General features: G+C 38.0%; 4 protein-coding genes and 2 pseudogenes across 4 annotated transcripts; all 6 read left to right on the top strand.

The window, feature by feature from the left end:
• Positions 1-2,714: 2,714 nt before the first annotated feature.
• LOC102926255 (olfactory receptor 5P59) lies at positions 2,715-3,659 on the top strand. Its single transcript, XM_006991781.2, has one exon. It carries the CDS (start codon positions 2,715-2,717, stop codon positions 3,657-3,659), a length of 945 nt encoding a protein of 314 aa, XP_006991843.1.
• A 10,813-nt stretch (positions 3,660-14,472) lies between these two features.
• LOC102907477 (olfactory receptor 5P76-like) lies at positions 14,473-15,417 on the top strand. The gene has a single exon (XM_016009961.1). The coding sequence runs from the start codon at positions 14,473-14,475 to the stop codon at positions 15,415-15,417; it is 945 nt and encodes a 314-aa protein (XP_015865447.1).
• A 17,878-nt stretch (positions 15,418-33,295) lies between these two features.
• LOC102926565 (olfactory receptor 5P76-like) lies at positions 33,296-34,240 on the top strand. The gene has a single exon (XM_006991782.2). The coding sequence runs from the start codon at positions 33,296-33,298 to the stop codon at positions 34,238-34,240; it is 945 nt and encodes a 314-aa protein (XP_006991844.1).
• A 5,602-nt stretch (positions 34,241-39,842) lies between these two features.
• LOC102926871 (olfactory receptor 5P79-like) lies at positions 39,843-40,788 on the top strand (annotated as a pseudogene).
• An 8,541-nt stretch (positions 40,789-49,329) lies between these two features.
• On the top strand, positions 49,330-56,419 carry LOC102907771 (olfactory receptor 5P80-like; annotated as a pseudogene).
• Positions 56,420-64,696: 8,277 nt separating this feature from the next.
• On the top strand, positions 64,697-65,736 carry LOC102927172 (olfactory receptor 5P76-like). The gene has a single exon (XM_006991783.2). The coding sequence runs from the start codon at positions 64,697-64,699 to the stop codon at positions 65,666-65,668; it is 972 nt and encodes a 323-aa protein (XP_006991845.1). The 3' UTR covers positions 65,669-65,736.
• Positions 65,737-72,089: the final 6,353 nt, after the last annotated feature.

A 72,089-nucleotide genomic window follows, 5' to 3' on the forward strand; every position in this document is an offset into this window, starting at 1 on the left:
TATTTTTAAATCTTTAAATGTTTTATTGTAGTATTTGATCACTTCCACTAACTCTCATAGAACAGTCTCCCAATCCTGATCACCACAGTCAAGAACATTCAATAACATTCTCATGTTCTTTCTTTCATTTATTTTCCATTCTATATCCATGCACAGAAAGTCAAATTAAAAGTACATAATTATCACCACTTTAAAGACATGGGTTGATAAAATTTAAAACCAGAATATTTAATCTGCAGAGTCCTCTTTGACTTCTTGGTGCAGAGAGAGTCTGGCTTTCATCATTAGATTCTAGAAAGTTAATGTAAATCCTATGGGAGCTTCTAGAGCTGGTTAGGAAGAGGCCCTGATGTTCTAGGTGTAATTTACAACTATTTACTAAGTGAAATCACATTATTTTGGCATTTTAATGCCTACAATATCTGCACTGGTGTGAAGAAGCTGAAATATACCCTTATTAATCACCAACTCCTAATCATTATTCATGTACAGCAACAAGGACAAAAAAGTTTCTGGAACTAAACAAAAATATCCTTTGAATTTTCAAGCTTTTGAAAATTTTATTTTATTTCTCTCAAGTTTTTATGCATTTCCCACTGTCCTTGAGTTGTGAGTTGGCTGCTAGATCACCCATATAACCCTGTTCTTAAACTTTCTCAGGACCCCACAGCTAGGACTCATAGCTATCTTATCTTGTGTTTAATAAGAAGATGTATGTATCTCTATATCTAGGTCTTGATATCTTTTTACCAAAGATATATGTATACTTTTGCCTCTGAATTTACATAGATAGAATGTTTGATTTACTCATTTTGGATTCTCTAATAGAAATACAGATAAGTAATTTTGTCAATTGAAAAATAAAAACAAAGTAATCATGCATGTGGAGGAGAGAAACAAGAAATAAGATGAGAGATATTTGCCAATACTGAGCCCATTTGATACCTTATTCACAATGGCATCAGGGTACATTTAATTTTCTTTGCTTCTGGGTATAACCAAAAAGTAAAAGGCCAGATAACATGAAAAAAATTGACATAGTTGGAGTAATGAAACTATGTCACAAAATTGAAAGAATACAACTAAGATGGCATACTTACCACAATTCACTGAAAGGCAAAGTTGGGGTGGTTTCACTCAAATTATTACACAGTAGGAGTTATCTTCTTGGTTTTATCATTCCCATCAGCTAGAAACTGTCATCTTTGTCACTGAAAACTTCAAGTGTTCGTTATTATAAAAGTGTAGGGCTCTGTATGTTTTAGGAAAGGATTTTTAAAGGTCATAACTTGACTACAAATTTTACATTTGTAAAATTTATTTTTCTTGTACATATGATAACTTTTGTTACTTTCATAAGCCTCACTCATGCTAACATATTTAGTTTTAAATCCATAGGTATGTGTTATTATATACATTAAATGTAAAATAAAAGTACATTATTTAAAGGAAATTTCTAACATTTCACTTTGAAATTTGTGAAAGATTCAATATGTATGAGTACATAAGGACTAGAAGTCCAGTTATATGTTTTGAATGATATATATTTTAACTTTTTATTGATTCTTTGTGCATTTCACATCATGCATCCCAATCTCAATCATTTTCCTGTCCCCTAGCTTATGCTCTCTGCTCTTGCAACCTCCTTCACAAAACAAACTTTTAAAGTACAACCTAAAAGTAAAAAAAAAAAAAACCCAAAACAAAACAGACAAACAAAGATCAAGTTTAAAAAAAAAATCTCAGCATGGAAGCTGTACTGTGGCAGTGAGTCACACAATATACCCTTTCGTCCAAACATCTTTACTTGTAAGTATTCAGTGCAAGGAGTCATTGGTCTGGTTTGAGGCCTCTGGTTTCTACTACACCCTCAATGCTGGGCCCTCACTAGGACTCCTCTTGGATATAATATTGTTGCCTTGTGTCATGGAGATCCTGTAGCTTTGGATCTGCAGGTCAAGCCCCTTCATGTGCTCCATCCCTTCAAAGATGAAGTGGGTGTTGTGGTGGGCTATCTTCTAGTACTGGTTCTGGGCCTGAATGGTAGCTGGGTTGGTTAGCCTACTAGCTTTCCTTCATTGTCACCACCTGGGCAACCTCTCCAGCACTTCTCTGCCCAGCTTACCCAATGTAGCAGACAGTGAAGAATTGGGCAGGTTCTTCTGCTCTCACAGCCTCCAGTCCAGCTCATCTGCATTCATATAATCAGGCCAGCTCTACTGCTTTGCCCAGGTGAGGTACAGGGAATATTCTCCAGATTGTTGCACTTGGTGAGGTACAGGATTGGTGCACTTGGTGAGGTTCAGGGCCAGCTCTTCCATTCTTATGCCCCTGAGATCAGCTCTCCTGCCTTTCACAAGTGGCAAGGGATAGGGAAGGATTTATTTCCCTTTACCCTTGCCATCTCATGGAATATGAGCGAGGGGAAGCTGCACTTATCCTACAGAGTCTGCCAGGCCTAGAAACACCCAGTTTTTTTGTGGGTGAAATTCTTCCTGCTGAGGGCTAGAGACTTGGGGCAGAGTTGTGCTTGTCCTCTGGAATCCACCACACTTAGAAATTCCCAGTGATTTATGAGTGAAATTCTTCCCACCGGTATACATTTTTGTAACAATTTCTATCTATGTGTTAATGGAAATGCAGCCACATATTTATAAATCCCTTCTTGTAATGTCTCCAATACAGCCTTGATCTGGCAGCAGCTACACTGTACCATGGCTTTCCTGGAGGATGGGAACCACACTGCAGTGACAGAATTCATTTTATTGGGCTTAACTGATGACCCAGTCCTTAGAGTCGTCCTCTTCACCATCATCCTGTGTATCTACCTGGTGACCGTGTCTGGGAACCTCAGCACCATCCTCCTCATCAGAGTCTCTTCTCAACTCCACCATCCCATGTACTTTTTTCTCAGTCATTTGGCTTCTGTTGACATAGGGATCTCATCTTCTGTCACACCCAACATGCTTATCAATTTCTTGGTAAGTCAAAGTACCATCTCCTACCTTGGATGTGGCATCCAGCTCAGCTCAGCTGATTTCTTTGGGTCAGTTGAATGTTTCCTTCTGGCTGCCATGGCTTATGATCGCTTCATGGCAATCAGCAACCCACTGCTATATTCAACCAAATTGTCCACACAAGTCTGTATCCAGTTGGTTGTGGGATCTTATATAGGGGGTTTTCTTAATGCTTCCTTTGCTATAGTTTACTTTTTCTCTTTTCAATTCTGTGGGCCAAATAGAATCAATCACTTTTTCTGTGATATTGCTCCTTTGATAGAACTCACCTGTTCGGATGTTAGTGTCTTTGCAGTTGTTACCTCATTTTCAGCTGGATCAGTTATTGTGATCACAGTGTTTGTCATAGCCATCTCTTATTCCTGTATCCTCATCACCATCCTGAAGATGAATTCAACTGAGGGCCGTGAGAAGGCCTTCACCACCTGCACCTCCCACCTCACTGCAGTCATACTCTACTATGGGACAATCACATTCATTTATGTGATGCCCAAGTCCAGCTACTCCACTGACCAGAACAAGGTGGTCTCTTTGTTCTACATGGTGGTGATCCCCATGTTGAACCCACTCATCTACAGCCTCAGGAACAATGAGATTAAGGGTGCTCTGAAAAGACAGCTTGGTAAGAAAACACTTTCTTAGAGTAATTGGTTGTTTTGTAAAACTTAATGTAATAATGGCTGTCATGCAAGACCAATGTGACCATTGTCTCAGGTTTGGTTATTAGCCTTCTCATTCCTCCTGTTCCCCTCAATCTCCTTTTCCTCGAAATATATACAGGCATTTTATTTTATTGCATTTCCCTTTGTGTGTCTGTGTGCTTTTAAATGTGTCTTTGAGAATTTTATACATTGCAATTAGATCATTGTCTCCATTTCTCTCCAATGTTTTCCAGTTCTTTACCTCCTTCTTTTACACACCCAACTCCATTTTTTTTTGTCAAATATTTGGTCTGCTTCTGTATACACCCTGGTGTATAGGCATCCACTGAAACATGGTTATTCTACCAAAAACCAAACTCTTAATGGACATTGACTCTCCTTCCCCTGCCACATATTAATTGCCAATAACTTCTCAGGTATGGATGGACTTCACCTCATCTCCCATCTCCATGCTGGGATTTTGTCTGATTTGATCTTACACATGCTGATACAGCTTCCATGAGTTCATATCTACAACCATTGTGTTGTATCTGAAAACAAGGTTTCTTTGTGACCATCCACCAGCTCTGGCTCTTACAATTTTTCTACCCACTCTTTTACAATTCCTGAGCTTGGAGAGAAGGAGGTACAATACAGATGTCTCATATAGTGCTGAGAATTCCACAGTCCCTAATTCTCTGCATATTGACAACTTGTGTGTTAATTATCAACTACTGCAAAAAGAAGCTTTCCTGATGAGGACTGGGAAATGCACTAAACTATGAGTATAATGATAAGTCATTGCAAATTAGCTTAATATTATGTCCATTTAGAAGTATAATGGTGGTAAGTTCTAGTTTGCTAGAGCCTTTGACCTATCTACCACAGGTTTTGGGCCAGATGATGGTATTAGGTGTGGGTTTCATCTTTAAGAGCTAGCTTTATATCCAGTCAGAAAGTGCTTGGTTGCTCTCATGATGTTTGTTTCACTATAGCACCTGTAGGTATGTCATGCCAGGCTAGTGGTTATTGCAGTACGTAGTGTTCACAAGACAAGTTGTCTGTACAACACACATTATATTTAAAAGCATGGTCATATCAGGTTATACATATTGAAATATTTTAATTCCTTCTATTCAATTCAGAATAGAATTCAGATAAAATTCTATGTTCCATGAGTCTCTCCTTGGATTACTCAACTTGCCATTTATTTTTGAGGTTATCAGGAAAAGTGCACTTGCTATTTTCCATTTGGCTGCTTTTTGACTGCTCTCCATGCCTAAAAACACCTCTCAGTTTCCTGCTCAAATATTACTTGCCCATGGGGATTTCAACACTAGCCTACCCACCTATCCTTGCCACAGTACCACTCATATCAGTTTCATTTATTTTTTTCTACCACATTCTAAATTTTAAAAGGTTGATACTTCTTTAGTATGTTCTCCACTGAAGAATCAATTTCATGAGAATTATTTCATTCAGTAATATATCTTTGGTATCTTCTTGGTTCTAGGATACAATAAATGCTTAATAAATACATCTAGATGGAATGAATGGTTCAATGGTTATCCTGTATCTACCTGTAAAACAAATCCCATCTGACACAACGTTCCAGAAAGAATTTTAAATTGTAAAGGCAGGTACCACTGGTTTTTTTATGCCTTTTCTCTGCCTTCCTAAATTATCACCAAACATGTCAAAAAAAAAAGCCTGAAATCATCATTTTATGTAAGTTAATGTTTCTTATTGGTTATAAACTGATTATTTCCTCAATTATTCAAGCTCCATTAATATGTAATATAAAATACATGAAACAGTTGAACATTCTGACTTTAGAGATGTGGATTCACTGTTTATGGCAAGGGTAATATATATAGGACAAGAAAACTCCACTTACAATGGTGCCCAATGTAGTTGATATAGCAGTTTAAGATTCACCTCATGCGATTAAAAAAAATACAAATGCTCAGTAAAACAGATCCAGACAGAAAAACAAACAAACAAACAAACAAACCTCTAAACGGTTTACAGTGTGTTCAAATATATACATAGGCTTGGGAGAGAAAAAAGAAAAAGCACATATGATCATAGATTTAAAAATACAGTTTTAAAATCATAAAATAAGGCCTTTAAAAATGGAGTAGAGTAATATAATAGAAAAAGTCACATAAAGATAGAAATACACAGAGAGTCTAGATAGTGTATGTTATTGTGTTGTCTTTTACTTTTTTGACTGTTGAGGTAGGAGTGATAGCTGCTAAACGCATTGGATTATGAAAGCTGTTGAGCTAAATCAATCTATATATTTTAAAAATGTCTTAACTTCAAAATGTAAGTCAAAAGATCTGTTGCTTATGACTCCAAATGTTGTTTGCTTCTGTCTGTAATTTCACTTGTGCAAAAACAGTTGTGGAATCTCCCCACTACCCATGCTGTAATATGTCCATATTATGATTATATCTCAATCTTATGAGCATTTATTCTGTAGACAGTCTAAAAGATGACTCCTCATTAAGCTGTACTGTCCATTTGATATCTATATTGTTAGCTTACACAGAGTTTGATGAATAAATACGCATACAAAGAAATACCACACAAGTCTGGAATTATAAATCCCTGAGAACAGTCTTATATCATTGCTCAGGCTGACACAGGAAAACAGTTGAGTACAGATTGGCTCAAATTCCTTTAATCTTTATGCTGAGAATTACAGCTACAGGTTTCTTGTACATCATTAGGTGACACAAGGCTTCTAAAGAGCTTTAGATTAGACCAGGTGCCTTGCTATCACAAAGTCACACAGCTGAGCTGCCTGGCTAGGTTGTAAATACAAAGACAGCCCAATTATCACTAGCTAGCAAATGATTTACTCCTTGCACCCATTCCTGACCTCAATTTGTAAGAATATATTCTGACTAGTCAAGGCTACAGAAAATAACTTGACTCTGGCCCTTAACGAGGGCTACAGGTGTTCTTAGATAATCAGAACTTACACACAGAATAGGAAAATATATTTCAAGATTTTAAAATGCTTTTATGGTAACTGTGCTCTTGGAGAATGTCCTAGCGAGCTCATATTAAGAAAATTAAGACAAACCTGAGTTCCTACCAAAGCATTTACGACACAGCTCTCTTTCTGTAAACACTTTTAGAAAGCCTGACATGTCTGCTAATCACAAAATGTTAAATAACATAATAACTGATTCTTTATTTGCAGCTGCATTTGCAGCCAATTAGGAAGCTGAGATTTATTTCTTCTATGTATTGAGATGACTCTGTTTCTTATCGTTTAATAAAATGTGACCTTAAAATGTAACTCCATATTCTACATGAAAGAGGCTATTGAGTATATATTGCTGTAAGAAAAAAGAAAAGTGGGAGACAACATGAGAAAATAGCCAGGGAAGTCAACAACGTGAGAAAAGATAGCAACATGAGAGAATAGGACAATTACCACCAGAATGTGTGTGTTTCTTCCTAAAGCCCTCAGACAGATAAAGTTTAGTTTCATGACTCTGGGCATTCTCTTTGAGCTCCAGTGCAGCCCAGGGCTGGTTCCCCAGACTGCAATAATGGTGTACACCCATGCATGAAAAGTACTCATACACATAAAAAGTAAAAATAAATAATTCTTTTTAAAAAGAAAAAAGATTTTGGAGACAGCTGGCCTACGGGAACTCAAGAAATTTCTCTTCTTTACTCAGGTTTTTATCTGTCTCATAACATTTTTCAATATATAGTTTCCTTATTTTCTAACTTCTTTACATGACTGATTTACATAGTCTCTGTCTCCTGAAGACCTAGAGTTTGCTTCTTAGTCAGTCTCATGGAATGATAGGTGATAAAATCATCTAAACACATCTAACTACTTTATTATCTTGTGTGCAGCCTTTCAGTAGTACTGGGATAAATAAATATTTCTTTTCATGGAATTTGTGGCTTCTTAAAACCTATTTCTAATGTACACCATCTGTTAACACATCCCAATCCAATCCTCAACCCAATTCTCTTTTCATATCTTTTTCACTACCGAATGGATATCACAAAATGGCTCATGTTTTTGACAATCTCATGCATGCACATAAAATGCTGAGAAAATATCCATCACTTTTATACCATTTCTTTCCCAGGTGAGACTGGCTTCTATTTGACTACAGCTCTCTCTTCTGTCAGCAAGAAGTGGAATTTCATGTCAGTACTCAAAAGGGTACTATGCTTTTTGATATGCCTGTTGGGGCAGATGTGAGATTTGAGCACCAGCATATGTCAGTTATTTCCCTATATTTTACAATTTTCTTTATATTTACTTGTTTCACTTTCACTGTGTGTGTGTGTGTGTGTGTGTGTGTGTGTGTGTGTGTGTGTGTGTATGTATGTATCCAAGTCATAAAATTTGGTGGCAAGCATTTTTACTCAGTGAACCATCTTTCTGGCCTACTTTTATTTTCAATATTTATCTAATTTAAATAAGGCTTTAAACTATGAGAAATTAAAAACATATCAAGCCTATGCAATACCTCATACTCTTCTGCCTTTAATTTACCTTGTTTCCTTTCAGCCTTGCTTAGTAACTTTCATTGAAAAGTATTGCGTTTTTTTCACTTGATTGTGAAGCATGAATACTTTCCATTTAAGGTGGGTACTTCAAAGCATCTCCAACCCTAATGTCTTTTTCTCCATCACACTAAGGAAGGACATTTGGAATTTGAGTATGGCTTTCTGGTGCCATAACCCAATGTTACACAGCATTTGGTTTGAGGTCCCATATTATATCAAATTTTGCCTTGCTCTTTCCTGACTCGTAACAATGATGACACAGATGAAAGACGACCATTTCACAAAAAAAAAAATCTGTAGTGCAATCTGTGACAAAATGTCAATCTTTTTTTCCTTTGTTAAAAATTGGAAAGATTCTTCTTTCATATAATATATCCCAATCACAGTTTCCTCTCCTGTGACTCCTCCTAGCTCTGCCCCACACTTCCCCTCTCCCCAAGATCCACTCCCCCTCCTCCATTTCCTCTTCAGAAAAGAGCAGGCCTCCAAGAGACAGCAACCAGGTGTGGCTGGAGTTAATTCTCTCGGGTCCTGCCAATCCCTGGCTGTCCCTTAGCCCACTTATAAAATAAACATACAGACGCTTATATTATTTAACTGTTTGGCCATTACCTCAGGCCTATCATTGTCTAGCTCTTACTCTTATATTTAACCCATTTCTATTAATCTATACTTTGCCACATGGCTCATGGCTTACTGGTACCTTACATCTTCCTTGTCCTGGGGGGGCTGCAGGCAGTCTCTCCCTCTGCCTTCCTGTTCCCTCAATTCTCCTCTCTGTTAGTCCCACCTATACTTCCTGTCTGGCTACTGGCCAATCAGTGTTTTATTTATACAGAGCGATATCCACAGCAACCAGGTATGGCAAAAACAGACACTAAGACAAAGTGAAAGCCCTCGTATTGAAGCTAGACAAGGCAACTCAGTAGGAAGGAAAGATTCTCAAGAGCAGGCAAAAGAGTCAGAGATACACCGGCTCCCACTGATGATGGGTCCAGCAGAGATGGAGAAGATGATTGTAATAATGGAGACATCTGAGCAGAAACTTTCAACAAAGGGGAGAAGTCACAGAAGTGATCTATATGATTTGCTACACAGAGGGACAGACTTAACTGTTAAATGTCCAAGCATTCACATAGCAACTGACATAAGAAGCCCAACTAAGAAAAAGCACATTTGGGAGATATATGTATGGAGTAGAGTAGGGTTAAGAAAATAAACACATAGAGGTCACAGGTCATGGCAGTCATTAAGAACAACTCAGCTGGCTGGTGGTAGTACATTTCTGTTTGTATATGATTATGCCCCAGACTCACTCAGGTCTTCTATATCCCAAAGTGTACTTACAATGTTTCTTCAGTGTTGGGGGTTTTATCTCTTTGCATAAAATAAGGATGTTTGAGCTTCACTCTCTGACACTTCATGTGGTATCTGTTGATAGTGCTTGTCCAGTCTTCTGTTATAGGCAGAAGTGTTTCCAAAGGTCCAGATACAGTTCCAGTAATGTATTCGAATTCTCATCATGCTCAATGACACATTGAAACGCCAGACACACCTCACATCTAATCTTCTCCTACATCTTCTTCAACTAATCCTCCTCTCATTTTATTTAGAGAATGACACCACAACTACCCAGTTACCTCCGTTTGCAATTTAGAAGGCTTTCTGGCCTCCATCAAAGATTAGAAATTTGCTACATTTCTCTCCAAGGTCATTGCAATCATGTACACAGAAGCAATACTAAGTGAACTTGGGAAGTGATATTTATATATTTATGTTCCTAAATTATCTAACAACAAAAATTAAAGAAACAGGCCATCAGTGTGAGAGGGAGTGCAAAGGGCACGTAAGGAACTGGAGAGAGGAAGAAGAGAGAAGTGATATAATTGTATTTTAATTAAAGTAAAAATATACTGAGAAAATGTGACATAAAACACAAAATTAATAATATGTGGTGATATATTGTGTACCCTAATAAAATTTGCCTGAAGATCAGAGAACAGAACAAGCTGCTAGATTAAACAGATGCTAGGCAGTGGTGGAACATACCTTTAATCCTAGCACTCTGGAGGCAGAGACTTGTCTCCATCTCTGTGAGTTCAAAGACACCCTGGATTATCGGAAATTGATTCAGTCTAGGAGAGAAACAGAGCCAGGCAGTGGTGGCACACACCTTTAATCCCAGCACATGGGAATCTCATGCCTTTGTACCAGTATTAGGGAAACACACATGCCTTTCATCCCAGCAATAGGAAGGAAGTCATTAGGCTGGATGGAGAAAGTTATGCAAGACAGGAACTAAAATCCTCTCAGCTGAGGACTCAGAGGCATTAAGTAAAAGGATTCGTGGAGCTGGCAAGGTGAGATGTGGCAGTGGCTTATTCCTTTGTCTCTTTGATCTTTCCGCATTTACCTGGATATCTGGCTCTGGGTTTTTATTATAAAACCATTTTAGAATTTGTGTTACAATAATAAATGAGAGCAGTGAGTGCAACTTCCTCATCCATCTCAACAGCACCTATCAGGAAAGGATAGAGCAAAAGATTTGCTTCTTTAGTTCACATGACCTCATATCAAAGGGACTGTGCTTAATGATAATCAGCATGTCTGAACATGATCATCAATAGCATGATGCAATCAGTCTTGGTTTAGGGATGATATTGTATCTGAGGCTCCTGAGTGACGTGCCAACGTACTCTGGGGGAAATTTCTTCCACCCTACTTGCCATGTTCAGTATTTAATGTGTCCAATTTTTCTCTAATGGCTTATCCAGTGAAATTGAAATTTTCTAAGAAGTCTACTTAATGTATCTTCATTGTTTACCCAGTTTCTAGAATACCACAAATATTCAACATATACCTTTAAAAGCAATGAATGAATGATTTTCCCACATCTTGTTGTGAAGCCTCATTTGTGACAGTTGTTCAAAATATATGCTCTAACATCTAATCTGAGATGAGTCAAAGTCCTATGTTAATTCTGATAAGACCCATGAATATATTTATAAAAGTAGTTTAAACTCAACCTCTGCTCACTCTCATCTGTAAAGTAGAACATTGTGTATGTGTGTGTATGTGAGTGTGTTTATATGTGTGTGTGTACAAAACATTAAACTAAACTAAGATAATGGCCTGTGAATGTAGCCTAATTGGTGGAATTCTTGCTTGGTATGCATAAAGTTCTGTACTAGATCCCAAATACCATATAAACCAAGTATTGGATGCTTGTAAATTAAGTGCTGAGGAGATGGAGACAGGAGTATCAGGAGTTCAAGGTCTTCCTTAGCTACCTAACACATTCAAAGTCAATCTGGATTACATGAGGCCATGTTAAAATGAGAGAGATAATTGATATCATACATTAAGTATACAGTTGAGAAAAGGGAACTTTGATTGTAATTTATACATGTTATGTGTGTGATACGTGTATGCATGGCATGTGGGTGTGTGGGTGTGAGTCCTGGTGCATGCATGCCATGGTATGCCTATGAAGGTCAGAAGACAATGTTGCTATCAGTTCTGTTCTTCCACCATTTTTGATACAGGGTCTTTTTTGTCATTCACTGCTCCTTTCTCCATCTAGTGGACCCCAGAACCCCCAGTGATGATTGTCTCTCTGCCTCTCATCTGCCAGTAGGGACAGGAAACACTTGGGTAAAAAAAAGTTAATTGATTCTCAGTGGTAATCACTTTATCTGGGTGATATCATGGATACAGTAAATGACTTAATGAAAGTAAGATTAGAGAGAGACTTTTATCAAGGTGATATCAGGGGTGCAGTGTAGGACTTAATGAAATTAAGATTCATGAGAGAGTTGAGCAGACTCTTGTGCCTTCTATCCTCCATTATAATTTATAACATATAGGCTGAGGCCAGCAGTCATGTGTTTCACGTATGAATTATGGAATGTTAATTCTTACTGGTAATCATACATGCCCCATCCTGGGCACTATTTTTAAGTAACAATGACATTTTATACACTTGCCTATAAAAATTGTGTATGCCTCAAATAATTATTCAACTTTGCATCTCATCCCTCCCTATAATCACCAAAGTGCCTAATAGAGTATATTACATCAACCACTAAAATACTAAAAGAGAATTGGTGGACATGAATGAAAGAAACAAAAATAGTCCATTAAATGATTGGTTTAATATGTTCTAACATGAACTAGCCTGAATCAAATATAAACTTCCCTGCTGGGGGAACCTTGATAAATCTCTTAATTTCTTAGTTTGAATATTTATAGATCACTGTCCTCTGTTGAAAATCATAACCAAGATAATTGGTTATCATGTACATCCCATAATTTTTAAGTGAAAGTGAACCAATACTCACATAAATAGGAAAATGAGTGATTGCTTGAAATAGGGATAGACTCCTTCAAAATTAATTGTGTTTGTGTGAAATGAACTTCTCAACACTCACTGGGAATGAGGTAATTATGATCTTTGGTGATTTAAATTCACATTGGAATCTAGAGCCTCACCAGGGACTTAACCTTGGTGACAGACAGTGACAGTGGAAACAGCTTTGCAGCTATAAAATCATAGTGACTTTGAACTTCCTACTTTGAAATGAATTCTTATTTCAAGAGGTAAGATTGTGACTTTGTTGCTAAATGGAGATACTTTATAGTGACTCTGAACTTCCTACTTTGAAATGAATTCTTATTTCAAGAGGTAAGATTGTGACTTTGTTGCTAAATGGAGATACTTTATTCTTTGAAAATGTACTGTGTTTACAAATGATGGTACAAACAAGTCAGATGGAATCAAGCAATCATATAGCAGAAGGAAAATAAACACACATTTATGGAATCACCTTATATTTTCATAGGCAAACTATTCAGAATGATCGGGAATAAAGCTGCATTTTCAAAGATTCCTGATTCATCCACCCATTGGTAAGACCAGAAACCATGACCTTCAAATGAGGACACACATAGCATTCAACCAAAAGGCTAGCAAGTTCACTAGCTTTGAAATGCCTTGTGATTAACTGTCAGTGAATATCATGTGCAAAGACGGTTTGTTCCAGCATCACAGGCATTACTGTGAACAAGTGAAGATGTAAATATAGAATGTCAGAGAGATGAGTTAATCAGCCCCCGCTGGAGGAAACTTGATAAATCTCTTAATTTCTTAGTTTGAATATTTATAGATCACTGTCCTCTGTTGATGATGAAATTAATCTTTCAAGTACTTTAAAGAGTGATGATCTATGTAGAAGTATTTAATGAGCTTAGAAAAGGATATTCCATTTGTAATATTTATTTTTTTGAGGATGAATCTTGCCTGCATATACATATGTACATCATGTGCATGCCTGATGCCTGTGAAGACCAGAAGAGGGATAAGATCCCCAGAACTAGAACCAAGACTGCTGTGTGAAGCCATATAGGTGCCAGGGATTAATCTTAGGTCCTTTACAAGTGAAACAAGTGATCTTAATCACTGAACATCTCTGAAACCCCATAATTCGGTTACTGTGTGTGTGTGTGTGTGTGTGTGTGTGTGTGTGTTACATAGTTTAAAATGTTTTTCTGCTGTAAAATGGAAACAATAAAATAACTTAATGCTGTTTAGTAGAAATAAAAATAGAAAGACATTCAAATTTTTAGAATCATGTCTTGTAATGTAGTATTTAATAAAAGTTAGCAATTATTTAATTCTTTGTTACATAATTCTATGCTCTTACATTTTGATCTTTTATTATAATAAATAAATTAATATTTTCTTATGTTTAACATTTTACTTATTTATTTATTTGTCTATTTATTTGTATGAAGAAGTGGTGCAGGTAACATAGCATATGTGTGGATAACAAAGGGCAACACTCAGGAGTTGGTTCTTTCTCCCATCTTGTGGAATCCAGGAATCAAATTCTGAATGTCAGGTGTCAGGCTTGGTGGCAAGAGTCTTAACAAACTAAGCCATCTCACCAGGCTAAGTCTCATAATTTTCAACTTTAGCCTTGATGAAAATTAGGAATGTTTTATTATGAGTAAAAATAAATAAAAATTATTTATTATTTGTAAAAAATTTCTAAAATTATTGCTTGATAACTTTGAAGGAATGTATAACTAACGACAACCCAAGTAAACCATACACTGTTGGTACAATATTTTTGAAAAATATATTAGTTTGTAATGCTCTTCATATATGTATAAAATGAAATGAAATGACTTATTTATAAATCCCTTCCTGTAATGTCTCCATCACAGCCTTGATCTGGCAGCAGCTACACTGTCCCATGGCTTTGCTGGAGGATGGGAACCACACTGCAGTGACAGAGTTCATTTTATTGGGCTTAACAGATGACCCGGTCCTTAGAGTCATCCTCTTCATCATCATCCTGTGCATCTACCTGGTGACTGTGTGTGGGAACCTCAGCACCATCCTTCTCATCAGAGTCTCTTCTCAGCTCCATCATCCCATGTACTTTTTTCTCAGTCACTTGGCTTCTGTTGACATAGGCTATTCATCTTCTGTTACACCCAATATGCTTGTCAACTTCCTGGTTAATCAAACTACCATCTCATATCTTGGATGTTCTGTACAGCTTGGCTTAGGTGCTTTTTTGGGGGCACTTGAATGTTTCCTTCTGGCTGCCATGGCTTATGATCGCTTTGTAGCAATTTGTAGCCCACTGCTTTATTCAACCAAAATGTCTGCACAAGTCTGTATCCAGCTAGTTGTAGGATCTTATATAGGAAGTTTTATTAATTCTTCCTCCTTCACACTTTCCCTTTTTTCTTTTCTCTTCTGTGGACCAAACAGAGTCAATCACTTTTTCTGTGATTTTGCTCCTTTGATGGAACTCTCCTGTTCTGATGTCAGTGTCTCCATAGTTGTTACCTCTTTTTTTGCTGCATCAGTAGTCATGATCACAGTGTTTGTCATAGCTGTCTCCTATGCCTACATCCTTGTCACCATTCTGAAGATGCGCTCCACTGAGGGCCGCCAAAAGGCCTTCTCCACCTGCACATCCCACCTCACTACAGTCACTCTGTTCTATGGGACCATCACATTCATCTATGTGATGCCCAAGTCCAGCTACTCCACCGACCAGAACAAGGTGGTGTCTGTGTTCTACATGGTGGTGATCCCCATGTTAAATCCCCTCATCTACAGTGTCAGGAATAATGAGATTAAAGGTGCACTAAAGAGACAGCTTGGTAAGAAAATATTTTCTTAGGGCAATCTATTGTTTTATAAAACTTAATATAATAATGGCAATTACCCAAAATCAATGGGACATTCATCTCACGTTTGGTTATTGGGCTTCTTGTTATCCCTGTTGTGTTCATCTCCTTTTTCTCCCAGTATATGTAGCTATTGTATTTATTGTATTTCTCTTTTCGTATTTTCAAATGTGTCTTTGAAATATTACACAATATATTCTGATCTTATACAACCCCTCTCACAACTCCCATCAATGTAACTCCCTCTCCTACAAACAAAGCTTTCTTTGTAATCAAATCCAACTTGTGCTACCTGTACATACTTAGAAGTTTGGGCTTCTAGTGAAGCACAGTTCACCTACCAGATGCCATTTTTTTTTAAAGGAAACTGATTCTCCTTCTGCTACAAGATATCAATTCCCAATAACTCCTCAGCTATGGGTGGTCTTCATACTTATGTCCTCTCTCCGTGCTGGGATTTTGTTTGGCATGACCTTGTGCTTGCTGGCATAGCTAACATGAGTTCAGATCTGCAATCATTCTGTGGCATTAAGAAAACATTGTTTATTTGTAGCCATCCACCAGCTCAGACTCTTACAATATTTCCTCCCACATTTCATAATAATCCCTGAGCTTAGAGGGAAGTTGGTATAATGCAAATATAGTGCTGAGCCTTCCACAATCTATAATTCTCTCCATGTTCACAAGTTCTGTGTTAATTACCATCTACTGCAAAAAGAAGCTGTGCTAATGAGAGTTGGGAGATGAACTAATCTGTAGGTATAATGATAGGTAATTGCAATTTGGTTTCATACTATGTCCATTTAGGAGAATAATGATGGTGGGTTCTTCCCTGGGACCTATGACCTGTTCAACTTAGGATTTGGCCCTGATAGTGGTGTTAGGTGTGAATTTCATCTTGTGGAGTTAGATTTACATCCAGTCAAAAAGTGTTTGTTAACTCCCATGTTAATTGTGCCACTATAGCACCAGAAGGCATATCTTGCCAGGCCTCCTTTTTCTTGAAATGTTGACAACAGTAATTGTCTATACATCACATATTTTCAAACATGGTTATATTAGGCTACTCCTTTTTTTAAAGTTTTAATTAATTCTATTCACTTTAGAATAGAATAGAATCCGAATGCTCTTTAGGACTGAATCTAAATATTATTTATCTTCCATGAGTCCCTCCTTTGATTACTCTGACTTCCCTTTAATTCTTGAGATTCTCAGGCTGAGGGCACTTGCTATTTTTTGTCTGGTGGCTTTTTGTGCCCTCTCCATAACTTAAGCCCTTCTTAATTTCCTGTTTAAATATCACTTGCCTCATGGAGATTTCATTGCTAGGCTATACAACCTAACACCACTGAGTTCTGCTATAGCTACCTTTACCTTTCAGATGAGCTTCATTTATCCTTCTAAGTTTAAAAGGTTAATTCTCTAATCTACTCTCCATTGAAGTATAAATTTCATGAGAATTTTTTAGTCAGTAACATATATTTAATATCTACTTGATTCTACAATACAATAAATACTCAACAAAAATATCTAGGTGCAATTGATGTCTCAATAGTTATCCTGTAACTACCTGAAAAATAATTCCAAAGTTCTGATACAATGTTGGAGAAATAATTTTAGGTCATTAAGAAAGATACTACTGGTATTTGATGCCTTCTCTCTGGTTTCTTCCTAAATTATCCTCAAATGTGTAAAGAATAAGCTTGAAATCATCATTGATATGTAAATTAATGTTTCTAGCTGTTCATTAATTTATTATTTCTCAAATATCTGTGGTTAGTTAATACCTAATGCAAAACAGAGAAAACAGTTGAACATTTTGACCTCAGAAAAGCAGATTCAGTGTTTATGGGCAGGCTAATCTTTATGTTCAGGAATTTGGAGTTTTACATGACTAAAATTCAAAGAAATCATGTAGTCAGATGCACCTTAAACTTTTACCAGATATTTTGAATGTTTGTCAAGTGATAAAGACTAGCAACAGAATGTCAGGATATGTAGTTATAAAGATTCTGACATGAGAGTTGTTAAGATGAAAAAGAAGAGGCTCAGTGGGAAAAGTCATTGCCCCCAAGTATTGGTGAAATTATTAAGGTCACTCCATGTAGTTAAAAGGGAGGTTTATTTTGTGGTGTAACTTACAAGTGAATGCATAGTTTACAGAGTCTGGGAAAAGCATAGCGCAGTCCAGTAGTGTTCTTTGGAGAACTCTGCACGGTCTACCTCCTGTGTCCAGGGTCCAGGAACCAAGAGAGCCTGCACATCTGGATCTCAGTTCTTCAGGGTCCTCTCTCAGCCCCACCTTGTAGGCGTGACAGTTACTGAAGCCTCAATGGGGGTTGGAACTTCCAGATCAAAGCTGGAACAGCTACTCATTACATCTCCTCCATTTGTTTAAATAAGATGGTTCTAACCTAATACAAGACTATATACAATAGGAATGATTATCAAATATTGTCCAGGAGTAATAAGGGATAATGACCTAAATAAGATGGAACTACAATCAACTCAAACAATATCAAACAAGAGACACATACTAAAATCTAGAGAAGTCTGGAGCATAGGTAAATGACATGTTACAAAGGTCATTCCAAAAGGTGTCCTATCCTAAAGAACCTAAATCTAATACTTAATAAGTTCTATCTAATATATATATCAAAGACCTGAGAAGGAATATAATGATGCCGGAGAAATGGATGCAAGCAACTTTTGGGAGTCTTGCAAGAGTAGACAGAGACAGCTGGCAGCCTGGACAGAAACCTAATGTTTCTTAGCATTGTTGGTGCTTTCAAATTGGCTACAGGCCTAGAGTATCTGACAGACCATTTTCAGAAGCAGGAATTTTGGAAGACCATCTTACCCTGTCTTCGCAGAGTTCAGAAGTCACTTTTCCTTGTGTCCCACTTGTCCAGAAATGACAACATTCATATCGTTGGCAGTTGAGGCAGGGGCAGTTCTTTGCCCAATAGGCCATTTTGTGCCAAGAAGACAAATTTCCAAATGGAAATGTCTTAGAAGCCCAGCATTCTCTCAGGATCAAATTGGTGCTGTCAGGAGCAATTGTGTCTCACGTCAACAGAATTCTAAGTTATTTAAATCCCATATTTTCTAGGTCCATGAAGTGTTTGAAGATTACCTGTTCATCTGACCTATGTATCTGTAAATCTGGATAACCTAACTAGCAAAACTATAGAGATGACAAGCATAGGTGACTATAAATCTATAAGTCTTATCTACCCAAATAACCTAAGGACTAAGGCTTCATGTAAACAAGGTAAACAGTCTTTAAGCAAATGTATGATAAAAGGACGATGACTTCAAAATTGTGACAATACACAAAATATCTTTAACAGAGGTAGGAATGTATAGTGCAATATGCAATATGACAATAGTCCTAAATATATATCAATATACAAAATATCCTAAACAGAGGTAGAACATACACACAGTATGACAGATATAAATTTACATTTGTATCAATATACAAATGTTTCAAATTAGAGTAGAAATATATGTACATTATAAAAAATACAGTTCTGTATTTGTATCAATATACAAATTATCTTAAACAGGAATATAAAAATAGTTTACATTTATATCAACATATAAGAATCCATAATAGTGTAAATTACAGTGCAAATTATCTAAGGCTGCTATTTTACTAAATTTGTTTACTAGTGTATACAATAATCTACCATAATATCTTATACCTATCCATTCCATTTCTTCTTTTCTCTTTTTTTTGAGACAGTTTTTCTTTTCTTAAGGAGAATACTGAGTTTAATATTTTCTTCCAGCCCAACTCTATAACCATCATCCATAACCCTGAGAAACATGAAACCTTAGGGAGAAGGGGCATATTTTTCTTAGAATTGCTTCCTGCCGTTTAGGGGGTGATGGTATCTCTGTTGGGTACTGTGAGAAAGCTTAGATAGTTTAAATCTCAGTTAGACTAACTGTAGGTTCTGCAGCAAGTCTTAGAGTAATGGGTAAGATTGTCTGAAATTCTGGCAAGAAGTGTAGTATGATGATGATTACCATGGCATCATTCTGGATTGGGTAGAATTGTTGTTGTTGGGGCCCCATCTTCCTTCTGGAGACTTCAGAGATTGCTATTGGAAAAACTTATTTTTTATCAAAATGCAAAGTTTGGATTTAAAGAGGACATAACATGTAAGAAAGGATTCCGAGAAATCAAGAGTAAGCATAAAGAGAATTAGAATCTTGAAGACAATGGTTTCTTTTTTTTTTGGTTTCCTTCTGTCCCACACCAGAGGGCTCTTCTGATATGGGACTGAAGAATCTCTCAACCTTTTCTTTTAGCAATATGCTTGGGTTTAGAGAAGGAGTGAGCCAATTCCATCTCCAAAGCCAGTTTGGTTTATAATTGAATTAGAACCACAACTTTTTTAGATTGATAGAAATATAGAGTTAGACAGTGAGATTTTACCCTGTGTAGATTGGTACCAACAGATTCTTTCTTTTTGCTGTAAACATCCAGATATCCAAGGCCTTATGATTTCTGGAAGATGGGTATTTCCATTATCCTGGAAAGACAAAAACAGAACCCTACCCCAACCTTTGATTGTTAAATTTTTCCTACAACTTGAAGAGATGTCACAGTGGTGGATGATCTTTTACTTCTCATCAAGGGGTTTCTCCTGTTCAAATCGAATTTTTATTAATTTTGTTGGTATCCATAGCTTTTTTTGTCCTGCAGAAACAAAGGCAAAACCCCTTCCCCAAGGCAGAACATATCCAGGTTTCCATTCTGAGGTCAGTACATCTGTGAAATAAACTGGTTGGTTTAGTTCAGGAGTTTTGCCTGTCGCACAATGTCTCTCCACAGCTGTTGTTCCTTTCTCATCAGCATTGAGAAAATTCAAGGTTAATAAAGTACTATGCAATCTATTTCTAGGAGTCATTTTTACCTGTTGCTGTTTATTTAGCATATCCCTTAAAGTTCGATTGGATCTTTCTATGACTGCTTGGCCTGTGGGATTGTGTGGTATACCTGTAACATGCTTTACACTGTAATAAGCAAAGAACTGTCTCATTTTATTGGAGACATATGCTGGGGCATTGTTTGTCTTAATTTGTACAGGTATTCCCATGATGGCCATAACTTCTAATAGGTGTGTAATCACAGAATCAGCCTTTTCAGAACTCATAGGAGTTGCCCACTAAAATCCTGAATAGGTGTCAATGGTATGGTGTACGTACTTTAATCTTCCAAATTCTGCAAAATGAAACACATCCAGCTCAGTTGGTAGGGCATGAGACTCTTAATCTCAGGGTCATGGGTTTGTGCACCACGTTGGGCGGCAGATATTGGTGAAATTATTAAGGCCACTCCACATAGTTAAAAGGGAGGTTTATTTTATGGTGTAACTTAGAAGTGAATGGATAGTTTATAGAGTCTGGGAAAGGCATAACACAGTCCAGTGGTGTTCTTTGGAGAACTTTGCTTGGTCTACCTCCTGTGTCCAGGGTCCAGAAACCAAGAGAGCCAGCACATCCAGATCTCAGGTCTTCAGGGTCCTTTCTCGGCCCTGTCTTGTAGGTGTGACAGTTACCAAAGCCTCAATGGGGGTTGGAACTTCCACATCAAAGCTGGAACAGCTACCCACTACACCCAAGCATGATAATCTGGCTTTGATCAGAGACCTACCTGGTGGAAGGAAAGAACCAACACATATAATTTGTGCTCTTCAAAACACACACACACACACACACACACACACACACACACACACACACACTAAATGAAACAGGAAAAGCAAAGAAGCAGTCTAGACAGACTAGAAATGCAAGACAAGGGAATATAGGGTAGAATTAATAGGAAACTGAATGGAGTGGAGAGGTTGCTTAGTGTTGAAGAGTACACACTTCTCATGAATAGGACGTGAGTCTAGTTCCCAGAAACCACATTATGGTTGACAAACACCTACAATTACAAGTCGAGTGAGTGTTTTCAGCACACTTTTCTGCCTTCAGTAGGGAATAAGCATGCCCATGGTATACATCTATGCTGTTAAAGCACTTATACACATAAAAAATAAAAAGAAATTAATTGATTTTTAAAAGAAAAATATGAGTTACTAGAGAGGGCTTGTCTATGTGAACTTAAGGAATCTCTCTCTTTTACCTGAGTATTGAATCTCACAGTGCCTGTTCCTTTGGTAACAATGCCCATAGTGTTAATAACAAATTTTACTGATATAACTGATATATACTTTAGCTTCTACTTTCCTACTTTATCTGGGAACCTCAACAGGAAAATAGTATACATCATAGTACCCATTCAACACATCTGGGCCATAGGGGTCATGGCATCTCTCCTCTTTGATTGATCCCCACCTAAAAGTCTGAAAGTTCTGTCTCCTAGTATCTTCCAGTCTGTAATGTCCCTCTTTTCTAACTTCTATGCATAACTGATTTACATTGTCTCTGTCTCATGGAGAAGTAGAGTTCATTTTCTAGTCTGTCTCCTGGAATGATAGGTGTTAAAATTATCTAAGCACAACTAACCACTGTTACCTTGAATGAAGCCTTTCAGTAGTTCTGGGATGTGTAAATTTGCCTTTGTGTGGACTTTGTGGCTTCTTAAAGCCTACTTCCAGTGGGCACTGTCTGTCACCAATTCCCTTTCTCAGCCTAATTCTCCTTTTATATCTTTTTCATTAGTGAGCAGATATCACATAACGCCCCTAATTTTGACAATCTCGTGCATACACATAACACATTGAAAAAATATCCACACCTTATACTCACTATAAATCCATTATCAATAAATCATAAATGTCAGTCCCCACATACTCCACTCTTTCCAAACTGATATTTCTAATGTTGCTTTTATCTAGTCATACTGTAAGATTTTGTTCGTGCACTCTATTTTCTGAAAAGTAGTATTACACGATCCCAGTTGAGAGAATGTAGTTTCTATGGACCTACTGCTCTTTGTTCTACATACTACATTTAAACTTAGATACTAAAATACCTATTGAAAAGGAAACACATTGGTTTATATGATGTTGTAATAGTTTGGAGTCAGGTGATGATTTGATTATTTTGGTATCTACAAATTACTGCTGCTTAATAAATGTTCAGTAAGCAGTCAAGGTAAATTAAATTGCCTCAAAGAACACCATGAGTATCTTGTGTCTTGGTGATGTGAAAACTGCTGGCCTGGAGCACGGAAACCTTTCTTTCCCATGTGAGAGAGACTCTACATGATTATAACTCTACTGCTCATGGCCAAAAAGGGGAAATCGGGACATCAGGGTTCTGCCTATGGGGCAGATGTGACATTTGAGTGCAAATATGAGTTAATTTTCTCCCTATATTTTATAATTTTCTTTATACTGAGTTTTTTCACTTTAACTTTGTGTTCATCTTTGGTGTGTGTGTGTGTGTGTGTGTGTGTGTGTGTGAGAGAGAGAGAGAGAGAGAGAGAGAGAGAGAGAGAGAGAGAGAGAGAGAGAGAAAGAGAGAGAGAGAGAGAGACAGACAGACAGACAGACAGACAGACAGACAGACAGACAGAGAGAATTCAGGTAATGAAACTTGCTGGCAAGCACTTTTACTCTGTGAGCCATCTTGCTGTCCTAAGTTTTATTTGCAATGTTCATCTACTTTAAATAAGGTATTAAACTATGAAAATTAAAAAAAACATAGCATGCCTAAACAGCACTGCATACTTTTTTGCATTTAATTTGCCTTGCTTGTTTTCAGTCTTGCTTAGTGTTTTTCATTGAAAAGTAAGGTATGGTTTTATACATAGTAGTGAAATATGAATTTTTCATTTCAGTAGATACTTTAAAGCATTTCCAAACCCTAATGCTTTCACCCCATCTCAGTGAGGAGGGATAGTCCGAGTCAGGGTCTAAGTTTATGGTGCCAATATGCATTGTTTTAGCATTTGGTTTGAGGTCCTATATAGTAGCAAATTTTACCATGCTGTTTCTCATACTGGTGATGACTCATGTGAAAGATGGTCCTATCTAAAAAAGAAAAAAAAGAATGCGAAGTATGATCTCCGACAATATGTCGATCTTTTGTCTATAAGTTCCTCTTCATAGACCCAAGCCTAAGAATCTATAGTTGTGGAAAGGTATTTACTGCACAGCTTATCCATTGTAAAATTTTACATATAAGGAAGTTACATTGTGGTACATTGATATGTTTGTTTTTAATGTGTATTTTAGCATGGCTGAAATTCCAGCCAAATGGTTGATCATTATTTCAAGATCTAATGACCTAAAAAATAAGATTTTCAAAATTTAAAATTGAAATCATTCCATTTTCCCATCTTTATCCTTTCCCCATGTTTCTATAACACATATATATTTGTACACATTTTGTACAAAAAACCAATGCAATGTACCATCAAGCAAGTCTCCTACATCATTATCAGTGCCCAAACCACTATACTGATTGTGGTGGAGAGAGTAAGATAAGTGCATGGAGCACAGAATCAACAGACTTGAATCTACAATGATCTGGACGAACTATTTTATCTCTGCAAGGCCAGTCTCTTACTGATATAGTCTCATCTCTGAATTGGAGTGTTATGAGATATTTGTACACTGTGCAAAGATGTATTGCTGTGATTGGTGTAATAAAAAGCTTACTGGCCAATAGCTAGGTAGTAGATATAGGCAGGACTTTTAGACAGAGAGAGAACTCCAGGAAGAAGAGATGTGAGGAGATGCCAGGAGACATGGAACAAGTTGGACATACAGAAGTGGAGAAGGGGTTTTAAAAAAGGCACATGGCAGAATATAAATTAATAAAAGCAGATTAATTTAAGTTTTAAGAGCTAGTTGAAATAATCCTAAGCTAAAGACCAAGCTTTTTTAATTAATGATAAGTTCCCATGTCATTATTTATGGCGGGCAGTGGAAACCAGGTCTGACTACATATGGCAACCAACATGGGGCTCAAGTATCCAAACACAGGTCCTAAGAAAGCTAAAACAAGTTCTGGACAAGGAGCCAGACATGGCTTCTTAGTTCCACAGTCTCTTAGGCAGGCCAGTGCTCAAAGTGAACAGAGGTGCAGCTCCCAGCCAATGTCTGTGGACTTGAGCCAGCTGCCAGTGCCATGTGCTAAGTGAAACCATGCAGCAAACAGACTGGCCCTTTAAGGCAGGGATAGCATTGTCAGACAACACTATAGATGCACAAGAAGTCATGTCCAGACACAGAAATATCTTCTAAAAAGGTACAATAGGCTTTAAAAGGTGCTTAGGTGCTAAAGTAAAAAATTTATATAGATAGTTCTTAGAAATAAATAGTATAAATATAACAAAGCACAATCCTTAAACAGAAAGTAAAGTAATATAAAAAATAAGCCACATAAGGAAGAAAATTTTATAGCACAGAGAGTTTGGACCATATGGAACTGTGTTAATTTAAATTTTTTGAATGCTAATGAATAGAGAATGGCAGCTGCTGAGAGATGTTATGAAAGAGACAGCTAATTTAAACCAGCCAATATACTTTAAAGATATCTTGGCTTCTGAATGGAAGTCAGGAAATGTGTTGCATTGGGGGAGAGGTTGTGTTTTGTTTCCACAGGAAACAAAAAGCTATGGATTCCTTCAAAATTAATGAAGATCAGATTTAGGAGACATCCTCAAAATCTCAACTACAAACATTAAAAAAACCTACAAGATAGGTGGCATATATGCTCTGAGACTGCATGAGGCATGATAGATCTTATTGGCTACAGAGTCATCATGACCTGTTAGTACATGCCATCATTTCATATGACATGGATAGGGATTTATATTAGTTTGATTTTGCAGTCAAAACATACTTAAAAAGTTGATAGATGCATTTTACCTGCTCAAACTTAGAACAAAAGAATCATCTTTAGTTGACTTGTGCACACAGCACATTCCATACTTATGTTAATACAGATATATATGTTATCTCTAAAAGATTGTGTATTTTAAGAAAAAAAAAACAGACATAAGTAAAGACAAGTAGTCCAAGTGTTCAGCCTCTCAGAATTCCTCTGTTGCAATTTCCTCAAAATTTGGCATCCAGAACACCTTCAAAGAAGCTAGCTGAGACGGTCCAGCCCCACAGACTACTCCAGCCAAGACTTCAGGTAAGTTCTACATTTTCCCATCACACAGAGACTAAAAAATTAATAATACAAATAGTTCTCCCAGGACTTGATCATTTTTCAAATTTTTTCAAAATCCCATAAAGATGACATCACCCACAAGAAACAGGAAGCAACTAAAGAACATGACACTCACATTCCCAAGAGGTAGGGTTGGTGTGGGAGTGCACAATGACTCCAGCTTGGCTTGTTTCCATCTTGACTCAAGGTCAGAGAGTCCAAGTGTTTTTTACTCTACAAGGTGGTATAACAGGATGTTTGGCCAAAGATGTGGTTTCTAAATGTCTTACTCCCCAAGGCTGTGTAGCAAGATGTTTTGCCATAAGACATGGTTACTAGATGTTTTGAGAAATAAGGGGATGCTTATGCTGGACCTCAAGGATGATTTCTTCAGCCTACAACTGGCCCTAGCCAATCAGCCTATGTTTGCTTTCCAGTAGATGGATCCTGTAGAAGAATTCAATGGACAGATGACTGTGACATAATTACCCCGAGTGTTCAAGAACTTTCCTACCATCTTTGATGGGGCACTCCATTAGTACTTGAGTGAGACTGACAAGCCCACACTAATGTCAGTTTATTACAGTATGTGGATGATCTCCTAGTAGCCACTGAATCCTTGAAAGCCTGCAAAGCCACTACTGAGGGGCACTCAAAACTTTTGGAGAACTGGGGTATTGTGTCAGCAAAGAAGGCTCAACTCTGCCAGACTGAGGTAATTTAGCTAGTGTACATACTCAAGGGGAGCAAGAAATGGCTATCAAAAAAAAAAGAAAGAAAGGAGACCATCCTGAGGATCCCCAGACCAAGCAACAGCTGAAAGGTGAGAGAGTTCTTGGAGTCTGCCAAGTTCTATAAGTTCTGGATCTCTGGGTTTGCTGAATTAGCCTGGACTTTTTATAAAGCCACAAGGGGAGTAAAGGCTCCTCTTGACTAGACCCCAGAAATGGAAAAAGGCCTTCAATGAATGCACCTACTTTGACACTACTAGACATCACCAAACCCCTCCATCTATATGGGGATGAGAAAAAAGGGACTTGCCAAAGGGGTACTGACAGAAACCCTGAGTCCATGGTAAAGGCCAGTGGCCTACTTGTCTAAAAGACTACTCCCAGTGGCTACTGGATGACCTCCTTGCCTCTGCATAATTACAGCAACAGTTTTACTAGTTAGACACAGACAAAATAACTTAAAGTATTTTGGGACAAACTCTTAAAGTGACCAAACCACCATGCTATCAAGGGGGTTCCTAAACACACTCCCAATAGATGGCTTAATAACACTCGGCTGACTCATTATCAGACTTTGCTCTTAAACCCACCCAGAATCCAATACATCTGCAGCAGTGCTTTGAACCCCGCTATCCTGCTTCCATGCCCAGACCTGGACTAACCCCTCCATAATTGTCTGGACATCCTGATCCATCTTCCTGGGATCAGACCAGACCTCAAGGATGTCCTTTTGTCAAGGGCCTAAGTAACATATTATACAGATGGCAGTAGTTTCATCAAAAATGGTTTCACATATGGGAGAAGCAGTTACAAATAAAAAAGAAATTATATGAACAGAGGCCCTACCTCCTGGAACATCAGCCCAGAGGGTTGAGCTGATAGCTCTAAATCTGGTAAAGGGAATGAGACTCAATATCTATACTGATAGCCAGTATGCGTTCACCATAATACATGTCCATGATACCATCTAAAGAGAGAGGAGATTGCTGACTAAAGAAGGAAAGACTGTTAAAACAAATAGGAGATTTTAGACCTCTTATAGGCCATATGGCTGCCTCAAGGGATAGCTGTCATGCACTGCCCCAGGTACCAGAAAGGAGAGGACCCAATTTTGAATGGGAAACAATTGAGCAGATGTGGCAACAAATGAAGCCACCTTCCAGATGGCAGCCATCCTGCTGGTCGCACCACCAAAGATGGTAACAAACAGGTTGCCAGAATTTCCATCTTACACTGACCAAGAGCTCTGGAGAATCCATTCATGCACAAATGCCTAAAAGAGAATGGATGGTTCAAGACCCCCTATGAATGTCTCACCCTCCCATCAGTCTTTGCCACTCAACTAGTCTGACAAATACATCATAGTACCAACATGAGAGAAAGAAAAATATAAGTCCTTTTGATAAGAGAACATCTCAAGGTTTTTGACCTTAAGTCTAAAATGACAGAAGCTGTAGACTGATGTCTCACATGCTGTTTCGTCAATACAAAAAGTGAAGTCATAAGAACCAGACAAAGGGAAGAAGGAATCTGGCCCAGTGCCAACTGGGAGATTCACTTCAAAGGTAAAATCATGACTATATGGCTATAAATATTTGTTAGTTTTAATAGATACCTTCTCAGAATATACTGAGTCTTTCCCAACTTACACAAGATGGCTACGATGTAGTCAAGAAGCAGCTAGAAGAAATCATCCCAAGGTTCCCTTTAGAGACCTGGTTTCCTGATCTATACTTTGACTTGGGAACACTTTATGGTTGGACTAAGGTACCTGATGGTGCTATTTTTCAAGAAGTCATCCATTTTTATGCTTGCTCTGGACATGATAAAGATAAGGCCTAGACAGAGACCTGTGAGGGAGTCAGTGACTATTTCTATACTTCATGAAGCTGTGTCTCCATGAGTCACACATGGTGGAAGGCCTCAAAGGATGGAGACTTTTGTAGATGTAACCAACTGTCTTATTAAATAAGAAACACAGAACCAATGTAAAAGAGAAAACCGAGAGGTCAGAGCTCAGAGCTAAAATCTTACCCTTCCTCCTGCGTGCTCCTAGCTTCCCGAAAGAGAGCTACTTCCTGTGTGTATGTCTTTTCATAGTCTTTTTGTTCTGCCTTCTCATTGGTTGTAAACCCAAACATGTGACTGCCTCATCACTGCCTGTATGTACAGCGACCCGGGTTTAAAGGCATATGTCTCCAATGCTGGCTGTATCCCTGAACACAGAGATCTACCTAGCTCTTCTACCAAGTGCTGGGATTAAAGGCGTGTGCCACCACCGTCACACTCTTGCTATGGCTCTAATAGCTCTGACCCCCGGGCAACTTTATTTATTAACATACAATCAAAATCACATTTCAGTACAATTAGAATACCACCACAGACTTTATCAAGATAATGAGGGCAAATCAACCAAAATTTCTGGGTTATTTGTGGTCTAAATTTTCTGGGGAAGGAGTATATAACCCAATATTAACCCAATTCACTGATGCTGATAAAAACACATCTGGTTGGATGTCAGGAAAAACTTGGAGTTTAAGGCCATATGGCCAGATCAGAGGACCAATAGGAAAAGCCCTAGGGGCATTATTCACCCTCCCGTTAGACATCCAGCCCCTACAGCCACAAAAGCCCCTGGGTCACAATAAGATAATGGGCACACCAAAGCCTAAGAAAATTAAAACATTTTCTTTCACATCTGAGGCTGACTCCATATACCTACCCTCCAATCCAGGCCTCTTTAACCTACTGAGAGCCACTTATTTGATTTCAAATGTCTCAAAGCCAAGCCTCACCAAGATTCATTGGCTCTATCTGGACACAAAACCCTCCTATTACCAGGGGTTTGCAATAATGGGAAGTTATACCACTTTCTATGACATGCAGTCATGCAGATGGCAACACTCAGGCAGACGAAATCTTATCTTACAATCTATGATGGGAAATAGCCTCTGCAGGGGCCAACCCCCCACCTATTTATGTCAACCTCTGCAATAAAACTCAGAGTCCAATGGGGATGAGATATTTAATTTCCCATGATGATGTCTGGTGGACTTGTATCACAGGCTTAACCCCCTGTGTACATGCCCAAATTTTAAGTGACACTCAGGGCTTCTGTGCCTGAGTACAGCTGGTCCCTTGGGTAGTCTATTTCCCTGAGGAAGATATTCTCCAATGGTTACAACCACAAGGATGGGCCAAACAGAAGGTTTTCCAAGCAATCTTAATATCCTCCCTCAAAGGCTTAGGCGTAGCCAGAACATAGGCATTGTAACCTCAGCCCTCATCCTCCAAGACCAACATTGCAGGATTCTGAGCATAGCCATAGATGAACACATAGCCACCCTAGAAAATCCATCACCTATCTAGAAGAATCAATCTCCTCTTTAACTGAGGTAGTCCTCCATAATAGAAGAGGATTAGACTTACTATTCCTTTAATAGGGGGTCTTATGTTTGGCTCTGGGAGATCAATGCTGTTTTATGCTAACCATTCAAGGAACCTAAACGTAAAAAAGCTACATGGTAGAAAACTTGAAAAACAATAGAATGAAGGATGGTATGAATTTCTATTCAACTGCTCACCCTAGTTAAATACTCTCCTATCAGCCTTGGCTGGGCTCTTGGTCCTCTTACTATTGGACTTAACTTGTGGACATTGCATCATTAATGTCATTGTCAGGTTTGTAAAGGGGCAGAGCTCCATGGCCCATCTGATGGTTCTAAAGCAACAATAGAAGCCTATACTTCTGGAGGATACATCTTCAGGATTTGAGATGGCACACTACTCAAGGGGAATGAGAGGGTCAGGGATACAGACAAGAACCATGACAGACTCCTAGTAGTCCTGCCAGAGACCTGGCTTCAGTTTTCTGTTTACTGGAACTGAGCAAGTAGTTCTCAGGAAAACAACAACTCAGTGGCAACCAAGCAGCAGGCACCCCACAGCCTTCTGCTAGCTAAAGAGCTCTCCTACACCCAGACACTGGAAAGTCGCTACCCACTAGGGCCACCTACCAATCCTCTAACAACCTATAAACATTTTTATTTAAACCCCCCACTCAGTCCCAGACTAACCTGCTCTCCCTGAAATTCCCCTAATCTTGCTTAAAACAAGCCTGTAAACTTCTCTCAGGTTCACAATTTAGCCACATTGTCAGATAGTTTGACCCCAGGGTGATGAAATTTCTATTCTTGAGAAATCAAATGATCTTGTTGATTAAATATGCATCTAGTGGTCTTTTATATGACTTCTTGTGGACCCTAACACTAATAAGTCTACTCTATAAGGTTAACTCCATAAGGTTAGTTTCTTATAGATTTATAAGTTTGTCTGGAAAAAAGTGAAGACATGACTTAAGGGGTTTTTACAAAGACACTATGCATGAGTGCAACAGGGCACTCCCAGAAGCCAAAAGGTTATTTGGTGAAAATATCAGTAAAGGACTGGACTACCTCTTTAAAACTCATGGCCCGTGAAGATTCCCCCAAGGCACTACAAACTAGAAAAGCTATGGCTACTGCATTGAGTTGCCTATGAGAGCTAGATGGTAAGTCTCTATCACTGAGGATACCACTTACTTAGCAGCATGACATAGAGAAATTTAGGCTGGTAGTGAACTGGGTGATTTCTCCTTTCTGATTGGATTTCATGCTGCTGGAAGATGCCATAAAGGGAACTGGGAGAAAGTGTCGCTAATTGTCCTGGTTGGGTGTGGTCTTTGCATGCTACTCTAGTAACACTATGCTAGGCAATATGTGCACACTGGTTCAATAAAGCATGAAAGCCATGTATGAAAACAACTGCTTTCTGACATCTGATATTTACTGTAAGCCAAGTCAAAAGATCACAGCAGTGTGTCCATAGACTCCAGTGGAAAGGCAACTGCTATTGTTCTGTTAAGCACATATGTTATGACTGTCAAATTGCCTTCTAAACATATGTTATCATGTCCATGATTATAAATGCTCTCACTCACAGTTGAGCATAAAAAGAAAATTCTCCTTTCAAATGGGAAGTGTACTACAGATGTTGACAACCAGACAGATCATGAGAATAGGTGACTGTTTCTATAGCATAATAGAATAATACTTAGATACACATGAAAATAAAACCAAACATCTATTTTATATCCCAGAAGGTTCAAAAAAATTGCAGAAGACTGTGTTATTTCATCCATAACAAAGTAGTTATAAAAATTGAACAAAAATTGAATGAAAGAAGCAAAAGTAATACATTTGTATTTTTGGTTTAGCCTACTATAACTTGAACTATAAAATAAACTTAAAACCAATATTCACTTGAGATAAATTTACCATATTCTTTGAATAACTATCAAATGGAAGCAGTTTAATTCTTACAAAAGAAGAAAATACCACTTGAGATTGACGAACTCCTTGAAGAGTATTTTGTGTGTGTGTGTGTGTGTGTGTGTGTGTGTGTGTGTGTGTGTGTGTGTGTGTGTGAAATGAGATAATAATCCCCAGTGATTTGAATTCACATTTGAATCCAGAGCTCAGCAGGGACACATCCTTGATGACAAACAATGGCAGTAAGAGACAGCTGGGCAGCAATAAATGCAAAGTGACCTTTACCTTGTTACTTTGCAATGAATTCTTGTTGGAAGAGGTAAGTTTGGAGATTTTGGGGCAAATTTGGTTTACTGGTTTGAAATTTATCTTTGGAAAATACTTTATTCTTTAGAAATACATGATTTAGTGGATATACAAATCAGGTGAAATAAGGCAAGAAACTAGAACAAAAAAATAGCTGAATCAATTTCTATTTCCATATGCAAACTCCTTTGAAAATTCAGGTAACCTTCATTGTTAAAGATTTCTTATTTATCTGACCACTGAGAAAAGCAGAAGCTAGCATGATCTATAAGCATACAGGAAGTTACTACTCAGGCAAATGAAGTCATTATCTTTAAATACTTTGATGGCAAACTGTTGGTAACCTCTTGTAGAAATGCTTGCTTTCCTTGACAGAATATTCCAGTATCATAAGCACTCAATATGTTAGCTCAACAGAAGATATAATGTCAAAAATCATGAGATAAGAGTGCATGTAGCCTTTTGCTGGATATACCTGAGTAAAATTCTTAATTTCTTAGGTGGAATATTTACTTGCCATTGTACTGTGTAGAAAACCATGTGATTTCATTCCATCACACTCCAATTAGAAAATACTGATTACTTTCTAGTTTTCCAAGTTCAAGTAAGAAAATTTAACTTGATGTAGTCTTGCTTCACTAATAGACTATATAAACATTGTACTAAGAAAGCTCACCTTTCTCGTAATAAGCACATAGCTGCAAAACTACTCTGTTGTACATCCAAAATGTGTATGTGCTCTAAACTTCATTGTGACTCTTTCATAAATAATAATTCTTAAAGGTTTAAATGAAGTTCAGCCTGCTGGTGGTTCATATGCTGATTCTAGACTTCGTGTAGTCATAAACTACTTTCCATTTTCAAATTAAATAGTCTTGATAAGATAGAAATAATAATATTTCTTAATACTAACTGTTGGAAACTAAAGAACCATATATAAAATTCTATGTCATGTTGTGGTACTTAGTAAGCTTGCATTAAGATTAGACATTATTTAAGGCTTCATCACACAATTCCGTGCTTGCACATTTTCTGTCTTGTGGTATTTATAATTTTTGTCTTTTTATACAAGTCTCACATTTTAAAACTTTAGTTATAAAACCACATAGGTATATTTTACTATATATAACTAAAAAGACAAGATACATTATTTGAAGGAAGGTTGCTAACATTTGTTTTAAAATTTTAAGCCACATTAAATGAACAAAAATATACGTATACCCCGAGTCCTGACTAAAATTTTGTCAGATAAAACTGCCATTTATTTTGAATGATATATTTATTTGTGATACCCCAAGACTGAGTTGCTGAAAATAAAGTCATTTTTAAAAATCCCTTCCTGTAATATCTCCATCACAGCCTTGCTCTGGCAGCAGCTACACTGTCCCATGGCTTTCTTGGAGGATGGGAACCACACTGCAGTGACAGAGTTCATTTTATTGGGCTTAACAGATGACCCAGTCCTTAGAGTCGTCCTATTCATCATCATCCTGTGCATCTACCTGGTGACTGTGTGTGGGAACCTCAGCACCATTCTTCTCATCAGAGTCTCTTCCCAGCTCCATCATCCCATGTACTTTTTTCTCAGCCACTTGGCTTCTGCTGACATAGGGTACTCATCTTCTGTCACACCCAATATGCTTGCCAACTTCCTGGTGAAGAGAAGTACCATTACCTACCTTGGATGTGCCATTCAGCTTGGATCAGGTGCTTTCTTTGGAACAGTTGAGTGCTTTGTTCTGGCTGCTATGGCTTATGATCGCTTCATGGCAATCTGTAGCCCATTGCTTTATTCCATGAAGATGTCCACACAAGTCTGTGTCCAGTTGCTTATAGTAGCATACATAAGTGGTTTCCTTAATGCCTCCTCCTTCACCCTTTCCTTCTTTTCTTTTCTCTTCTGTGGACCAAATAGAATCAATCACTTTTTCTGTGATTTTACTCCTTTAGTTGAACTCTCCTGTTCTGATGACAGTGTCTCTATTGTTCTTGCAACTATTTCTGTTGGCACTGTCATTGTGTTCACAGTGCTTGTCATAGCTGTCTCCTATACCTACATCCTCATCACCATCCTGAAGATGCGCTCCACTGAGGGTCGCCAGAAAGCCTTCTCCACCTGCACCTCCCACCTCACTGCAGTCACTCTCTTCTATGGGACTGTCACATTCATTTATGTGATGCCCAAGTCCAGCTACTCCACTGACCAGAACAAGGTGTTGTCTGTGTTCTACATGGTGGTGATCCCCATGTTGAACCCCCTTATCTACAGCCTCAGGAATAACGAGATTAAGGGTGCTCTGAAGAGACAATTTGGCAGGAAAATATTGTCTTAGAAACATTTGTTACATTGTAGGACTTGATATTGCAATGATGCCTTATGGATATAGCAATAAAAGTTGAGTGTCTGTGGTTGAAAAATGTGTGTTGGTATACTATTAGTAAATAAGGGACATTGCAATAAATATCATAATTCAATTTTCAGATTACAGAAGAAATAAAAGGGTCATAGTAAATTACTTTTAATAACTTTTAAAAAATCAAATAAAGTTTTTATTTAACAGAAAAAGTGATTCATATAAAACATAAAATTCTGCAATATTTTGAAGTTAATTTGGTGGTATTGTGTTCTCCAAAATATTGTGCATCCTATAAACTTATCTGGGGTCAGAGACAGAACAGTCACTTGATACAAAGGCTAGAAAATGGTGGCACTCATACCTTTAATCCTAACATTCCAGAGACAGAAATCCCTCTGGATCTCTGTGAGTTCAAGGCCACATTGGAAACAGCCAGGCATGGTGACTCACTCCTTTAATCCCAGAAAGCAAGCCTTTAATCCCAGGGAGTGATGGTAGAAAGCAGAAAGGTATGTAAGGCATGAGGACCAGAAACTAGAAGCATTTGGCTGGTTAAGCACTTGGCTGGTTAAGCATTCAGGCTTTTGAGCAGCAATTCAGCTGAGACCCATTCTGGATGAGGACTCAGAGGCCTCCAGTCTGAGGAAGCAAGACCAGCTGAGGATCCGGCGAGGTAAGGTAGCTGTGGCTTGTTGTCTCTCTGATCTACCAGCATTGACCTCAATAATGGGTTTGATTTTATTAATAAGAACTTTTAAGATTCATGCTACAGTTACTATCATATTTTTAAGTATTTGATAGTCAACTTTGTTACAGACTACATCTTACCTGTCCCCAAGGTCTTATGTGTTGATGAAATATATCTTCTCTGGTGCTGTTGAGAAGGGCTAGAATCAAAGAGGTTGAGCTTTGTGGGCAATCCTTAGGTTACTAGAGGCATGACATAAAGGAGATTTGACACTCACAATTTTTTTTTGTCTGCTATTGACTATAAAATGGAAAGTTTTGTTCTACTATGTGTTCCTTTGGTGATGTATATCTACAGATACATGTCAATGGAGTCAATTCATAAGGGACCAAGAACTCAAAAACTTCATGTTAACAATAAGCCTTTCTCTTCAATGCCAATTGATTAGCTCCACTACTTGTTATGACAATAGAAAGCTTACTAATGCCTATCACAAGACTTCATAATGTGGCTGGTTCAACACCAGATTATCATGAGATAAACCTAATAACTATGGTTATCTCTGCACCTTTCAAAAGAAACGATAGGGGGCAACTAAATTGGTGGAAATGTTTTCATAAAAATGTTGCCCCTGAGATATATCCATATATATATATCCATAAAATTCTGATGTGTGGTTTCTGCCTGTGGTACTGTGAGGTCCACAGAAAAGAACAGGAAATCCTTCTCTGGTTAACCTGAATAACTGTCAATTTCAAATGTTAAATTCCTACTTCGGGTTGACTCATATTCTTAAGCTTGCAAGGAATAAGGAAATCAAAAAGAGAAAAACAAAACAGGAACAACAACAGAAATAGTTTCCTACAAAAGAACTGAGTTTACAAGTCCAACAGTGAGACAAAAGACATCATGGTCAAGACCCTCATCCTCATGTTCAAATGGGAGCAGATATGGCCACATCTTCTTTGAAACACTTTGACTACCTTTAGGAGAAATGCAATCAATTTTCTCATATGGTCCACATTTACTCTTCTTTCCCCCTCCACTTTAGTGTTTCAGAAACAGATTTAATTTTCTTGCTTATAAAACAAAAGGCATTGATGTTTTTGTTCATTCATTTGCATTTTCAAACAATCTAGAAGGGTGTCTAGTGATACATTTCCAATGTTAGTCTAGCCCATTGCATGGGGTTACAAATGAATACTGGCAAGGGTGAAGTATATCCTCTAATATAGGACCTTGACAATAAAACTAAAAGGTAAGTGATTTGGACTATTAGAATATGTTGAGAACTGTTGATAAATCAAAATTCAACAATAAAGCCAAAGTCATGTGTGAGGGGTTGATGTGGCACAGGCAAGGGTTTGATGGTGCAGGTGTCACTGAGAACCTAAAAGCTGAGAAAGGACTGCAGAATGTGAGGAATGAGTCAAATACTGTAGTACCTATGTAAGCAAGTTGTGTGAATGCAATATTGCATTCATGTACATAGAGGCTTCTGTTCAAATAATGGCAGAGCTGTTTGTCTACTTTAATTAGTCCTGTGGTACATACAAGAGGAACAAATGACAAAATGTTAAGTATGTTAAGTATATCTTCACCATTAAATTATAGCTTACAAACTAAGTATTCTGTTATCATCCCCAGAAAGTGACAAATCAGGGAAATAGACCTAAAATTACATATGTGTGTGTGTGTGTGTGTGTGTGTGTGTGTGTGTGTGTGTGTGTGATGGGTTTGCAGGTTAAAGCCCCACCACCAAACCCTGATGACTTGAATTCATTTCCTGGAACCCACATAAGAGTATAAGGAGAGAGAAAATTCCCTGAGTCGATTTCCCTACAGTAAGTAATACACTTTTGTTTTCAATGAGAGAATTAGACATTCAGAAGAAAATGTTATAAACTTAAATTAAATTTAACATGAGATGGGTGTGAGAGCGGCAAGAATCATAAACTTAGGCATGTCCTTGGGAGAGATATAATCAATAGACATCACATATATCCTCAAAAGTAGATAAACCACAGGCAAACAACCGTTGCTCAGATTGCAGCCACAGTGGTATAGGGAACTCAGTCTTTGAACTTGGATCTAATATAGTCAAGAAAAAGTAGTATATCAGGACTAATTGAGTAAATGACTAGTCAAGCCTCAATTATCCCTGTCAAACACAAAGAAAAATATTTATCCACTGAATGGAAACACAGGATAGTAAACAGGGAATCAAATGGCAGTGTATAAGAGAAACAAAACTCTAGGATTTAAGATATAAAACTTAACATACACAACATTCACTTAGCAGGTAATGGTCAGCTGAAATGTATGCAATAACAGAAAATGAAAGATGAATTAATATAGAGTTTCATAACTGGAATGTTCACCATGCCAACACTTACAGTAGACATTTTTCTTTCAATAGCAATTTCCCCTTTGGTTTTCAGACTGTATTTCCATGGCCATAAAACAGAGGAGCAGTCTGGCTAATAGCCCCCATGGCTCTCTGGAAGAAGAATATGTTAACAGTGTCAGATATTTTTTTCATGGTCCTTGCAAGGATGTTCAGAGTTTGAAGAATCACTGTACTCAGGAGATTGGACAGTGAAAAAGAGAGCTTGGGTGGTGTAGTTTTGAAAGTTGATTAGTGCTCAGTGGTCAGCCACTTCAGGAAGGGGGAATAAAAGATATAGTGTAAGACTCCATAAAATTAAGATTAGCAGGAGTTCTAATGGGTCTTCAAATTGAAGAACACTGTTTCTAACATCTTCCATTACAAAATAAAAGATAAAATTCCTGTTTGACGTGTGAATTATGAGATACCAATTCTTATTTGAGGATGGGCCATGTGTTTTCATTCTTCAGTTTTCTATATAATAATAATTTGTATCTTTGGCTATGAAAATTATGTCTTTCTTAAATAATTGATTTTTTTAAAAAATTACATCTCTGCCCTTCACATATTCCTCAAGCTACTTTATGAAGTGTATTACATAACTCAGTACAAAACACTTACAGATATGAAAAAGTATTAAATGAAAGAAGACAATGTTGCCTATTTTTAATCTCAGAATCCACTAACATGAAGTGTAAAATGAACCTAGAACCAGCATTTATTTGAGGTAATTTGGTATCATATACTTCAGATAATTATCAAATGAAGGTGCATTAATTTTCACACACACACAAAGAAAAATCAGATTGACACTTTGAAAATCGTGTTCATGTTGAACGAACTATTTTCACCTGAGAAAACGGTCCGTGGGGATTTGGATTCATGGTTGAATCCCCAGACTCTTCAGAAACTTACTCTCAATGGTAAATAATGATTGTGGGAGACAGCTAGAACACTATAAAATCACGGTATAATTATCTTGACTTTCTACTTTAGAATGAATCCTTATTTCAAAAGCTAAGAATACTTTGTTCTTTGAAAATATGTACATTTTGATAAGATGTAGTCAAGAAACAAGTTTAGATATAATCAAGAAAAAAATCAACTAAATCAACTTATATTTTCAGTCAAATTCCTGTGAATAATTAGGCATAGAATTTAGTTTTCATAGCTTTCTTATTTATCTATACACTTAGAAGACTGGAAACAGACATGGTCTCTAATAGCATGTAAGCTTAAAACTCAAGAAAAAACGCTAATAAATTCACTAGCTTTAACATAGGTTTGTGATTTCCTGACCAATACTTCATGGAAAGACAGACTTTGTTTACCAACTGACTGCTCTAGGGTCACAGGCTCCAGGCATTGAGGACAAACACAAGAATATAAGGCTGAAAAAAATCTCAAAACAAGAGAGTCAGCCTACTCCTAGCTAGGAAACCTGGGTAAACTGAATATTCCAGGTTTAATATTTACCTGTGTACTTTGTAAGCAACCTCATTATTTCATTCCATTGTTGTCCAGTTAGAAAACATCATTATGTTAGGAGAGAATTTTGTGCGTGTGTGAATAAGACTTGCTAATATTATTAGAAAGGGTATTCACATAAAACTGAATGATTAGACTGATAGTGAAAATGACAATAATGCAGTGGTTTCATTGGAAAGTAATTGAAGACTATAGTAAATTTACAGTAGGTCCTCCTATTATAATTTTAGTTCTTCCCAGTTCTTGTAAAAAATTTTATCTCTCTCTATAAAAACTGTCCTTAAGGTAATTATGTAGCTGATAGACTTGACAACCCACGTCCCAAACCATGGACCTTCTGTTTGAAAAACTGACTTGCTGTCTGTTTCCAAATTATCACGTGCTCCTCACTTTATTGTCACTCTTCACACATAGTATAATGAGAGCAGACAGAGTTCACTCTGCCTGGAGCTCATGTCCTCATTCTAGTGCTTCTTATGGAATGTTAACTTACTTAACATTTACAAATCACACATCTTATCAACCATAACATTCAATTACTGTTCTACGGAAATGACAGTAGAGTACTATATAATGTATTAAATCCAGTACAGGTGATTTGGAAAGGATACTTAAAGGTCAGAAATTACTGAAGGCTTCATTACATAATATTGTGTTTGTAAAGCTTAATTCTTTCTTGTAAATATGATCCTGATTTGTTATTTTCAAAAGTCTCATGGTTTACACGTTTAGTTTTAAATACACTTAGGTATGTTTTATTATATACATAAATGTAAGGTAAAGGCACATTGTTTGAAGGAATTTTCTAGCATTTAATTTTGAAATTTATTAAATAATCAATGTACATGAATATACAAACACTGAGAGTCCAAGAAAATACTTCAAATCTATGTTTTGAAGGACATATTTGTTTGTAGTATCTATGTGTTACTGAAAATACAACCACATATTTATAAATATCTTCTTGTAATGTCTCCATCACAGTCTTGATCTGGCAGCAGCTACACTGTCCCATGGCTTTTCTGGAGGATGGGAACCACACTGCAGTAACAGAGTTCATTTAACTGGGCTTAACAGATGACCGGATCCTTAGAATCATCTTCTTCACCATCATCCTGTGTGTCTACCTGGTGACTGTGTATGGGAACCTCAGCACCATCCTCCTCATCAGAGTCTCTTCTCACCTACATCATCCCATGTCCTTTTTTCTCAGCCACTTGGCTTCTGTTGACATAGGCATCTCATCTTCTGTCACATCCAATATGCTTGTCAACTTCCTGGTGAAGAGAAGTACCATTACCTACCTTGAATGTGTCATTCAGCTTGGCTCAGCTGCTTTCTTTGGATCAACTGAGTCCTTCATTCTGGCCACCATGGCTTATGATCGTTTTATAGCATTCTACAACCCACTGTTTTATTCAACCAAAATGTCCACACAAGTCTGTGTCCAGTTGCTTGTAGGATCCTATGTTGGTGGTTTTCTTAAGGCATCCTCCTTCACCATTTCCTTCTTTTCTTTTCTCTTCTGTGGACCAAACAGAATCAATCACCTTTTCTGTGATTTTGTTCCTTTAGTTGAACTCTCCTGTTCTGATGACAGTGTCCTCATAGTTCTTGATTTCATTTTCTGCTGGCTTCATCATTTTGATCACAGTGTTTGTCATAACCATTTCCTACACCTACATCCTCATCACCATCCTGAAGATGCGCTCCACTAAGGGTCGCCAGAAAGCCTTTTCCACCTGCACATCCCACCTCACTGTAGTCACTCTCTTCTATGGGGACATCACATTCATCTATGTGATACCCAAGTCCAGCTGCTCCACTGACCAGAAGAAGGTGTTATCTGTGTTCTACATGGTGGTGATCCCCATGTTGAACCCCCTCATCTACTACCTCAGGAATAATGAGATTAATGGTGCTCTGAAGAGACAGCTTGGTAAGAAAACATTTTCCTAGAGATTTCTCTAATTTGTTATTTTGTCACATGCTATGTTGTAATGATATACCATAGATATAGTATTAAAAGGAAACTGGTTGAATCTTTGGTATACTATCATGTCATCTGCAAATAGGGAAAGCTTGACTTCTTCCTTTCCAACTAGTATCCCCTTAATCTCCTTATGTTGTCTTATTGCTCTGGCTAGAACTTCAAGTACTATATTGAATAAGTATGGGGACAGTGGACAGCCTTGCCTCATTCCTGATTTTAGTGGAATTGCTTTGAGTTTCTCTCCATTTAATTTGATGTTGGCTGTTGGTTTGCTGTAAATTGCCTTTATTATGTTTAGGTATGTTCCCTGTATTCCTGATCACTCCAAGACCTTTATCATGAAGGGGTGCTGACCTACTCTAGTGATGGGATGGCCAAATACCCTAATTGTCATGCTAGAAACCCCATCCAATGACTGAGGGATCTGGATGCAGAGATCCACGGCTAGGCCCTGGGTGGAGCTCCGGGAGTCCAATTAGCGAGAAAGAGGAGGGTTTATATGAGTGAGAATTGTTGAGACCAAGGTTGGATAAAGCACAGGGACAAATAGCCAAATGAATGGAAACACATGAACTATGAACCAATGGCTGAGGGGCCCCCAACTGGATCAGGCCCTCTGAATGGGTGAGACAGTTGATTGGCTTGATCTGTTTGGGAGGCATCCAGGCAGTGGGACCGGGTCCTGTGCTCATTGCATGAGTTGGCTGTTTGAAACCTGGGGCTTATGCAGGGTCGCTTGGCTCTGCCTGGGAGGAGGGGACTGGACCTGCCTGGACTGAGTCTACCAGGTTGATCTCAGTCCTCGGGGGAGGCTTTGCCCTGGAGGAAATGGGAATGGGGGGTGAGCTGGGGAAAAGGGGAGGAAGGAGGGAGGGGAGAGAACAAGAGAATCCATGGCTGATATGTAGAACTGAATTTCATTGTAAAATAAAATTTAAAAAAAAGATACATCAGTCAAGTCATCAAAAAGAAAAAAAAAGAAAACTGGGTATTGATAGTTGAAATATGTGTTATGGAATATAACCAGACTTGAAGTTTGGTAGTAAATGTACAGGTTAAGTATTCATACATCAGAAGGTAAATCACATGTTCATAATAAGTTACACATTTCATGTATAATCAAAAATATTTCCAAAAAAGATGCTGAAATTATTTTTCAATTGTATTCATATTTTAAAGTAATTCCATGCTACAAAGAAATTGCTGAGTCCGTAATTTTTTAAGTCTGTTTCTATTTTCAATAACAGTTACCCTTAATTGTATATAGTAAATATAGTTAGAATAAACACATTTAGAGAGAAAATGATGAGGTCAGCAAACAGTAAAATTGTTAGAGGTGTTTTATTGCAATAGAATCATGTATTTTGATGTGACTTTCACACTCATAGGTATTGGGTATGTGTTCCAGTCCTCTGATGCCAAAATTAAGAGGAGTGTCCCATAGCAGGGTGAGATATTGCTGGCTAATAAACTGGCCTAAGAAATATTTTTTTTAATTTTGAGAGTAGAATTCAGAGACTTGCGGAATCAATGTGATCTAACTGTAAACCATAGCACCAGCTATCCTGAGAATCTTTCTTCATCTCTATAAGATAATAACGACCATATTTATTTTTCTCCCCCAACTTATTCCCTTGCAAGGACCCCATTACTGAATCAGTTGATTTCTGTAGGAACATAAGAGTATCTTCTCTCTCCCTTTCTCTTTTGTTCTACATTACCAGAAAGTTTGTAGATTTAGCACCAATATTGATCTGCTACTATTCATGACCAGTGTCTCTACTTCAGGCTGACCTCTTTTACAATAAAGGGTGCCAATAAGATGTCTAATTTACTGTGTCACCTTGATTGTGATGTGGTGCCCAGATATTTGCCACAATACCAGTGCATATACAATTTGGATTGCATGGGGAGGTAATTAGTATCTACCAATCACTGAATAAAGAAGGTTATTTCTCAATGTGAACAGTTTTTTCTGTAATAAACTACATCATCTACTCACTGTGTTGATTCAGAAGCCTGAGAGTAATTTATCTCTCTCTTCTGTCTGCACTCCTACAGTAGAACAAAGGCTTTGCACATTCTGGTCAGCATGACCCTACCACTCCTCTGCATCTTTACTGACCAAATATTCAAACTGACCCTTTACACATTTACTTTATAATAAATTGAGCCATTAAGAGTTTTAATATTATCTGTGGACCTGACTAGGATATGGTGACCACATGATTGGTTCAACATGAGCATTTACTATTCATTAACTAAAACATAGAATTCGTCACAATCTTGATGATCCTGGTCCAATCATCCAAAAGCCTTTATGACTGAGGTCTTCAAGAGGACTTTTGACCGTATTCTGTCTTTAGGCCCTAAGATAATATAATCTCTCTCTCTCTCTCTCTCTCTCTCTCTCTCTCTCTCTCTCTCTCTCTCTCTCTCTCTCTCGTATTTTTGGTGCTACATCTTTACCCACTCTACCTCTCTTTATTTGTCTATGTATGTAAATTTCAGGCACAATTATGTCAAATATTTTTTGAGACATTTTTTAAATGTGTGTAATTTGAGTGTAATTATGTGTGTTTGTGTGTGTGTGTGAGTGTGTGTGTGTGTGTTCTCTTTATATGGGAAAGCCTACTGCTACCCTAAAAAGCTTTCCTCTTCTGTCATTACTTTCTTCCAATTTATTCTCCATGCATCAGCCATAGTCACAAGACTAAAGAAATTATTTTCTCTCTCAAAGCCTCCAATGATCTACATATGTGCTATTTCTTTTACATTGCTTAACTGCCATATTGGTGTTTATACCAATCATCAGCTAGATAGGACCTAGAATCTTCTATGAGGTAAACTTCTGAGCATATCTATGAAGGAGTTTCTAGATTGGGTAAGTTGAGATGGAAGACACAATCCAAATATTAGACACTATTCCAGAGCCCACACTAAGGTGACTACAGTAACATAGTGTGTCTTAATACATAGTCTACTGCTTGTCACAAATCATGGCTTGTTTTCCCACAACACTAGTTGTTTAATTTAGGTCCTTAAAATGTCTTTCTGTTTCTCTGGACTTTAATTTCCACATACCTATAGGAATTCTGTAAATTTAAATAAATAATAAGCCTCCTCAATGAATGAAAAAAGTTAATTCAAGAGAAAAGACACTTTCTCTGAAATCATTGGTTTTTCTGGTTGTGGATATGTTACTGAGCATGTAAACAGTCTCTACAGACTAAAGAAAAGGTAATGGTCGTAAACATTTTCTATCTTTTAAGGCTTGCTCCTCGAGAAGGGGAATGATTGGATTTGTAGAAATCTCCAACCCAAGGAGACTGTTTTAACCCATTTCTCTTAGTAAGTTCCTTCCATCCTAAATATGGAGACTTCCACCTCTGAATTGCCATGCTCAACTATATTTGGCTAATCTTCTGTATAAAAGAATAGGAAAGTTGGAATAAACACTTTTGGTGCTCATTTTTTTTAAACTATTAGGATTATTACAAAGGGAAGGTGATGAACTTCTTGGGTACCTCAGAACTAGAGGGATAACACAGCAGTGAGTCTCTTGAGTTTCATGTTTTCATTTACTGAAGATAATGTGGAGCTTCCACCAGAACTCCAGACAGTCACAGACAAGAAGCTGTAAGCCTGAGCTTCCTAAGGAAGTAACAGTTAAACATTGGCCTTGGTCCAACAGAAGCTCCTTGGGCAACATTTGCCATAAATCATACAAACACAACTGAAGAAGTAATACCTTCCCACTCTCTCCACTTTCAGTGGTTCTATGGGGTAGAGAGCTGATTCACCCTATTGTTGTAGGTACTATTTTAAGATGTGTTACATTTTTTTATGCTGTGGAACATTTGTTTAGTGATGCAAAGATATGTTGCATTCTTTTATGTTGCATTTGTTTAACTCTGTGAAGCTGTACTACTTTGCCTGTCTAAAACATCTGATTAGTCTAATAAAGAGCCGAACAGCCAATAGTGAAGCAGGAGAAAAGATAGACAGGGCTGGAAGGCAGAGAGAATAAATAGGAGGAAAAATCTGGAAGGAAATGAAGAAATGAGGAAAGAAGGGGCCAGCCACCCAGCTACCCAGCCAAACACAGAACAAGAAGGAAAGAAAAGAAACACAGAAATAGAGAAAGGTAAAAGCCCAGAGGTAAAAGGTAGATGGGATAATTTAAGTTAAGAAAAGCTGGCTAGAAATAAGCCAATCTAGCCGGGCAGTGGTGGTGCACGCCTTTAATCCCAGCACTTGGGAGGCAGAGCCAGGTGGATCTCTGTGAGTTTGAGGCCAGCCTGGGCTACCAACTGAGTTCCAGGAAAGGTGCAAAGCTACACAGAGAAACCCCGTCTCAAAAAACCAAAAAAGAAAGAAAGAAAGAAAGAAAGAAAGAAAGAAAGAAAGAAAGAAAGAAAGAAAGAAAGAAAGAAAGAAAGAAGCCAATCTAGATAATTTAAGTTAAAAGCTGGGGCTAGACACAGGCCAAGCTAAGGCTGAGCACACAAAAGTAAGAATAAGACTCCATGTGTGATTTATTAGGGAGCTACGTGGCAGGCCCCCCAAAAAGCAAAAGGAGTAAAAACAACTGGCTACACCCTATTCTCCTTTCTGCTTTCTCTGCCTGGGCCTGCAAATATACTGGGGAAATGAGCCCCCCTGTCATCCTGAATCCTAATACGATGGCGTGTTGTTTAGTTGGGTTTTTTGTTTTTGTTTTTGTTGGTTTTTTTTTCTTTTTTTTTTTTTTTGGCAACATGAAACCAGTTAGAGTTATCTTGGAAGAAGAGACAGCAGTTGAAAAAATGTTTCCATCAAAATGGCCTGTGGGTATTTCTGTAAGGCATTTCTTGCTTAATGGTTGATGTGGAAAAGCCCAGCTCACTGTGGTTGATGGCACTCCGTGACAGGTGGTCAAGTGTAGTATAAGAAGGCAGGCTGAGCAAGCTTGAAAAGGAATCCAGTAAGCACTATTCATCTATGACCTTGCTTCAGTTCAGCTCCCAGGTTCCATCTTTGAGTTCCTACTTCAGTGATTAACTGTGACATGAAAGTATAAGCCAAATAAATCCTTTCCTATCCGAGTTAGTTTTTGGTCAGTGTGTTACCACAGCAACTGTTGCTACAAAAAGAGACAACAATGACAGCATGATGATGAACCAGCAGTAAAAGAAATTCTGTGTGAAACATCCCAACATTGATGGAAAAAAATGAAAACCAATAATCTGTAACACAGTGAACAGGTGGAGCAGTACAGTTAATAACATTCAATAGAAAACTAAGATAAAACAGAGACCAACCCTGTGATTAACCTCCAGGTCCTTGTAGTTATGGAGGCTGTGTATAACTTTTGATTAATGAAACCCAAAGCAAGCCATATTCAGGTTAAACTTTTGAAATTAAAGACAAAGATATATTGAGGTAGCCAAAGACAAAGGACTTATCGTTTAGAGAGTAAAATTAGTCTAAAATGTGGTTTCTCTGGGACAAGGGGTTGGGGGACGGGATTGGGAAGATAGGAGGGAGGAGAAACTACAGCTGGGATGTAAAATAACTTTAAAAATAAAGAAGATGGTTTCTAATCTGATAACCAAGTCAAAATGAGGGGTATAGCATTTTCCTTTCCTTTGTTACTCTTTAGTTGTTTTATTCTTATAGATCTTTTTTGCTCTCGCTCTTGCTCTCCCTCTCCCTCTCCCTCTCCCTCTGTGTGTGTGTGTGTGTGTGTGTGTGTGTGTGTGTGTGTGTGTGTGTCTGTGTCTGTGTATATAGGGTTGGATGTACAACACATGTAGATGTCAGAGGACAACATTCCAGGATACTGTTCTCTTTCCAACTTGTTTTGAGTCACAGTTTCTCTTTCTTTTTGCCCATTGTATACATCATCCAGGTTAGCTGGAATCAAGCTTCCAGGAAATCCTCTACTCTCTGCTCTCATTTCATCACAGAAGCACTGGAAATACAGATGTACACTATTACAATAAGCCTTTGATGTGGGTTTGGAGGAGTGAGATTGGATTCTCAGATTTGAGTGGCAAGCACTTTTACCTACTGAGCAATCTAAGGATCCATGATCTCTTCAGTACTAGTAAAAAGTTGTATTGTCACACCATGGATTTTCTCTCCATGGCAACCTTTCCCCAAAGTTGAATATCCTCATTTTAATATCTTTTTCTCCCTATTCTTCCTAGCTCAGTAAGAGAGCCTGGAGAGATGGCTCACTATGTGTATGTACATTTTTGAAAAACAAATGATTCATCCCAGTACTGTCACAAATATACATCAGATATACAAGTATAATGACATGGGTTATAGGTAAAAAAGGAAACAATGTCACTGTAAACATTAATTAAAGAAAAATAGGAGTTGCCAAATGAATATTTGACAATGTAGAGCTCAAAACAAAGAAGAATAGGTAAGTATATAGAAAAGTGTTATATATTGATAAAGCTTTTGAATGGCAAAACTAAGAGATGGAGAAGACATTATATGTTACCAAAGATGAAGGAAAGAATTGGGAAGGGAGGGAGATCCCTATCATTAAAACTGACAGCATGAGCAATCCTCATGGTGGTGGGTATGGTCTGTGTCTAGACTGTACCTCTATTCTGTGTCACTATATTGGTTGTGACATTGCCCTAGATGTGGAGAAATGCAACTGAGTACACATAATATCTCTGTGGTATTACCTCCCATGATTGCATGTAAACTTCCTACTAATTAAAATGTAAAACTAAATTAAAAAATAAAGATGGTATCATGTACAGACATGAAAAGCACTTTTTCCCCCAGAAAGCATTCGAGTTTGAGCTAAAAGTCTTTCCACTGCACTGTAGGCTTGTTTGCTCCTGACATTTCCAATACTGTTAGAGGAATGTTTATCAATCCATGAAGTTTTCATCTAAAAAGTTGATGCACGCAAGGCTTAGTTGATAGGTGCTAGTAGATAACACATATTTATATGAACCTGTGTGTCCGCAATTTTGGGTCCCGATGGGTTTTCAGTAGAATTTTAACAAGCAAGATAGCTACTCAAGGGGTCATTTCCCATAAGACACCATTTCTCATAAAACACAGCCTTGCTTTACATTGGCAGTTCTCTGTTGTTTGTCCTTAAGGAATAGACACTAACAGGAAATAACTTTCTTTTTCTGTTAATATAGGGATGTTTATTTCTCATTTTTTATGATAGAAATTATAAACATGTTTTTAAAAGACATTGATAATTAGTTCCACATTTGCGTGTTTATATTATAAACTCATGACATTATGTATACTATCTTAGTCAAATTAAGAATATCATGTGGTGGCATGTTTTAAAATAAAGCAATTATGAGTGTTGTATAGTGCATGTCACTTATCTAGGGTTTCATAAATTGTCAGTGACAAAGTCAGACCCTTATCCCTGGCTTGCATGGCTAAACCAGTCATGGTATTTCTGTATAATATGTTTCATCCATGCCATGCAATGCTCAGTTCAGCTTTGATACTGTTATAGTCATACATTTTCCGTAAAAGGTTAAATTTCACTAGTAAATTTCACAACTCTGCCCTGTACAAGAAAAGCAATACAATGGAGTTCAGATATATGAAAGTACACTGTTAATAATGTGTGTGTGTGTGTGTGTGTGTGTGTGTGTGTGTGTGTGTGTGTGTGTGTGTGCATGTAAACATGTAGTCTTCCTGACACTGAATGCTTGGGGGAAATTAGTTGTTCTGTTATGGAATATTAGTTGAAGATGTGTTATGTGATGGAATATTTGTTTAATGATGCAAAGTTGTGTTGCATTCTTTTATGTTGCATTTGTTTAACTCTGCAAAGCTGTGTTACTTTGCCTGTCTAAAACACCTGATTGGTCTAATAAAGAGCTGAACAGCCAATAGCAAGGCAGGAGAAAAGATAGGCAGGGCTGGCAGGCAGGGAAAATAAATAGAAGAAATCTGGGAAGAGAAGATGGTGGAGTGAAAGGAGAAGAAGAGGAGGACTCCAGCGGCCAGCCACCTAGACACAGAATAAGAAGTAAAGAAAGGGACATAGAAAAGTAAAAGCCCAGAGACAAAAGATAGACAGGATAATTTAAAAAAAGCTGTCTAGAAATAACCCAAGCTAAGGCTGGGCATTCATAAAAAATAAGTCTCTTTATGGTTATTTGGGAGCTGGGTGGTGGGCCCCCCAAAGAGTAAAGAATAAAAAAAATAACAACTACTTTGTTCTATTTCAGTTGTTCTTTATTACTCATTGGAATATAAACTAATATGAAGCACAAATGATATGTTCGTTACAAAAAATAAGTACTAAGTTTTAGTGTCCATGCATTAATTGATACTTACTACTTTGGATTTATGTGAGGTAGTACATGAAAGTATTTCTCCTGAAAATTATACATAGTATATGTATTTATGTCATTTATATTATATAGCTGCTGTATATATAATAGATTGCAATACTGTATTCTATTCTAACAGCTGTCAAGTTTTCTTTCGAGGCAGTGTTCTTGACATATATGGGACCTGGTGAATACATAACAGAGTTCATTCTTTTGGAGTAACAGAGGATACTACAGTCTGTGCCACTTTATTTGTTATGTTTCTAATAATCTACTCTGTCATCTTACTGGTCAATGTGAGCATAATCACGTAATCATGCTGAGCAGAAGTAACCCTCAACTTCACACCCCCATGTACCTTTTCCTCAAACATTGTAGACATTGGTTACTCCTCATCAGTCACAACTATCATGTGGAGGGGCTTTCTCAGGGAGGAAATAATCATCACTGTGTCTGGATGTGTGACCTAACTCTGTCTTGTGATATTTGGGTCAGCCAAGTACTTCCTGCTAGATGCCATGGCTTATGACTGCTATGTAACCATCTGCTCACCTCTGCTCTAATCCACACAGATGTCCTACATAGTCCGAATCCTTCTAATGGGACCTTTCTACCTAAGTGGATGTGTGAATGCTTGGATATTTACTGGTTGTTCCATAAATCTGTCCATCTGTGGACCAAATAAAGTTAATCATATTTTCTGTGACTATTTACCATTTTCAAAGCTTTCTTTTTCTCATGACTTCTCTTCTGAAGTCATTGAAGCAATCACTTCAGGCTCCATCATTGTGGTCACTGTGTTTATCATTGCTCTGTCTTATGTCTACATCCTCATCACCATTCTGAAGATGCATTCAACTGAGGGCTACCACAAGGCCTTCTCCATCTATACCTTCCATCTCACTGTAGCCACTCTGTTCTATGGGACCACTACATTCATTTATGTGTGTGGGAGCCCACAAGTACTCCAGCTTGTAGCTTGTTTCCATCTTGACTCAAGGTCAGAGAGTTCAAGCTTGTCTTTGCCTGAATAACAGGATAGTTGGCCAAAGCCATGGTTACCAGATCTCTTGTCCCCAAGGCTGTCTAACAGGATGCTTTGCCTTAAGGCATGATTACTAGATGTTTTGAGAATTAAGGAGGTGTTTATGCTTGTCTGTACTTTGAACCATGGTGTCCTTGACGGGGGGGGGGGTGTCTTTTTGTCTCCCATGCTTTTGGTATAAAAAGGCTGTGAGTAATAAACTCAGGGCTTCTGTGGCACTGACTGAGAGCCCTCCCGAAGCTGTTCTGTGTCTCTCTTTTATTTTATGTTTATCTCTTTTTTCCTTAACCCTCACTCCCCTATTCAGGACTGTTTGATAGGTTGGCAGGACCAGATAGTTGGCTCCTGAACAGTGGACCTAAATTTAGGGGATCCAATGAAGGCCACTGCAAGTTGAAGGGAGTGCTCAGATTAATGTCAAAAGTGGAAGTGTGATGATTAACTTGGGAGTAAATTGTAAATATAGAGCAAATAGTAGACAGCTGTTTAAAGATATTTTAAAAGCCGGAGGAGCAAATGTTAGGGCAACAGCAGGTAACTAATTTGTGAAGATTTGAATTTGTGATTTTTTTTTTTTAGGTCTGAGAAATAGTTTGAAAATGTGAATGTCTGGGTATGTTGTGTGGGTTTAAATCAGTGATGGAGTGAATCTGAGTGAGTGATCTAGATATGCTAAGGATGCAGGCCTAAGTTAGGTCTAAAGTTGTGATATAAGTAAGTCATAAAGGTCTTGTGAGGTCTGAGGAAATATAGGCTTACAGTATAAGAATGTGTGAAGGCTTAAAAGAAAGTAACTTAGGGTAGATCAGGTGTGCCCTCCGTTTCCCTGAGCATGAGACCTTGGACGCAGACACAAGGAGGAGAACAAGAAAGCAGCATCTGGGCCAAGCACCCACCTCAAACCCAGCAGTCTGAGAATGAGTAGCTGCTTCAGAATCCACCAGCAGCAGCAACAGCAGCTACCTCGGCCTAGCATTGCTGAGACCCACCAGGCATCATCGAGTCACCAACAGCCAGTGCCAAGAGAACCAGGTCAAATAGCAAGGGTCTGTGCACACCTTCTGCCATGAAGGAGCTATGGCAGAGAGAATGCAGCCAGCTGGGGTGTTTGTGAGAGCTGGACTAGCATGGCTGGAGGCTGTGCTCTGCAACCTTGAAGAGCCCTGTAGCTGGAGGAGGCCAGGGACAGGAGACAGCAGCAATGGCAGAGCATGGTCCTAGCAGCTGCTCTGGGTGAGGCCAACTGGCCTGAGCCACAGAACTGAGGGGCTGCCTCTGTTCATCCACGGAGCAGCAGATGAGTCTGCAGAGGATGCAGGGCCATGGATACAGCAGGTAATAGAACCTGGGTGTGGCAGCTGCAGCTGCATTTCTTCTGGAATCTGGGGTCCTGAATGGAGAGGATCAAGGAGATGCCAAGCTGCAGCTCATAACAGTGGGGCAGCCACTTGAGCCACAGCTGCTGGAGAGGACAGTTGAGAGCCTTCAGTCCCCAGGACACCTGGGCCCTGGGTAGGGAAGCTGGCAATGAAAGCAGGTAACAGAGCTCACCTCCCCACTTCACCTTAAATTCATTACCACACATGCATGCATTTTTGGATAAACCCAAAACTGAAAACCACAATGCTCATGGTACTGGGAATGGTTTGCGTTATGGCTTGAGCAGCATACAAGGACTGCAGGGCAGCTGGCAAACCAGACCCTGATCTTCAGTGGAAAACATTAAGACTGGTATCAGAATGGGCTTTTTGAAAATATATGTGTAACTTTTCAGACCTCAGAAATGGGATGGGCAGGAGGGGTTCAATGGCAATAGGCATTTCGATTTCACCTACATAGATCTTCTTTATCAACTGTGGTGACTCAAGAATTATTCTGTGTAAGAATGGAGAGGTCTGTTTTTCTACCCAGCTTCAAAAACAGGGAGTACCTTATCCCCAGGCACCACATCAAACCCTCTGATGAGTAAGAGTAAGATAAAGGTTTTGCTGCTGGCATCTGTTACTCAAGGACTAGACAGTTCAAATGTAGCTTTGGATTGGATGTAAGTTTGTGAGAATTGTAATTTAACCAATTGTGTGTCCATTGTTGATAATCATACTAGAATTATGGCATTAATCAATTAATGTTAGTGAACCATGCTATGATGACAAAGGGTTTCAGGTTCTGCAGGAAATTTGAAAGGCCTAGAGTAGACATTCCAGAATGGCTGGGTTGGTAATTGCCAGAATTGCTGCCCTAATTTCCTTAATAGTTACCACCACTACCACTGCAGTAGCATTGTCAGTCTATGCAGACTGCAGGGTGTGTGAATCAAGTGTCTCAAAATGTATCTGTGACCCTGTGAAATCAGAAAGATATTGATGGAGCATAAGCTGAATGCTTTATTTGAAGTAGTATGGTTGTTAGGGATAAGTTTTTGCACCCCAATAGGCCTCTCCACCAATGCAGCAATCCAAATCAGATAGAATTAGACAGAATTGAAAAAGCCCAGGTTAAATGGGTAAAGCATTCCCTGGTGATTCTCCAGCCCCCCCACCCTGCCCCCAGAGGAGATTAGAACAAGAGACTGGGAAAACATGAGTCTGTTTTCTGGGATGCAACTTAAATACCCTGTGGGAGTGCTCTTAAGTCTCTCTGGGGGAGAGTTTAGTGGGCTTTGAAGGGGTGGGTTTGGGGAAAGAGATGGGGGAGGGGAGTTGAGGTAGATCATTCCAGACTCTTTGGGTATATGGATGCTAGGGTGCCAGGGGCTGAAGTGAAGCTCCCACCCAAACATTCCAGACTCTTTGGGTATAGGGGTGCCAGTTCAAGTCTGGTTACTTCCTGCAGGCATAGGATGACATGAGGAAGCAGGGAGTTGTGAGTTGGTGGTTTCACATTCAGCAAGAGGTGTGAGTGGAGGAGCATCTGGTTGTCATCCTGGAGACCTCAGGCATCTGTTTCTTGAGGAAGCAGAGAACGCAAGTTTCTAGAAAAAAAAATAGATTATTAACATCTGCCCTAGTTTCCTGTAAATATGAATACATAGGGCAAAAGAGCAGATAGGCCCTTAATTGGGAAATCTTGAAAAACTGGAGGGTGGAGGGTCCCAGCTGCTGGGCAGACCATGTATCATGAATAGGTGCCCACTTGAGCCTAGAGAGATACTCAGCATGGGTATCCCAGGAGCTTGGCAGCCAAGGTGGTGGTGAGGATCATAGTATAAGGTCCTGTCCATCAGGGCTCAAGAGACTTAGGAGCTAGCTGTTTGAGGAGTACTCTATCCCCTGGGGAGATTGGGGCAGGCTCAGGGGCAGTTGGGTCCATTGGTGTGGGGGCAGGGAGATAGATGTCAACATGTGAATGGAGAAGGGATCTCAGAAGAGAGAAGTAGGGGAGGTACCCAGCCATTGGGGAGTTTGGGTTAGGAGGTGGTGATTGAGGATGAAGGGCCTTTCATAAAGGAACTCAGGCCTGTAGTGGAACATGGGGTGGCCCAGAGACAGGTAAGGATAATGGGGAGAAGAGAGGTCCAAGATAACCTGAATTCATTGGAGATCTTGGTGAGTTGTTTGATGAGTCCATTGGCCTTTTCAACATTTCCCAAGGATTGTGGGTGATAGGGAATGTGGAGCTTTCAGGAGATGTCTGATAGGGGCTTCATGATATTGCCAATCCTTGCCAGGTTGGTGTCCTCAAAGCTGGTGCAGAGGCTGTCATATCTGGAGGGCCCCCTGTGAATGGACCTGTGAAATACTCAGGAGAGTGTGTTGGCCAAGGTGAGTGTGGCTCCAAAGCAGCTGAGAATATCATGACCAAGCAGAGGTACAGGGCAAGCAGATATGACTAGAAAAAGGTGTGAGAAAAAAATCTCCCTGCAAGAATGCAGAGAAGTGTCAGGATGTTAAGTGGGAAGGAAGGGGTCCTGTCCACCCCCATGACAGAAATTGGAGAAGGAAATATAGGACTGAGTGAGATGTCAAAACAGAATAGGTAGCTCCCATGTCCAAAAGAAAGTCAGTAGACTTACTCGCTACCTGCAGCATCACCCTAGGCTCAAACAGGGCAATGGGAGTCACCAAGTCTAGGCTGTATCAGTCCTCCACCAGGCTTAGGAGTTCAAAGGCAGGAAGAGTCTCAGATGCCAGTGTTGGTGAGCCTGGATATCTGTGCATGGCATAGAGGAGGAGCCCACATGGGGCATTCCAATCTCCAGTGCCCAGACATCAGCAGACAGGGGATGTCCTCCTGGGCAGCTTGGGGTCAGGGCAATATCATGACCAGTGGCCCTGCTTGCCACATTCGAAGCAGGTTTTTAGCAGAGTTGACTTGGGCTGAGCCCCGGTGGGATGGAGACTCATGGTCAACTTCCCTTGTCCCTCTTGTGGGGGCCCTGGTGGCCTCAGGGCAGCTGCTAAGGCTTGGGCTTGGAGCATATTTTGTTGTAGCCTTGTCTATCGGGATGACTCAGCTGTCATCAAAAACTTTAAAAGCCATTTTCATCAATTCCTGTAGGGGAGTTTGGGCATCCTCCTCAGCCTTCTTAAATTCTTTTCTAATATCTGGCACTGACTGAGATAGGAAACTAGTGGCAAGGACCATGGCTCCCGCTGGGGAGGCTGGGTCAAGACGAGTATATTGAACCATCGTCTCTTGTAACCAGTTTAGATAAATAGCCAGGTTTTCACCAACTAGGTGTGTAATCTCTCTCTCAGGACTTATCAAAATTAACAACTTTGAGACCATTTCCATACCTTGGAGGAGTCAACAAACCAGGAGGTCTCTTCTCTGGAGACTTGAACAATTACATCAGCTCCAGCTTCCTCTCAGGGAGGGCAGAGGAGGGCAGGAGTCTGGCAAAACTTAGTATGAGAAGAAACTGGGAAAATTCAGGGGCATTAGGCCAGTATCTAAAAGGGAACCCGGATGTAGGTTGAGGCATTGGGAGATAGAGGGTAGCAGTGGGGGGAGGGGAGGACAGAAAGTAGGATGGATTTTGTCTTTGATTTGTGGCCCCATAGGAGGGGGTTGGGTAGTTAGAGTTTGGGGGAAGTGGGGGAGGGGCCAGTGTCCCTGGCAGCATGGTCAGAGTGGAATTGTCAGGATCCCAGTTCCCATATGGGCAGAAATCTGGAGGCACTATGACCGTAGCCAACAAGACCAGTGCTGTGGGACTTTGGCCTCTGTAGGGAAGGTGGAAATGCAGAACTCAAAAACCACCAACAAAAAATTTTAAGATAGCAGAGAGTGGAAAATTATAAGGTTTTCTCAGGAGGCCACCTTGACTGGTTATCGAGCGTGTACTGTGGCCAGGCCTTAGTACTCAGAGAAATCAAGCTATTAGGACAGATGGTATCATATGACCCCAATTTGAATAGATTTTGTAAAAGACATTGCAGGGGCGTTTGGGGATCAGGCTTTGAATGGCAAGTGTCCATTTCACAAGTCTATCCCAGAGACCCAAAGCCTAGCACAATGCATCTACTGTGGTAGGTCTTGGGTCAAAAAACAGGGGTGTGTGGGAAATTCCCTTCAACAGAAAGTTTGGAGAATAGGTCCCATGGAACAAAGGCAGCCCTTTGCTCTGAAATGGGTCAGAGGCATAGTCATCTGAGGAGTCCAGAGAACATTTTAAAAAATAAATAAAAAGGGGGTAATTGTGAGAGCCCACAATGACTCCAGCTTGTGGCTTGTTTTCCTCTTGACTCAAGGTCAGAGAGTTCAAGCTTGCCTTTGCTCTTTAGGCCTGAATAACAAGATGATCGGTCAAAGGCGTGGTTACTAGATGTCTTGCTTCCCAAGGCTATATAACAGGATGCTTTTCTGTAAGGCATGATTACTAGATGTTTTGAGAATTAAGGAGATGTTTATGCTTATCTGTACCTTGAACCATGGTGTCCTTGAGTGGGGGAGGTCTTTTTGCCTCAGGGCTTCTGCAGTACTGACTGAGAGCCCTCCTGAAGCTATTCTGGGTCCCTGTCTTTTCTTTCATGTCTCTATTTTTCATATCTGTTTTTTCTCAATCCTCACTCCCCAATTCAGGTCGGACAGGGCCTGGCATAAGTGAAGCCCAAGTCCATTTACTCCACAGATCAGAAAGAGATGGTGTCTGTGTTCTAAACAATGATGATCCCTATGTTAAATTCCCTCCTCTAAAGCATCAGAAACAAGGGTGTTAAAGAGGCCATGAAAAATTTATGGCTACCATTCACTAGTAGCCATAAATATCTGGCATTTTAAACAGTGTCATGAGCCCTGATATTACAGGTGAATGGACAGTACAGTATGCAACTATACAGTTATATTTAGGGTATTTTAGACATAAACTTTATAGCCTATCAAGAATGTCCTCATTGCAAAAAAATAGCTTTACTAAAATGGCAATACTTAAAAATTTTCTCTTGAGGAAGAGGTCTTGGTGGACTCTTTCATAGAGCAAAGGGAAGCAATGCCTTCTGGGAATTGAGCTAAGTTTTAAACTAGTCTTTAAGATTAGAAATCAAAAACAAAAATATTAAGGAAATGAAAACCTAATTGATCTTTGAAGCATTGTTTTGTGGAATTGAGTGGGACTTTTGAGACCTTTCTTCCAGAAAACAAGGACTTGGTTGTCAGGCCTATATTAGGCCTAAACCTTGGTGCCATGTATTTGTACTTAAATCATTTCAATGGAAAGTGTCTTAGTAATTGGAACTTCTATTGCAGTTTGGAGTTCTTCCATTTGAAAAATGTGATATTTGCATGGGATTGTTTGAATCTTGTTTTCTAGTCCCTCCCCATCACCACCCTCAGAGTCTGAAGGTAGATTTTTCTCTTGATAAAGGAACAAAAAAAGTGAACATCTTGTTTGTAAATTGGTATCTAGTAACTAGTGGTAAACTTGAAATGGTAGAATTCTTTAAAGCCTAATTCTAGGTAGACAGGAAAATGTATCTTAATTATTTTTGAACCTGTATTCACCTTGTTTTTTTTTTCAAATATCTTAAGTTATATTTTCTTTTTCAGAGCTGCTTCTTATTTGGGGCTACTTTTTTTTTTTAAAAATTGAGGTGTAATTCATAAAAGGGTACATTGTTTTGATGAGACTTTTTACAACACTGTGGCTGGATGTCTTTCTTTAGTCTTCCAAGAAGGGCTATTTTACTTTTTTAGAGTTACTTTTTAAAGTCATGAGGTCAATACCTTGGACTACTATGCATGTAAGTGCTAATGCAAATTAAAGCCCAAGTTGACCTCCAGCAGCAGTTCATTCTATGTTGACAGTGAGAGAACACTTTGCCTGTTAGGATACTGTTACTCGTGGACTGAAATGCTGAAGAAACCCCTCCCCCTATTTTGTTTTTTGCAAAAATCAAGGTATATTCTAGGGTTTCCTGGTTGACCTCAACAGATAAACTGAGCTGATAGTTTTAGTTCAGAAACGATCTGAATGTAGATTTACAGTCTACGTGTACAGCTGGCTAAGTGAGATCGCTTTTACAGTTCTGCATGTATCCCATCGGTTCCCCATTAGTTACTGAACTCTTAAAACTGGTATTGTAACATTACCACAATGTTTTGTGCCAATTTTATAAACTTTACAGTGCAAAAAAATTCCCTTTGCTTTATCCTTTCATCAGACACCAGAATCGGCATTTCTGAACACAAATCTCTCTCATAAATTCTGTGTTCTTTGAATGTAGCCTTTAGATTTTGAACCATATAATCATTTGTAATCCTTTGAGGATTGTCACCCAAAATCTTTTATATGTATGTATAAAAATCTTTTATATATATATATACATACATACATATAAAAGATTTATACATACACACACACACACACACACACACACATATATATATATATATATATATATATATATATATATATACATACATACACACACACATGCATGATGTGTGCATATTTTGGATATATGCAAATTGCATGATGGAGCATGTTTTGGATATATGCCCAAGAATGCTATGGCTGGGTCTTGAGTTAGATTGATTCCCAATTTTCTGAGACACCAACATATTGATTTCCAAAGTGACTGTACAATGTTGCACTCTCACCAGCAGTGGAAGAGTGTTCCCCTTTTTAGACATCCTCTACAGAAGGAGCTGTCACTTGTGTTTTTGATCTTAGCCATTCTGTCAAGTGTAAGATGAATGCTCAGAGTCATTTTGGTTTGCATTTCCCTGATGGCTAAGGATGTTGAACATTTCTTTAAGTGTATCTCTGCTATTTGAGATTCTTCTGTTGAGAATTCTCTACTTAGATCTGTAACCCATTTTTAATTGGCTTATTTGGTTTTTTGACATCTAGTTTCTTGAGTTATTTATATATTTTGAATGTTAACCCTCTGTCAGATGTAGGGTTAGTGAAGATCTTTTCCCATTCTGTAGGCTGTCATTTTGTAGTACTGATACTGTCCTTGACCTTACAGAAGCTTTTCAGTTTCAGGAGATCCCATTTATTAATTGTCAATCTTAGTGTCTGTGCTATTAATATTCTATTCAGGAAGTTGTCTCCTGTACCAATGTGTTCAAGGCTATTTCCTACTTTCTCTTCTATCAGGTTCAGTGTACTTGGATTTATGTTGAGATCTTTCATCTACTTGAACTTGAGTTTTGTGCAGGATGATGGATATAGATTATTTGCATTCTTCTACATACCAACATCCAGTTATGCCAGCACCATTTGTTGAAGATGCATTCTTTTTCCATTGTATAATATTGGCTTCTTTGTCAAAAATCAGGTGTCCAGAGGTTGTAACTAACATAAGAAAAACTATATACAAAAGTATAATAACTATATATAATATATACAAGTAATAAATACCTAAACAATATCTAGTCCATTTGTATTTGACAAATTCAGAGAAAATAATTACATTATCTATCCTATTTTGGTAAGTCCAAATTGTATCTAATTCACTTTCTATCCTAATTAATCTTCAACTATAACTAAATAATCTCCAACTACCTCAGAGATCCAAGAAGGAAAATAATATTACCTAATAAAAAATAAAAATAGGAAGTACATGCAAGCAACTTCCAAAAAAAATTGTGAGTTGACAGAAACAGCCAGCTGCCTGGACAGTCACCCGAGGTTTCTCTGCAGTGTTGGGGCATCATCTTCAGCCTATAGGCTTAGCGTATCTGACATTTGTGAAGTCAAATGTACACGAGGTCAATAGTTCAACCTCCCATTGGGTGAGAGTAGTCCATGTACCAGAAACACCTGAATTCCACTAGTGTCATGTCATTATTCAGGATTTTAAATTCTGGAAATTGTTGATGGTTTTTTAATTGAGCTGTCCATTCTTCTTGGCTGCTGTGTTTATATGGCTTCATCTCAGCATCCCATTCTTTTCTACATCCCTCTATTAAATGCTCACTTTCCCTGTGTCCCATAAGTATGAGTGTGTTGTGAACTCATTTTCATTGAATTCTAGAAAGTCTTTATTTCTTCCTCAACCCAGTGGTAATTCAGTTGAATTGTTTCATTTCCATGAGTTTTAGGCTTTCTGTTGTTTCTATTGTTGTTGAAATCTAGCTTTAATCTGTGGTGGTCTAACAGGATGTAGGAGGTTATTTTAATTTTCGTGTATCTGTTGAAACTTATTTTGTGGCCTAGTATGTAGTTAATTTTGGAAAGGATTCCATGAGGTCCTAAGTGGAAGGTATATTCTTTGGTGTTTGGGTGAAATGTTCTATAGACACGTGCTAGGTCCATTTGAGTCATAACATCTGTTACTTCCCTGTTTAATTTCTGTCTGAATGACCTGTCCATTGGTGAGAGCGGGGTGTTGAAGAATCACACTATTAAAGTTCGGGATCTGATATGTGATTTAAGCTTTAGCAATGTTTCTTACTAAATACAAATGTGAGTGGCTTTGCATTTAAGTTTCAGTAATGTTTCTTACTAAATACTAATATGAATGCCCTTTTATTTTTCCTTTGATGAGTATGAAGAAGACTTACCCATCTCTTTTGGTTAATTTTTGTTTGAATTCTACTTTTTAGATATTAGGATAGCTACAACAGCTTGCTTCATAGGTCTGTTTGATTAGAAAACCTTTTCCAACCCTTTACTCTAAAGCAATACCTATCTTTGATGTTGAGATGTGTTTCCTGTATGCAACATACAGATAGATCCTGCTTTCATATCCATTCTGCTAGCCTGTGTCTTTTTATTGGCTAATTGAGACAATTGATATTAAAGTATATTAATGACCCTTGATTATTAATTCTTGTTTTTTTTGTTGTTATTGTTATTGGTAGTGTGTGTGTGTGTGTGTGTGTGTGTGTGTGTGTGTGTGTTTTCCTTCTTTGGGTTTTGCTGGTATGAGATTATATATTGCCTGTGTTTTCATTGGTGTAGTTAACTTCCTTGGGTTGGAGTTTTCCTTCTAATATCTTCTGTATGGCAAGACTTGTGGATAGATAGTTTTAATTAGACTTCATAATGAAATATCTTGTTTTCCTTTTCTATGGTGATTGAAAGTTTTGCTGAGTATAGTAGTGTGGGCTGGCATCTGTGGTCTCTTAGGACTGGAAGACATCAGTCTGAGCCCTTTTCGATTTTCGGGACTCTATTGACAAGTCAGATATGATTTTAATAGGTCTGCCTTTATATGTTCCTTGGCTTTTATCCTTTGACACTTTTAATATTCTTTCTTTGTTCTGTATGTTTAGCATTTTGATAATTTTGTGGTACAGGGATTTTCTTTTCTTATCCAATCTATTTGTTATTCTGTAAGCTTCTTATACTTTTATAGGCATGGCCACTTTTAGGTTGGTAAATTTTTCTTCTATTATTTTGTTAAATATATTTCCTAGTTTTTTTGAGCTGGGATTCTTCTCCTTCTATTCCTATTATTCTTAGGTTTGGACTTTTCATAATGTTCTAGATTTCCTGGATGTTTTGTGTTAGAAAATTTTTAGATTTAACATTTTCTTTGATGGTTGAATCTATTTCCTCTATCTCTTCTTCAATGTCTGAGATTCTCTTTTCTATCTCTTATATTCCATGTCTGATGGTGATGCCTGCATCTGTTCCTATATGCTTACCCATATTTCCTACTTCAATAATTCCCTCACTTTATGTTTTTTTGTTTCTTCTGTTTCCATTTTGAGGTCTTGAACTGTTTCCTTCACCTGTTTGCTTTTTTCTTGGCTTTCTTGTTATTCTTTAGGGGATTTATTGATTTTCTCCAGTGTTTTACTTGTCTTTTCCTCAATTTCTTTAAGAGATTTTTTCCATTTCTTCTTTAAGGACCTCTATCATCTTCATAAAGTCATTTTAAGGTCTTTTAATGTGCCTTAGCTACATTGGATTGTTCAAGTCTTGCTGTCATAGGATAGCTGGGTTCTGGTGGTGCCCTATTACTCTTTCTATTCTTGATTGTGTTTTTACACTAGCATTTAGGCATCTGGGTTTGGGATGATTATAGGTCTAGGTGTTGATTCCTGTGTTTGTCTTTTTGGATGAGTGTTTTATTATTTGGTTTCTGTTTCTTCTCTGGTCTTCTGATCTAAGTAGTCAAGGGTTCTTCTGACTAGGAAGTCTTCAGGTCCAGTAGGGTGTCTCTGCTGGGGTTTGGGGTAGCCACCAAACCTGTAGCAATATTGCCAAGTAAATGTGTGCTTCTGAGGTTCTGAGTACCTTCTTGCCCTCTGGAATTTCTAGTACAACGTGGCCTCCAGTGTATCAGGATTTTTCTGTTGGGCCTAGGGTGCCTAGATCCAGCCTGCCCTCTGATTTATCCAAAGTCTTCTTCCAAAATTGTGGGCCAGAATATGGAGCCTGGGGAGGAGGAGCAAACTGGGGTTGTTGGCCTGGGTTTATGGAGTATTTGCAGGCAGTGGGCAATATCTTTCCTGGGGTAAGATTTCGCCTGGCCTCTGATAAAGTTGTTATCTTCTTCTGAAGTTGTTGCCTGGGATATGGAAACAAGGGACAGAGTGCAGTCTACTCTACTCACTATTTTCTAAGTAACAACAATATTTTCTATTCTTGCCTATAAAATTTGTGTGTGCCTCAAATACTCATTCAACTTTGCATCTCATCCATGCCTATATCTACCAAAGTACCTAATAGACCATGTCACATCAATCACTGAAATGCTAAAAGAAAAACTGGTACACTTGAATGAAAGAAACACAAATAGTCTACTTAATGATTGGTTTAATGTATTCAAACATAAAATAACCTGACTCAAATACCAACTTGAATGATTTAACTAAGGTAGTTGGTTATTATGTACCTCCCATAATTTCATACTCACATAAAGAGGAAAATAGGAGATCACTTGAAATTGACAGACTCCTTGAAAATTAATTGTGTTTGTGTAAAATGAACTGCTCAATATTCATTGGGAATGATGCAATGATCTTTGGTGATTTGAATCCACACTTGAATCCAGAGCCTCAAGGGGACTTATCCCCAGTGACAAACAATGACAGTGGAGACAGCTTTGCAGCTATAAATTCATAATAACATTGAGTTTCTTACTCTGAAATAAATTCTTATACCCAGAGGTAAGATTTTGACTTTGCTGGTAAATGGAGATATTTTATTCTTTGAAATGTACTATATTTATAAATCATGGTGAAGAAATACCTCTGATGGAATTGAGCAATTATATAATAGAAGGGAGAAAAAGAACCAAATTTCATAAAATCACCTTATAATTCAATACATAAATTATTCAGAATGACCAGGCATAAAATAAGTTTTCAGAGATTCCTTACTTATCCATGCATTGGTAAGACCAGAAACCAATATGACCTTCAAAAGTGTACACAAATAGCATTCAGCCAAAAGGCTAACATGTTCACTAGCTTTGAAATGCTTTGGTGGTGTACTGTAGGGGAATATAATATAGGAAGACCGTCTTTGTTGTGGCCTAAATGTTTCAGCATCACAGGAATCACTGTGGACAAATGAGGATGTAAATATAGAATGTGAGGGATAAGAGTCACATGGTGCCATGCTATGTGAACCTTGATGAACCTCTTAACTTCTTAGCTTGATTATTTATTGATTGGTGTCCTCTGTTGAAAATCATATGAACTCATCCCATCACACTCCAGTTAGAAAACACTGTGACATTGGGAAAGAATTAGATGTGTCTAAATAAAAATTTAATAATAGTGTGCTAAATATTATTCACATTTTACATGATGGTAAAACTGATATTTTAAATAGCAATTATCTAGTTTGAAGTATTTAAAATATTTAAGGAGCTTACGACAGGAACTTTCATTTGTAAATTTAGTGTGATCTTTATTTAGTTTTATAGACTTTGTGTATAATATCACCAACAAAGTAACTTTCTATGTACCAACCATAGAAAAGCTGAAATGCTATCCTTCTATCTGTCCCTAATTTGTGTATGCTCATAACAGCATTACCACCATTCATTTATGGTGTGGTCACTAAAAGTAATAGACTAAGTTCAATTTGCCTGGTGTTCATATCTTGTTTTATTTTTACTTTGTGTATATGTGTGTTGCCTATCTGCAAGTATGTGCATCATGTGCATGCATAGAGCCTGTGAGGACCAGAAGAGGCATTTGGTCCACAGAACTGTAAAAACAGACTGCTATGAGAAAACATGTGGGTACTGGGAATGAAACCTAGGTCCCCTGCATTGCAGCCAGTGCACTTAATCATGGGGCAATCTCTCAAACCCCATGATTCTTTTATTTCATTCATATATATATATATATATATATATATATATATATGAAATAATATATATGAAATTATTATTTCATATATATGGTACTTAACTTAAAACATTTTTGTGCTGTACAATAAAAATTATAAAAAACTAAATGCTATTTCATGAAAAAATAGAAATACATGCAATTTTTAAAAATCCTGTGCTGGTGATCTAGGAAATAGTCAATAAATTTAGCAATGATTTAAGTCTTCATTGCATAACTGCATTATTTTACATTTTAATTCTTTGTTACACTTATAATAAATACATTGTTAATTTCAAAAGACACATATTATTTAATATATCTATTGGAGTGAAGGGAATAGTGCAGGCAACATAGCATAGGTGTGGATGTCAAAGAATAACATGTAGGATTTGGTGCTCTCCTCCTACCATATGAATACCAAGAACCAAACTCTGGTATTCAGATGCCAGGCTTGGTGGCAAGAACATTTACTTGCCAAGCCATCTAACCAGGCTGTCTTGTGGCTTTAAATCTTTAGCTTTAATGCAAATTAGGAAAAATTTTATTATGAATGAATATAAATGAAAGTTATCATTATTTGTATCACATTTCTAGAATTTCTGATTAAAAATTTGAAGTACATACTGCACAGAAATGTATGAACAATGAAAACCCGGAGTAAAACATCCATTGTTGGTCCAATGTTCTGAATAATATATGAATTTGTAATGTTCTCCATGCTTGTATTAAATGAAATAAAGTGACCTATTAATAAATCCCTTCCTGTAGTATATCCATCACTTCCTGGTCTGGCAGCAGCTACATTGTACCATGGCTTTCTTGGAGGATGGGAACCACACTGCAGTGACAGAGTTCATTTTATTGGGCTTGACAGATGACCCAGTCCTTAGAGTCGTCCTCTTCATCATCATCCTATGCCTCTACCTAGTGACTGTGTCTGGGAACCTCAGCACCATCCTTCTCATCAGAGTCTCTTCTCAGCTCTATCACCCCATGTACTTTTTTCTCAGCCACTTGGCTTCTGTTGACATAGGCATCTCATCTTCTGTTACACTCAATATGCTTGCCAATTTCCTGGTAAGTAAAAATACTATCTCTTACCTTGGATGTGGCATCCAACTCGGCTCAGCTGCATTCTTTGGATCTGCTGAATGCTTCTTTCTAGCTGCCATGGCTTATGACCGCTTCATAGCAATCTGCAACCCACTGCTTTATTCAACCAAAATGTCCACTCAAGTCTGTAGTCAGTTGATTGTAGGCTCTTATATAGGAAGTTTTCTTAATGCTTCCTTCTACACCATTTCCTTCTTTTCTTTTCTCTTCTGTGGACCAAATAGAATCAATCACTTTTTCTGTGATTTAGCTCCTTTGATGGAACTCTCCTGTTCTAATGTCAGTGTCTCTGGAGTTGTTATCTCATTTTCTGCTGGCTCAGTCATTATAACTACACTGTTTATTATAGCAGTATCATATTTCTATATCTTTGTCACCATCCTGAAAATGCGCTCCACTGAGGGCTGCCAGAAAGCCTTCTCCACCTGCACATCCCACCTCACTGCAGTCACTCTCTACTATGGGACCATCGCATTCATCTATGTAATGCCCAAGTCCAGCTACTCCAGAGACCAGAACAAGGTGGTGTCTTTGTTCTACATGGTGGTGATCCCCATGTTGAACCCCCTCATCTACAGCCTCAGGAATAATGAGATTAAGGGTGCTCTGAAAAGACAAATTTATAAGAAAAAATTTTTAAAGAATAATCAGTTGTTTTGTAAATCTTAATATAGTAATGGCAATAAGCAAGACTAATGAGACCATCATCTCAGGTTTGGTTATTATTATTCGCATTACTCCTTTTGCCCTATTTCTCCCAGTATTTATAGCTATTATATTTTATTTCATTTCTCTTTCATATAGTTTAATGTGTCTTTGAGAATCTTATACAATGTATTTTAATAATGTTCATCCTGACTCTTCTCAGTCCTATAGCTCCATCTCCTACACACCCAACATGATGTGCTTTTTTGTTGTTGTTAAATCCAACTTGGACTCTCTGTATACATGTAGGTATATAGACATCTATTGACATAGGGATAGCCTACTTGGGCCACACTCTTAAAGAATATTGACTCTCCTTTTCCTTGAAGATATCAATTGCCAATTGTTGCTGGAGTATTCTCCAGTCCCACCTGAGCCCACAGCCACTCAGACCCAAGTAAACACACAGATGCTTATATTAATTAAAACTGTTTGGCCTAATGGATCAGGCTTCTTGATAGCTAGATATTACACTTAAATTAACTCATTTCTATAACTCTATACATTGCCATGTGCCTCATGCTTACTGGTATGTTTTCCCAGTTCTGTCTTCACATCTTGCTTCCTCTGTGTCTGGGTAGCGACTCCTGGCTCAGCCTTCCTGTTCCCAGCATTCTCCTCTCTCTTTGTCCCACCTATACTTCCTGCCTGGATACTGGCCAATCAGCCCTTTATTTATTAACCAATCCCAGCAACACATTCATAGCACAGAGAGCAGTATCCACAATAGTCAATATTACCTTAGCTAGGGGTAGACTTCTTGCCTTTGATTCCTTTCCATGCTAGAATTTTGTCTGGTTTGAAATTGTAGATTCTGACACAGTTCCCATGATTTTGTATCTAGAATCATTCTTTTTTGTCCTGTAAACAATGTTTTTATGTAGTCGTCCACTACCTCTTGCTCTTAACAATCTTTCCATTCATTCTTTTACAATGATTCTGAGCTTAGAGAGAAGGGATGTAATAAAGATGTTTTACTTAAAGCTGAGTATACTACAGTCTCTAATTCTCTGCATGTTGTCAAGTTGTGTGTTAATTACCATCTACTGTAAAAAGAAGCTGCTCTGATAATGATTGTGAGAAGAAATAGTTTACTGATACAGTGACAAGCCACTGCAAATTGATTTGATACTGTGTCTTTTTAGCAGGATAATGGTGGCAGGTTATTCCCTATAGCCTATGACATGTCTAGCTTAGTTTTGGGCCCTGATACTGCTATTAATTGTAGGCTTCATTTTGTAGACCTAACCTTAGACCCAGTCAGTAAGTGTTTGGTTACTCCCATAACATTTGTGCCACTATAGCAATAGTAGGCATGTCTTGTTGGGCTGATGGTTAGTTGCACTTGTAAGTTTCACAAATTATCTATAAATCACATACTATATTAATAAATATTGTCATATTAGACTATTATTATTCACAAATTTTAAATGGCATTTAAAATAGAAATTCAAAATAGAATTCAGAATCTCCTCTATCTTCCATGATTCTCTTCTTGTATTAACCTGACTTCTTTTTATTTCTAGAGATTATCAGGATCAGTGTACTTGCTATTTCCTATTTAGCAAATTTTAGCCCACTTTCCATATTATAATCCCTTTTCAGTTTCCTGATCAAATATCACTTGCCCTATGAGAATTTCATTGCTATCCTACCCAAGATAAAACCACCCACCCCCATCATAGCTACCTTTACCACTCATAGCATTTCCATTTATTCTTCTTCACCGTGTTCTAAGTTTTAAAAAGTTGACTCATCTCTAGTGTAATTTCTACTGAAGTAACAATTTCATGAGAATTATTTCATTCAGTAACAGTTCTTTAGTGTCTGCTTGGTCCTATAACACAATAAATATTCAATATCTAGATGTAATGGTTTGCTCAATGGTTATTCTGTCTACCTGTAATTTCAAATAATTTCATAATTTCAAATTCTGAAACAATATTCTATAAAGAATTTGAGGTCATGAAGGCAGACATCATTGGTTTTGGATGCCTTTTCCCTGTCTTCTTCCTAAACCATTCTCAAATTGTCAAAAAAAAAAAAAAAGAGCTATGAGTCTTCCCGACTATGTAAATTAATGTTATTTACTGGTCATTAACATTTTATTTCTCAATTGTCAAAGCTCAGATAGTTCTTGATGTAAAATATGAGAAACAATTAAACATTCTGACCATAGTGTTGTAGATTCAGTGTTTATGGGAAGGTTAAACTATTTGTTCAAGAATTTGGTGAGAATTTTGTATTGAGGACTCCCATTGTAAGTGTGTGTCCTAGTTTAGGTTTTCATTGCTGTGAAGAGACATCATGAACATGGCAACTCTTATAATGAAAACAGTTAATTGATGGGGCTTGCTTACAGATTCAGAGGTTCAGTCCCTTATCATCATGATGGGGAGTATGGCAGCATGCAGGCAAACATGGTGCTGAAATAACTGAAAGTCTTACATCTTATAGGCAAAAGGAAGTCCATTGACACACTGGGTAGTAGTATCCCGAGCATATGAATCTCAAAGCCTACACCCACAGTGACACACTTCCTCCAACAATGCCATACCTACTCCAACAAAGCTACAGCTCCTGTGAGTGCCACTCTCTGTGAGATTATTCGGGCCAATTACATTCAAAATACCACAGTGTATGAGGGTGAATATGTAACTTCACTGTTTATTTTACCATCTTGAGTGCCCTTGTGTTTTCAGCATAGATGATAAGAATCAAAATGTCATCTTAGATTTTTCCTTTGATTAGTATGCAGTGTCCTTCCCTATCTCTTCTGATTAGCTTTGGTTTGAGCTCTATTTGTCAGATATTTAAATGTATACACCACTTCCTTCTTAGGTACATTTGCTTGTAACATCTTTTTCAATCCTTTACCCCAAGGTAATGTTTATCCTTAATGTTAAGGTATGTTTCTTAGATGCAGCAGAAGGATGAATCCTGTTTTCAAATACATTCTGTGACTCTGTCTTTTTTATTGGGGAATTGATATTGGATATTGAAAACAAATTATTTTTATAGTTCTTATTTTATTTAGAGTTGGTATTGGTGGGGGTGGTTTTTGGTCTTTCAATGGGTTTTAGGTTTGGGATAATGTTCATTGCTTAAGAGGGTTGGCTACAAGTTGTTGTTGTTAATGGTCAGGAAACAGGCTAAACAAAGGAGATTAGATTTAAGGTTCCTGTTTGGGAAAAAAAAGGTATATAGAAATGATAGAATGGAGGGTAGATTATTGAATCTACTCTGAAAATAAAAAAGAGGATATAGATATGATATAGATTAAAAAGATAGATTATTGAATCTACTTTTAAAAGGCAACTACTAGTTTTAAATACTTTACATTGGATTGAATTATTGTATATAAATTATATATATATATATATATATATAGATAGATAGATAGATAGATAGATTGATATTGTTAGAAAATGCTGTATGTATATTTCTACTCTTATTCTGGACATTGTAATTATATAGTTCATTTGACAATGTAAGGCAATTTGCTAATCCTTAAATGTTATTATTAATAACTATTAGGTTATAAAGAAATGAAAGTTAGTAGTTAGACATTACAATAGAACTTGTAGTCACATTAGGTGTTTTCAAGGTCAAGCAGAGATATATTTTAGATAGATAGGTCATCTTCAAACCCTTCAGAGATCTACAGAATATGACATTTAAAAATGTTCTAACAACTTAGAACTGTTTCCTTTTTTATGACTATGAGACATGTCGGCTCCTAGCAGCACCAATCTACTACAGAGAAGATACTTGATAATTGTTTCATTATCTGTAATTTTACTATGTAAAAGTTATAACCTTCCTTTAAAAAAAAAAGAAAAGGGGAAGTGCTGTGGGATGTTCTGTATGACAAATGTGTTAATAAATAAAACACTGATTGGCCAATAGCCAGACAGGAAGTACAGGCAGGACTAACAGAGAGGAGAATTGAGGGAACAGGAAGGCAGAGGGAGAGACTGCCTGAAGCCGCTGCCAGGACAAGAAAGGTGTAAGGTACCAATAAGCCACAAGCCACATGGTAAAGTATAGATTAATAAAAAAGGGCTAAATATAAGAGTAAGAGCTAGACAATGATAGGTCTGAGCTAATGGCCAGCAGTTTAAATAATGTAAGAATCTGTGTGTTTATTTTACAAGTGGGCTCCAGGACTGGGAGGACTTGGCAGGAGCTGGAGAGAAATTCTCCAGCTACAAATATGGGCACTGAAGAAAACTCCATATGGAGTTAACTTTCATTGTAGCAAAAGTTAGCCACTGGGCAACAAAATGTCCTCTCATCGACTGCTAACTAAGAGGACAAAATGGACAGACAGGACACAAAACAAAGGACTACCAATTCTTGCCAACACAGGTGTGGTTGTGACTTTAGCAACAGGTGTCCTCTGAGGCCAGGACAATATGGCATCATCGCTGAAGTGGCTTTGCAATCTGGAAAAAGTAGTGTCCCTTTTTTCAAAGGCAGCTGAACAGACAATGGACCAATGGCTTCTGGTGTGCAGTAGAACACTTGCTGAAACAGTTATTCTTAAAAGAGTAACTAGGCTGACAGAGTCTAACCTCTCAATGGTACACTGGCATTTAATAAAAGAGATGAAGCCACCCACAAGCCGAGAAGAATGGGATGTGGAGAAGAATGCGATACCACGATGAAGGCATCAACAAGCTGAGAAGAATAGGCAGTCAAATTCTAAAATCACCAGCAATTTCCAGAATTTAAAATCCTGAATCATGACAGGACACTGGTGGAATTCAAGTTTATCTGGTACATGGAATAGTCGCACCAAATGTGAGGTCAGGCTGTAGGCCTTGTGTACATCCCACTTCACAAATGAGTCTGTCAGATATGCTAAGCTTATAGGCTGAAGATGATACCCCAATGTTGCAGAGAAATCTCTGGTGACTGTCCAGGGAGCTGGCTGTTTCTGTCAACTCACATTTTTTTTCTGGAAGTCACTTGTTTGTATTTCCTGTTTTACTAGATAATATGATTTCCCTCTAGGGTCTCTGAGGGAGTTGAAGATTAGATAGTTGTAGCTACAGTTTTCCTTGTTAAGAAATTTCAAAAAAGAAACTCACTAAGTGGTGTAAAGTGTATAAATTGGAAAGATATCATAGGACAGTTTTCTGTTGATAATACAAGTTAGGATAGAAAATGAATTAGGTACATTTTGGACTCACCAAAATAGGGTAGATAATGGAATTATTTTCTCTGAAATTGTCAAATGGACTAGACATTGTTGATGTATTTATTGCTTGTATATATTGTATATAGTTATTGTACTTATTGTATATAGTTTTTCTTATATTAGTTATAACTTTTTTATTATTCTTTATTTTTATTAGAAAAAAAGGGGAAATATAGTGATATTTTATTTGTATGTTAATAAATAAGTTTGCCTGGAGATGAGAGGAAATAGCAAGCCATTAACACAAAAGTCAGGCAGTGGTAGCATACACCCTTAATCTGATCACTTGGCATGCAGGGTCTCTGTGTGTTCAAGGCCATGCTAGGGAACAGAGCCAAGCATGTTGACACATACATTTAATCCCAGTGCCAACCATAGAGACCTGGAGGTCTGTACAGATAGGCAGTGACAAGGAAGTAAGGTAGCTGCGCTAAGAGCCAATTTGATACAGCAGAACAACAAGGCAATAAAGGCGGGAGGAGACAGGAAATAGCTCACTTTTTTGGGAGCTGCAAAGCTGGTGAGGTAAGGTTGGTGGCTCTCACTATTTCCCTGAATTCTAAGGCTTTCACTCCTATATTTGGTTCCATGTTTTTTTTATTTAATAAGACTGTTTAGAAAATTGTCTACAGGGTCTTGTTATCTTGGTGTCCTCCTTCCCTTCTGACTCTTTTTTTTTTTAAGATTTTTTTTTATGTATACAGCATATATGACAGCAGGCCAGAAGAGGGCACCAGATCTCATTACAGATGGTTGTGAGCCATCATGTGGTTGCTGGGAATTGAACTCAGGACCTCTGGAAGAGCAGTCAGTGCTCTTAACCTCTGAGCCATCTCTCCAGCCCCTACTCTGACTCTTATGCTCTAGATGCCTCCTCTTCTGTGGGGTTTCTTGAGCCCCAAGGGGAGGGATTTGATAAAGACATTCCATTCCCATCTCAGTATTCCAAGGTCTGTCACTCTCTGCATAATTTATGACTGTGTGTCTCTATTTGTTTATGTTCCTATCTGCTGCAGCAGGAAGCTTCTCTGATAATAACTGAACGAGGCACTGATTTACATATGTAAAACAGAATATGATTAAGAGTCATTTTATCACTACTTTTTTTTTTCTATTTTTAAGCCAATATTATTTGTTTCCCCACTAGGTCCCTGAGGTGTCTACTCTCAGTTTCTTGGT

Source organism: Peromyscus maniculatus, chromosome 1 (assembly GCF_049852395.1).
Source record: "Peromyscus maniculatus bairdii isolate BWxNUB_F1_BW_parent chromosome 1, HU_Pman_BW_mat_3.1, whole genome shotgun sequence".
NCBI lineage: Eukaryota > Metazoa > Chordata > Mammalia > Rodentia > Cricetidae > Peromyscus > Peromyscus maniculatus.

Bases quoted from the DNA above. Each gene is read 5' to 3' on its own strand.
- LOC102926255 (XM_006991781.2), top strand. From the start codon at position 2,715: ATGGCTTTCCTGGAGGATGGGAACCACACTGCAGTGACAGAATTCATT.
- LOC102907477 (XM_016009961.1), top strand. From the start codon at position 14,473: ATGGCTTTGCTGGAGGATGGGAACCACACTGCAGTGACAGAGTTCATT.
- LOC102926565 (XM_006991782.2), top strand. From the start codon at position 33,296: ATGGCTTTCTTGGAGGATGGGAACCACACTGCAGTGACAGAGTTCATT.
- LOC102927172 (XM_006991783.2), top strand. From the start codon at position 64,697: ATGGCTTTCTTGGAGGATGGGAACCACACTGCAGTGACAGAGTTCATT.